This window comes from Sarcophilus harrisii, chromosome 1 (assembly GCF_902635505.1).
Source record: "Sarcophilus harrisii chromosome 1, mSarHar1.11, whole genome shotgun sequence".
Lineage (NCBI taxonomy): Eukaryota > Metazoa > Chordata > Mammalia > Dasyuromorphia > Dasyuridae > Sarcophilus > Sarcophilus harrisii.
This window is the reverse complement of record NC_045426.1, coordinates 678,997,616-679,069,704: the sequence shown is the minus strand read 5'-3', so window position 1 is coordinate 679,069,704 and position 72,089 is coordinate 678,997,616. Positions and strand designations below refer to the sequence as shown.

At 37.8% G+C, this 72,089-nt stretch overlaps 1 protein-coding gene and 4 pseudogenes across 1 annotated transcript; all 5 read left to right on the top strand.

Moving 5' to 3' along the window:
- The first annotated feature begins 28,953 nt into the window (after positions 1-28,953).
- On the top strand, positions 28,954-30,687 carry LOC116421454 (annotated as a pseudogene).
- Positions 30,688-31,779: 1,092 nt separating this feature from the next.
- On the top strand, positions 31,780-33,795 carry LOC100915483 (annotated as a pseudogene).
- A 5,132-nt stretch (positions 33,796-38,927) lies between these two features.
- On the top strand, positions 38,928-41,384 carry LOC100929556 (transcription initiation factor TFIID subunit 5-like). The gene is made up of 2 exons (XM_031951041.1): positions 38,928-40,642; positions 40,808-41,384. The coding sequence occupies exons 1-2, from the start codon at positions 38,928-38,930 to the stop codon at positions 41,382-41,384; spliced, it is 2,292 nt and encodes a 763-aa protein (XP_031806901.1).
- Positions 41,385-47,198: 5,814 nt separating this feature from the next.
- Positions 47,199-47,994, top strand: LOC116420819 (annotated as a pseudogene).
- A 1-nt stretch (position 47,995) lies between these two features.
- Positions 47,996-49,589, top strand: LOC100919128 (annotated as a pseudogene).
- Positions 49,590-72,089: the final 22,500 nt, after the last annotated feature.

The following is a 72,089-nucleotide window of genomic DNA, read 5'->3' as shown; positions in this document are numbered from 1 at the left end:
GAAATAACAAATCACTCCAGTATCTTTGCCAAGAAAACCCCAAATGGGATCATGAAGAGTCAGACACATGTAATGAAATATAACTCCTGTAAAATGTAAAATTTTAGCTAGAACTTGAAGGAAGTCAGAAGGCAGAGATGAATAGAAAAAATATTCCAGGAATGGAGGACCAATCAATGAAAAGGCCTAGAACTAAGAGATGGAATATCTTGTTGGAGGAACAGCAAAAGAGTCTTGCTGAATCCCAGAGAGTAGGGCAAGGGGAAATGGGTGCTATAAGGTATAAGAATATTAGAATGAGGAAAGATCTATATATATAAGCTTTTAAATTTTCATAACATTTGCATGAATAATTTTTCAACATTAACCCTTGTAAAAACCTTGTGTTTCAATTTTTCCCTGCCTTTCCCTCCAACCCTCTCCCCTAGATGGCAAATAATCCAATATATGTTAAATATGGTAAAAATACATGTTAAATCCAATATATGCATACATATTTATGCAACTATCTTGCTACACAAGAAAAATCAAATCAAAAGGGAAAAATATGAGAAATGAAATAAAATGCAAGCAAACAACAAGAAAAAGAGTAAAATGCTACATTGTGATCCACACTCCATTCCCACAGTTCTCTCTCTGGATGTAGATGGTTGTCTTCATCACAAAATCATTGGAGCTAGTCTCAGTTCCCATAGGAACTTCCTTCATCATTGAGCAATTGGAACTGGTTTGAATCATTTCATTGTTGAAAAGAGCCACTTCCATCAGAGTTAATCATCATATAATCTTCTTGTTGCCGTGTACAATGATCTCCTGGTTCTGTTCATTTCACTCAGCATCAGTTCATATAAATCTCTCCAGGCCTCTCTGAAATCATCCTGCCGGTCATTTCTTATAGAACAATAATGTTCCATAGCATTCATACACTATAACTTACTCAACCATTACCCAACCTATGTGCATCTCCTCAGTTTCCAGTTTCTAGCTACTACCAAAAGGGCTGCCACAAATATTTTTGCATACAAGTCCCTTTCCCAATGAGGGAAAATCTTAAGCAGGACTTTGAATGCCAAAAAGAAATTTTATATTTGATGCTGAAGGTAATGGGAGTCCAATGGATTTCCTTACATTAAAAGGGTGATATGATCAGATCTCCTCTTTGACAGTTTTTCCTACTATGTCATAAAAACCTCTTTACTCTGGAAGCTCACTCTACCCACTCTGTTCACTCTACACTGAAGCACAAAATTATTTTGATTGGCCATTTTTAATAAGAACCTCCAATTTAAGGAAGCAGCTAAGTGGTACAGTAAATAGAGCAGTGCCCCTGAAGTCAGGAGGATGTGAGTTCAAATCTGTCCTCAGATACTTACTAGCTGAATCTAGCTAGTGGCTAGCTAGCTAGCTGTGGGCAAGTCATTTAACTCCAATTGCCTCACAAAACCACAGAAAAAGAAAAACAAACCAAAAAAAACCCTCCATTTAAAAAAAAAAGCCCTGGCTAAAGATGTCTTTGTCCCTCTCCAGTATGCCTTGCTGAATTATCTTATAGGACTTTCTCTACCATTTCCCCTACTCCTCCATTCTTTTTGTGTTCTTTTATGCGTTATCTTTCCCTATTGGAACATAAGCCCCGTGAGGGCTCTGAGTTTAGCACTACTATGCCTTGTACATAGGAAGCACTTAATAAATAAATGTTTATTGATTGATTGACCAATAGCTGAGTGGAGGATGGTCTGAAGTGAACAAAAATCTGAGGCAGGCAGGCCCACCAGCAGCTATTGTGATAATGCAAGAATGAGAGATGAAACCTTCACTGAAGTGGTAGCAATCAGCAGAGATAGGGTTGCATATATAAGAGATGCTACAAAGGTAAAATCTCCAGCTTTGGCAAAGGGACTTGATAAGGGGAAGTAAGAGAGAGTGAAGAATCCAGGATGAACCCGATATTGGGACCCTTAGTGACAGAGAAGATACTGCTGCCCTTGATAGTAATAATGAAGTTAGAAAGAAGGAGGATTTTGCAGAAGATAATGAGTTCTTTTTGGACTTGTTTAATGTAGGATGTTTAGAGAAAATCTAGTTTAAGATATCCAGCAAGATGCTGGATGTGCAGGACTGAAGATCAGCAGAGAGGCTGAGCTGGATAAGTAGTTTTAAGAATCATCAGCATTGAGATAATTATTGAAACCATGGGAGCCAATGAAATCACCAAGTGAAATAGTATAAAGGTAAAAGAGAAAAGGATGAATCCCTGTTGGATAGCCACAATTAGCTCATATGATCTAGATGAAGATCCAGCAAGGGAGATTGAGAAGTGGCCCTATAGGATGAGAAACAGAAGAGAATAGTGTCACAAAAACATAGAGATGAGAATATCAAGGAGATGAGAATTGGCAGCAATAGCAAAAGCTGCAGAGAGAGAGGGCGTAGATACACTGAGAAGTATAAGTGATACAATAGCAAAAAACAGCAATAAAAATATATTTAATTTACTCCCTATTAAAAAAAAACTCAAGAAAGTCAGTGTGGTATAGTAGAAAAGTCTAGACCTGAAGTCAACTCCCACCTTGGACATAGAGGTTTAGAAGGTTTTAAGAAGCCATTAGGTACAGCCATTTCATTTCATTGAGGCCCCCAAATAAATTACTTGTCCAGGGTAACAGCCAGTAAATACCTAAAACTGGATTTAAACTCAGCTTTACCTAATGTCAGGTCCAGTATTCAATCCACTTGATCTACCTTCCTGAAGCTATCATTTATTAGCTGTGTTATACAAGATAAATTATCTCCCAGATAATCAAATTTCCTAATTTGTAAAATGGGAGTAATATTTGAACTACAGGAATATAAAACATGAAACCGTTATTCCCAGAGTGTTGTAGGGAGGTAAATTCTGATATTCATTGAATACAGACTGAAGCATGCTATTTTTCACCTACTTTCTTTCTTCTCTTTCTTTTTTTTTTTGAATCTTCTTGTATTATAAAATGACTAATATAAATGTTTTATATAATTGTACACGTATAACCTATATTTGATTACTTACCATCTCAGGGAGGGGGAAGGATAGAATTTGAAACTCAAAACTTTAAATAAAAATGTTAAAAATATTAAAAGAAAAAAGATGTTTTCATTTTATAAACCATTTTATTGAGAAATTTTGTTTTTACATCATCTACATTTCTCAGAATAATTCTTCCCTTCCCAGCTTGCCATCCTTTATATCAAAGGAGAAAAAAGAAAAACAATTCAGTAAAACTAATCATTACATCAAAAACTCTGATATTATATCTATATCCATGAAAAAAATTCTTTTAAAATTGAATCTATTTTATTACTAGTATTTATTATTTCTACCTCCCACTGTTCCTTCTCTGCTGAACAATTTAAAAAACTTCTTAAAGAACATGTACAGTCTGACAAAGCACATTTCCACATTGATCATGTCCAAAAATGTATGTCTTTTTCTGCATTTTAAGTCACTATCTTCTTGATAAAAAAAAAAAAAAAAAAAAAAAAAAAAAAAAAGTCAGGTTGCATCATTCACCTTCGGTCCTCTGGATTTGTAGTTTTTCATTGCCTTGATCTATTTTTTCCATATCAATTCATTGATTCTAAAGTCTTTCAAAGTTGTTTTTTATCTACTAATGTATTTAATAAGTTTTGTTTACAAATTCTTCTCACTTTCCTCTGCATGAGTTCACAGAGATCTCAATATTCTCTGAAATTCCATTTGGTCATTTTTGCAGAATAATATTTCATTGTATTAGCATAACACAATTTGGTTAGCTATTTCCCAAAAGGTGGATACTCTTGTAGTTTCCAGTTTGGGGCTACATAGAAAATTGCTGCTATAAATATTTTTGTACACAAAATGCCTTTCTTATCTTCTTTGATCTCTTATTACAGGGGTCCCCAAACTATGGCCCATGGGCCAGATGCGGCAGCTGAGGAGGTTTATCCCCCTCACCCAGGGCTATGAAGTTTCTTTATTTAAAGGCTCACAAAACAAAGTTTTTGCTTTTACTATAGTCTGGCCCTCCAACAGTATGAGGGACAGTGAACTGGCCCCCTATTTAAAAAATTTGAGGACCCCCTGGTAGGTCTGGTAGTGGAATAGTTGGATTAAAGGTTTTGTATGGAAGAGTAACTTTAAGATCGTAGTTCCAAACTGCTTTATAGAATGTCTGGACCAATTCCATCAACAATTCACAAATGTACCTGTTTTCCTGATGCCTCTTCTATAGTTGTCATTTTTTCTTGCCTGTTATTTAGTCAATCTAATGAATAAACATGAAATCTGAGAATTAATATAATTTTTATTTTTCCAATTATTCATATTTGATAATTTTTTTTAAAATGTGGTTGTTGACAGTGATGATTTCTTCATTTGAAAACAGCCTATTCATACTATTTTGACCATTTATCAATTGGGGAATGGCCCTTAATCTTATAAACTTGAATCAGTTCCTTCTGTATTTTGAATATAAGATATTCATTAGAAAAACTTGCCTAAATATTTTTCCCAGTTACTGTTTGTCTTTCTATTTTCAATGGCCTTGGATTTATTTATGCAAAAAGATTTTCAATCTCACATAATCAGTAACATACATAAACAACATCCATTTTATCTTCTGTAATATATTTTATCCTTTGCTTCTTTCCCCATCCATAGATTTGAAAGGTAATATTTTATTTGATGATCTCTTTTTTATGATGTTCCTTTTTTGTCTAAGTCTTGCATCCATTTGGAATTTAGCTTGATAAATTGTGTGAGATTTTGATCAGTACTCAAACTACTTTCTACTTTCCCGATCAGTTTCTTATCAAATTCTGAATTCTTATCCAAGTAATTAGATAATTGAGTTCATTAAATATAAGCCTATTATCTTTACTTGCTTCTAATGTCTGTTTCACTACTGGTAACAAAATTTTTAATGATTTATTATTTAATGATTTATTCTTTCTTGTATAGATGTAGATATGATACTGAGAGATCCCTTCCCTTCCCACTTTTTTATTTGATTTTTCCTTGAGAGTCTTGACCTTTTGTCCATATAAATGAATACATGAATTCCATTATTATTTTTAGCTCTACAAAATAACACTATGGTAGTTTAATTAATATAGCACTGAATAAGTAAATTAATTTAGGTAGTCCTGTCATTTTCATTATATTGGCTTGACCTACCCATGAGCAACTTACATTTTTTTTTCCAATTATTAGCTCTGTCTCTATTTCTGGAAAGTAGTTTATTAATTGCATTCATTATTGGATTCATATTTTTCCTTGGTGTATCTTGATATATACCTTCCTTAATATTTTCTAACTTCTATAGTTATTTTAAATGGACTTTCTCTTCCTAGTTTTTGCTGATGCATTTTGTTAGCAATACATAAGAATTCTGATGATTTATGTAGATTCATTTTATATTCTGCAACTTTCCTGATTTTATTGCTTCAATTAAGTTTTTGGTTGACTAATTTTCTCTAAGTAAGTTATGTCATGTGCAAAAAGTAATCATTTTGTTTCTTTGCACATGCTTATTCTCTTGATTTCTCTTTCTTATCTAATTACAATAGAAAAGATCTTTTCAAAACTTAAAGCATTATATCAGTGAATTTGGGGATGTCTTTTTTTTCAGAGTATATTTTAGGGACAAATATTGATCTTTAAATAGATTGGAATAGGGAACTCTCAATGAAGAATTTTCTCCATGCATCTCAGCAGTTCATCTCCTTTCACTTTCCCCCCAACAGCCTATAATACAGAACTCATATTCCTTCCTGTAGAGTAAATTCATATACATTATATAGAGTACTCTAACTTGTTAAGTCACTTAAAGATTTACTTGGGGTACTGAAAAAGAAATGACTTACCTATGTCTGAAGTACAATTTGAAATTGAAGTCTTCTTGACTTCATGGATACCCTTCTGTCTACAATTAAGCTGCATGGTTTATATTAAAAATTATTTGTTCTTATCCTTTTCATAACACAGTATAACCTGTGGGAGTTAGGGTTGGGAGTTTGTATAAGGCTCTCTATACTAACTTCATTCAATGGTCTTATGGGTACATTATTTTAGGTAAGTGACACTTTGGAGGCATTCCTACAAAATGTTTGTCAATAAAGCATCATCAATGATAGCAGCTTGTAAAGAATCACACAATGAAAGACCAAAGATAAAAGATGCTTACAAGTTCTCACAGTTTTCTATGATCCTCATTTCTTACTATTATACTTGTAATTTGAAAAAAAAGAAAAACAGAATGTCTCATGTCTCTGTAGCAGAAGGAATATCATGATAAAGCTATGATACTTTTCTAGAAACTCAAGAAAGCTGATTGTCTCAATCTACTGGAAAATTGTATATTACTAATTAGACAACTCCCCAGACCTTCATAAAGTTAAGAACCCCTAAAATCCAAGAATCTTCATGGAATCACAGAATCTCAAAGTCTGAAGAGATTTTAGTACTTCTTTAGTCCAATCCAACCCATAATTCACCCTAGATCCCCTTCTATGATTCAATAAGTGATTATCCAAGCTTTGCTTGAAGAGCTCCAGTGACAGTATGTTGGAATCCTAGTGTCAACTCAACTTGAAACGAGGTGAAAACTCAAGGTTGATGTTAGGGTCCTGGTGTTAACTCAATAGAATCGATACAGTGCTTGTTGGTTCACACCTTAGAGCAAATCCTTGCAGGGTGATGGGTTGCTAATACTGATAGACAATAATGCTTGTGTTCATACCTCCCTTGAAGTTCTTAGAACCAGAGAGCACTCTGGGAGATAACCCATAATCTCTTCCTCCAGAAGGAGGAGTTAACCTTTGGGAGATGATATATATGGAGGAAGCTCTTAGAGCTTAGAAGAATTTCTCAAGGAACATTGACTGGGGTCAGGGAGGAGCACTCTGGGAGGAAGCCCACAAGCCCTATCTTCGAGGCAAGAGAGATTCATTGCATCTTCCAATTTGGTGCTGGCTGGAGGCTGAAGAAAGCAGAGGCAGAAGCCAAGGACAAAGCTACAAGAGCTCTTGGAACCAAGCAGAGAGATAAGCCTGAGCTAATGGGGCTATATTGAAGGACACAATAAAAGATCTGAACTTTTATCAGATGGCTGCGATTTTGGAGTAATTATTTATTTCAACTGAGACTAAGGCTGCCTCCAGAAAACCTCTCTGAGAAACCTGCTTTCTCCCAGAGAGAACTATTATTATTATTTTAAAGAAGAGAAAAACATCAACAAGAGTATACCCATTTCTTCCAAAGCAGATGATTTATTTCTAGATTCTGTTTGTTTAAAATGTTTTTTTCATTAATAGCAAATCTACTTTTCTGCAACTTTCATTCATCATTCTTAATTTTATTTTCTGAAGCCAAAAAAGAGCAGATCTAATCCCTCTTCTGAAAGCTAGTTTTTCACTTATCAAGAAATCATAGATTTATAGCCTGAAGGAAAAAATAGAATTTGTGCATTTGATCCCCTTCATTTTCTAAAGCTGATCTCAAAGATTGTAAGTAACTTGGTCACATAGCCATAAATGTCTGAGGCAGAATTTGAATCCAGGTCATCCTGATTCCAAATCTAGCAGGGGAAATTAAATAGCAAAGTAGATAGAGTACTGGAGTCAAAAAGACTTGAGTTTAAATTCAGTTCAGATACTTAACAGTTGTATGGCCTAGACAAGTCACTTTATCTGCCTTTCTCAATTTCTCAAATATAAAACAGGGACCTTGGAGAGCTGGCTAACATACTAGCACCAGCACTGAAGGCAGGAGAACATGGTTGAATCCAGCCTCAGACACTTAGTATTTCCTCCTGTGTAATCCTCAGCAAGTCACTTAACCTTCAATTGTGTCACTGAAAAAAATTTTTTCATGTTCAGTTTTCTCTAATTTTCCTTTTTTAAATAATATCTTTATATTTTCAAACTATATGCAAAGATAGTTTTTAACATTCACCTTTGCAAAATCTTATGTTCCAAATTTTTCTCTCTCCCTTCTCTCCACCTTCTCCCCTATATGGCAACTAATTTAATATATGTTAAACATGTGTGATTTTTCTATACATATTTCCACATTTGCTGCACAAGAAAAATCAGATCAAAAGAGGGGGAAAATGAGAAAGAGAAAAAGAAAAGCAAGCAAACAACAACAAAAAAGGTGAAAATGCTCTGCTGTGAGCCACGTTCAGTCCCCACAGTCTACTTTCTGGGTGCAGATGGCTCTCTCCATCACAAGTCTATTGGAACTGACCTGAATCACCACTTGTTGAAAAGAACCACGTCTATCAGAATTAATCATCACATAATCTTGTTGCTGTGTACAATGCTCTCCTGATTCTACTCACTTCCCTTAGCATCAATTCATGTAAATTTCCCCAGGCCTCTCTGAAATCATCCTGCAAAATTCAATAGAATGATAATATTTCATAACAAGAAAAAAATTTAAAATGTACTGGGTTAAAAATTGTAGTTAAAATAGGGGTCTAATAGAGTCATTCTGAGGAGCAAGTGAAATAAGAATTTAAAAAGCTTAATATCATGCCTGGTACATAATAGAAATTTAATTAATTACTGATTCCCCTCCCTAGTACTCTGCTCACTATATTGTGGCCTTAATGTTTTCATTGATTTATCTGAAATCCTGTATTGTACCTTATTGGAAAGAGTTCTGGATTTGGAATCAAAGAACATGAGTTCAAATCTCATTTCAGCCACTTACTCTCTATGACTACAGACAAGTCTTTTACCTGTCATGGCTTAAATTTCCACATCTATTAAAAAAAATAGGGAATTGGATTATATGACTTCCGGATTCCTTACCAGCTCTAAATTGGTGGTTTTAGTGATAAGTTTTTAGCATCTTTCAATGCTTCCTTCTCTGTGATTGCCATTTCAATCAAGGTCATAAAGGAACCCCTGCCCTACCCAGAATTAATTGAAAAGCAATGTCTATGATTATTTAAAAATCTACTCACATTCAGCTGCACCCTTGTTCAATGACAGTCATAAGTTCTAAATGGCTCATCTGGACCACTTAAAGATGATTAATGTCAACTCAAATTTCAGACCTTGATTTTTGGGTGGAGGCCCACAACTCCACACTGTCCTAATCAGGACTGGATAGTATCTGGTTTCAATCCCAAGATATCAGTGAAGCTGCATAATTAATGCCAAAAATGTAGATTTCATCTGCAAGTGGCTGAAAGAATAATAGACTTAGAGGTGGGCTTCCCTCTTCATGCATCTGCTCCCCTGCTCCCTCTCCTCCTCCTCCTCAGGTTTACAAAGCTATTTACACAAAGTAATAGCTTTTCTGTCGGTACCTCCTTCCTTGCTACAAGAGTTTCCATAAGTAGCAATAGCATCCCAGTGTGCTGGAAGAGGCTTTCACTACTGAGGCCATTTCATGTACATGGCAGAAATAAAGTGGTTTTGAGGTCCTTGTGCAGCCTGTTAATAGCCACATTTAATCTTTGTTTAGCAAGTAGTAATCCCCTCCAAATTTACCAGTGTCATCAGAATGTTCCGGGGATCTTGTTACATTATTAAGGCTCTATATTGATTGAATGCGCCACTGGTAAATGGTGTAATAAAATATGTCTCATTAAAATGAGGGGATAACGCATAAGGTAAACTATGTCTCCTTGGGATTTTTGTTTTATTTATTACACATTTATGTTTCCAAGTGCACTTATTTATTCTGAGTTCTCTAGCAAATGAGATTGGGGTGAAGTTTTCATCTGAGAAAAGCAGCACTGTGGTGTGGCATCTCTTCAAGGGTGCTGGGAAATGTCCTTGTGTTAGAGAATTGTTTAGGAAACTCTTAAGCATTTACATGTTGACCCTCAGGGACCCTGAGGAATAGAGTGGACTTCCTCTGCTTTTCATTCCTATTGTCTCCTGTTTTCCCAATGAATGACTCTGGAGTGGCACTATGAGCTTGGCAGCTCCCCTCAACTGGACCCTTTAGACCGCCCTGACTTTCAATCTCCTTTCCCCTTTCCTCTTCTTTTTGGCTCTTCCTTTATTTCCTCCTTTTCCTTTCTCCTCTTGTTCTAGCTCATTCTACCTCCGTGCAAAGAATTTTAGCCCTAGAGCCAGAAAACCTAGAATTGTATCCCAGTCCTGTTACTTTGGGTAAACCATTCTGTTTCTCTGAGTCACTTCTCTCACCTGTAAATAGGGAGAGCTGAAACATGAGCCTCTAAAGTTTATTTTATCTCTAACTCTTTGCTTCTTTTCAAAATATCTCTTCTCTCATCTCCCCATTCTCTTTTTTCCAGCTGCCCCTCTGCTCCTCCATTCTCAATATTTCCCCTCCATCTTTTACTAACTTTCTTTTCTCTCCTCCTGTTATCTCCCTTTCCTCTCCATTCCTTCCTCTCTCCTCTTTTCTGTTCCTTTCCATTCTTCTATCCTTATTCCTCCCCTTTTTTCTTTTTCTCCCCTCTTTTTCTCAAACAAGATGTAATATATATATATATATATATCTGTATATATATATATCTGTAATATATATATATATATATGTCTGTATATATAAACATTTGTGTTGTACATATGTACTCATAATATAAAAATATAATTTATTATACTATTTTTTTTGGTGTTATCAGATTGTTTCAGTCTTATCCAACTCCTTATGACCCTATTTGGGGGTTTTCTTGGCAAAGATTCTGGAACAGTTTGTCATTTCCTTCTCTAGCTCATTTTACAGATGAGAAACTAAAGCAAAAAGGGTGAAGAGTCTTGCCCAGAGTCACAAAGCTAGTAAGTGTCTGAGGCTGGATTTGAACTCATGAAAAGGAGTCTTTCTGACTCCAAGCCTGGCAGCATATCTAGTTGCCCTCAATAATAACATATACATATCGATATATGGCCTTACTTACTTACTTTCTTGTATATACACAAGTAATATAGATAGATAGATAGTATTTACATATATAGATATGTATATACACGTGTTTATATATCCTATCTTTTTTCTTCCTTCTTTTCATCTTTCTCTTCTCCTATTTATTTTTCTCTGTTAACAACTTTTTCTTCTTTTTTTTTCTCTCCTACATTTCTCTTCATTTCTTTTCTTCTCTTTCCATTTACTTAGGACTTAGCAAGTCCTAAGTGTCTGGTTCATGGAAGGCATTTTAAAAATGCTGATTGACTGATTACTTCTCTAGGTTTTTCTTCATCTTCTTTCTCCCTCCTCTCTTCCCAAGAATTTCTTCTCTTCTGTCTCTCTGCATAATTAACTATCTGTTGCTGCCTATTTCTCCTGATATTTTTCTTCTCCCCTTTTTCTTCCTCCTTCCTCCTCCTCTTTCCCTCTCTCCTCCTTTCTTTTTATGTCACTGCTCTCTCTCTTTCTCTCTCTTTGTTTTTCTCTCTCTTTCTCTGTTTATCTATCTCTGTCTCTTTCAGGCTTTCTGTCTTCCTCTGTATCTAAAGACAAAAATATCCTCCCCACAATAAAATAACTGATTTAGTTAACATTTTTTCCTGTGATGGCCCTGTACCAAAAACTTGTTGTTGTTGTTTGTCCTTTGTTTTTGAAAAGGACCGTGGCATCAGGGAAATGATGTCATGGCATGCAAGTGAATTGGATTTAAGTGAAGAAGGACTGTACAAGGTCACCTGCCTTACTTTCTCCTTCAGAGTCATCTGGGTCCAAGGACAAGATTAGGAGGACTAGAGATGGTCCTGGATGCAATGAAAAACCTTGGCCTTTTTAAGCTAAGGTCTTTAACATGTCTCTATAGTTATCCATTAAAGAATTATGGGAAATGGGAAATGAAATAAAGTAAGACAGATAGACAGATAGGTAGAGACAGACACAGAGAGAGACAGAGACAGAGATAGAGGGACAAACAGAAACAAATGGAGAGAGAAAAAGAGAGACGTATGCAGAAACAGAGAGAGAGAGAGAAAAAGAGAAAGAGAGAGAGAGATCAACAAAGACAGAGAGGTAGAGACAGACAGAGATAAAGAGAGAACAAGCAAAGAAAAGGAAAGTATGTTCAGAAAGGTAGGGTAAATGAATAGAGACAGTAGAAAGGAACTGGAGGAATTGGCTTATAAATTGCTAAATATATCTGTATGGAAGGCCTTTTAAATCTAACTCATGGTAAATGTAAGTGTAATTGGTTTTGTTATTGTTAATCTCAAATTAAGTTACTAGAAACAAAATGAGTATCCATTGATTTAGGAATAACTGAACAAAATGTGGTACATGTGTATAATAAAATATCATTGTGCTATAGGAAATAATGAATATGAAGAATTTTTTAAAAATATGACTTGCATGAACTGATGTAGAACAAAATAAGCAAAATTAGGAAAATATGTACAAAGATTACGATGGCATAAAATATACTGAAAGAAAGCCAGACTTTGGATCATTGTGATGCTCTGCCTTCATCCCAGAGAACAGACAATAATGTCTACTCTTTCAATAGAAAGGTAAGAGACTATGGTTAAATAACATGACATAAATTATCAGAGTGATCTTTTTAGTTAGGGTAGTTTAGATGCCTTCCTTTGCTATAAGGAAGAATTCATGGTTTTTATGTGTTGGAGTAGGGGCAGATAAGGATTGTGCTCAGATATAACTTCAATGTAAAACAAAACAAAAAACAATAAAGCATTTAAATTTGTAAATAAATAATAGACCCCTGCTGCATTGTATTTTGTAAAACTATTATATTTTTCCCCTTGATATAAGTTACTTTCTATACAATCTATGCAAATATATGTTTACAAATGGTTCAAACTCTAATAAAAAAACAAACTTTAGAAGATTGACTAACAGGAAATCAAACTATAGATACTTCTATGTTGAAGCTCAGGAAGCTGCAAGATGGTAGAAAAGACAGTAACAACAAGAAGAAGCAGAGAAAATGAATGGGTCAGAAAAATAAAATGGCAAAGTAAAGATGAGGAGGAGGAGTGGTGAATAGGAGAATACAAAATAGATTAGTGGGCATTATATGTTCAACTGACTGTAGTTCACAGGGAACTCTGTCCCATACAACCATAGTGATTGGCTACATTTGGCCCTTAGCAAAGTCATCTTGTCTGGTTTGTTTCTATTTCTATTTCAATAATTGAGTTTCATCTCTGCAACTTAACCAGAAACTCTTTAAATGGAGAAAATGTGTCTTAAATTTTCAATATCTCACAGAATTTGGAACAGAAATAAGCAATTGATTCACTATATCACAGAACCTGAGTTAGATATGTACTAGAACAGACAGAGTAGGACTGGTCAGGATCACTTGGTGTCCCTAACCCACTGTTGAAATTCTATTAGGGGTTAGATAAGAAAAATGAAGTTGTGGAGTTTTACCTCTTACACACTGGTTGCATTCACAGTTTGAAAAGGGTATGAAACCTTGAGTGGCTCTCACCCTGAGTGCCTTATTCACAGACAGTATAGGGTGTGAAGATGAGAATGGTCTAATCATATCTTGTAAAGAAGGGCAATGAAGTGTTACACTTTGTTGTTCCTTTAAAAGATATGAAGTTCTTCTAACAATTTGATGGAATAGTGGACTGGAGAAAGAAAGGGAATCATTAACTGGATGAAAAATTAGTCACCTACCTAATGGCATTTCAATGGTAAGCTAGACAGTTCTGTAGCCACTATATCTCTGAGGAGTCATCCTTGGTGTTGGAGACAAAAGTCAGTCATAACAATAACTATTATTATAATACCCAGCTTTTAAATCATTAGGAATTTATGAATATTATTATTATTTATTATTTATGAATACCCAGCTCTTTTAAAAATTTTTTTCACTTTTTCCCTTCTGTCCCTTGTCAGGAGAGAATTCCTTTCTCCATAGGGCCCTACATCACTAATAACATCTTTCAGCAAGAAACTCGTTTAATAAAAGACATGTTCAATATAAAGCAGACCCAGAAAATTGCTTTGTATTGGTGAATTGATCTGGAGAGAGGAACAAGCCCAAAGAGTTTGGCAGATTGGTCTACCTAGCAGATATACTGTGATCAAAGGGAACAGTATTGGGTCAGTTTGAGAAGATAAAAAGCATCAAGGCCCTGGATTCCTCAGGAGTGCAAAATGATTTGGCCACTGTGTGCCTGCGTGTGTGTCTTCTTCTGAATTCTATATATGTATATGTATTCTTGCCATAGTCATCATTTTGTGTGTAATATTTTGTGAATGATCACACCCCTAGGTTTATGGGAAAGAAATTTTGAGAACACAATTCTTAACATGCAATTTCAATAAATGCCTTTGTGTCCTTTGGCTGATTATTTAAGGTAAATGTATCAATGAGAGCTCATGAGAAGATCTTTAGAATACCTTGAGTCTAGGGTATTGCAGGAGATCAGCTTTTGACTACTAGTTAAATAAGAGGTTCCTCAGAATGATTGATTTCAAATAGATAAATCAAAGTAGATAAAAAAACAAAGTTGATGTCAAAGCGATACATTGCTGCAGAATAGGCAACTTTCAAATTTTTTATGGTGATGCTGTTGATAGCTGACATTTTGCAATACATTAGGACATTATGACTTTAATGGATAGAGCCATAGCTTAAAAGTTAAGCTCAACTAATTTTAAGTGCTAATTGTTACACATACTCTCTATGCAACCCTGAGCAAGTCACTATTCTCCTCTTAGTATTCCAAGATAGGTCTCTAAACACCATGCTGCAGAACATTAACAAATCTGGTTTTGAAGAGAGATTTCTCACGAGGAGCCCCAGAAGATGACATCACAAGTCAAGCATATTACCTTGTATGGATAGACTTAAAATCTGGGAGATCTGGATCTTAATCCTGCCTCAAACACTCACACATTGCATAACTCTAAACAAATCAGTCTTGCTATACTTCTGTCCCTTTATCTTTAAATTGAGGAGGTGGAACTCAATGACTCTAAAGTTGTTAACAATTCCAAATCTGTGATCCTATAGATTTTGAATATGCCATCTCCTTTACCTCCCAGAATCATCCAATGTAGTAAGGACAAGTATTAGTACTCCATTTTATATAGAAAGAAATTGAGGCTTGAAGAGATAACCAATGACCAAATAGATAGTGAGTATGGTATCAGTTTTCAAACTCAAGTCTTCCCAACTCCAGAGCTAGCACTCAACCCATTATAGTGTTTTATCTTTTTCTGGTTTCTAAGGAAAGGTTTCCCTTGGTGGAAAGTTTCCCTTGGTTAAAAAAAAAAGGGGGGGGGGAAGGGGGGCCTTAGAGGAGGAGGTTAAAAACTTCATTCAAGCATTTGAAGGGTTACCATGGGGACCAATTCTTTAGCCCAAAAAGAGAGAAATGCTTCTGCATAGAATAAAGAAGAAATTTTCCAATAATTAGAATTAAAATATTTTTTGAGTATCAAGATCACTATCTAGCAATAAATTAAATATAAATCTGTCAAGAGGTTTTTGAAACTTGGCAGAGAGTTATAAGATGATACCTGTGTGACCTAAGTTAGCTAAGTTTCAGGTCCCCTATTTATTAAATGAGATCAAGAAGATCTGTATGATCTCCTCCAGGTCTAGATCTCTGGTACTATGATCCTCTAAGATTCTTTCCACCTCTGAAATTTAGAGACTGAGAGGATATCCTTAGGATTTATTGAATAAAAAGTGACTAGCTCTTTAAAAAAAAAAACCTCTCTGAAATGTGGCTAAGCCAACCTAGCCATCTCAGAATGTGTGATGAACCAAGTATAAGATATCACTAGCCAAAATTTACTGCTGAATTTCCCAGGGACAGAGATGAATTGGAATTATTCTACCTAATTTTTGTTCCCCAAACTGAATGTTTTTGCAAAAGCAGCCTTCATTACGCAACCTCTTGGAGATTCAGCCATTCTCTCCAGATATGATGTTTGATTTATTTGAAAAATGTACCTGAATGGCAAAAAAATAATAATATAGAAAAAAATTTAAGTTGAGGTGATCTGGCTTCGTGATTATCCTGGGATAAGAAGAATTTATTGGACACTCGGTCATATTTTGCTCCATGTCTAAATGTTCCATGTTCCCCGTTGATAAATTAACTTCTCAAAGCCTTAAGGAAGAAAGGGTGACTACTGTGCATAGTGTCATCATTATCCCACCTCAAAATAAAGAGCCCATCAATAATTCACAGACAAATCTGTCCTGTATAGCCACGAGAATAGAAAATGAGGTCTTGTTTGTCATTTAAGAAAGCCCCAATGGCATCAGACATGCATAGAACACAGCCATGGTATCAAATTAAATAAACGCCATTAATAAGTAATTACTATTGCTTTGGCTTACGGGAGGAATGAGGAACATTTGCATCCAGAGTGTTTAGGAACCTTCAGCCAAGCAGAGTTTTAAAAAGTAACCCAGATTCTATCAAGCGTGACTCACATTTTAATAATTGATGTTCTGAAATACGATATTTTTAAAGAATTATTATTCCATGATTGTCTATAGAGAATGCAAGTCATTAATGGATCAAGAGTGAAACAGCTTTCAGGAAGACTTGAGTTCAAGTTCGACCTCTGACAAACACTGACCATAGGATACCAGGCCAGGCAACCTCTCAAGATTCCAGAGCAGGGGTCCTCAAACTTTTTAAATAGGGGGTCAGTTCACTGTCCCTCAGACTGTTGGAAGGCCGGACTAGAGTAAAAACAAAAACTTTGTTTTGTGGGCCTTTAAATAAAGAAACTTCATAGCCCTGGAGGAGGATAATTGTCCTCAGCTGCCGCATCTGGCCCATGGACATAGTTTGAGGATCCCTGTTCCAGGGTGTTGTCTCAAAGCAGAAGCCCCCAAGCTTAGTGTGATGGGGAGTATTCTGCATCAATGAATTTACAGATCCAACTCCCTTCTTATTCCTCCCCCATTAAATACTATTATCCAATAAAATGATTTAGACACTAAGGGATTTATAAGAAATGGTTTCCTCAGAATCATTCACTGATCTCCCAAGGATGTTATGAGAGAGAAGGCTGATGGGGTGGGGAGTGAAGGGACATGGCTACTTCTTCCATCAGTGAATGTCACAGAGGAAGTGAAACCAACATGGCCCCTGCCATTCAAATAGTCCATTTCAATGCAGGCAATTATGTAACAACATTCACAGATCCTAGAACACCTGATGGGAAAGAAAAAGTAACATGCACCTTTGTATCATGAGAGTTATGAGATTAGGATACATGTTTCATAGAAATTGTTACAACTATTCATTATGAGCCTTTGAATAAACTCTAGGTCATATGGTCTTGTTCTTAACCCACAAAAAGGGAAGAGATGGTTCACAAGATGAGAAGGAAGGAAAAAAGCATTTGTTGAACTCTTACTATATGATAGATGTGTTAAGGGCTTTATAAATATTATCTCATTTGACCCTTACAACAACTCAAAGAGATAAATACTATTTATGACTTATGTTTTGCAGGTGAGGAAACTGAGGCAAATATAGGTGAAGTGACTTTCGCAGGGTCACCCAACTATTAAGAGCCTGAGGCTGGATTTGAACTCAGGTTTTTCTGACTCCAAATTCAGAACTCATCCCTCCAACTTTCTGTAGAACTAGAGAAACTCAACTAAACAAGTCCAGTCACAGCATTTTAAAGTTAAAAGAAAGCTCAGAAACAATCTAAGCCAACAGATACCAGACAAGAAGCCCTGGTAATGATGATAATAACAATCATAATATTTATGCAATTCTCTAAGTTCTGCAAAGCATTTGTGTATGTCTATGTGCATATATGTGTAATATGTATATATGTGTATGCACATGCATATGTGTGTATGTGCACATACACGTGTACATATAAAATTTCACCTTTCCAACAATGTTGTATAGTAGATGCCATTATTTTCCCTATTTTAGAAACTGAGTTTCTTTGAAACTAAATAATTTGTCCAGAGTTATATCAGCAACAAGTATTTGTGGTAGGATCTGAATTCATTTTCCTGATTATAAATCCAGGGCCCGATCCAGTATAATGCCTCATTTTCCCTATAGTAAACTCTAAGTGTGATCCACTAGCTTCTGCTCATAGACCTTTGGTGATAAAAAACAAAGAACATAAACCATTCCAGTTTTAGATAGCTCTTTAATATTTGGAAAGTTTGTTTTTGTTTTCTTGAATACTGTTAAAAATGTATCTCATCAGCTTGTACCTTTGAAGTTCTTGATCTTTGGAGATAAGTTAACAAAGTCTGATCAATATTCCAAAATCCAGAATGGCTGAATAAATTGTGGTATATGAATGTTATGGAATATTATTGTTCTGTAAGAAACGACCAGCAGGACGAATACAGAGAGGCCTGCAGAGACTTACATGAACTGATGCTAAGTGAAATGAGCAGAACCAGAAGATCATTATATACAGCAACAACAAGACTATACAATGATCAATTCTGATAGACATGGCTCTCTTCAACGAGATGATTCAAACCAGTTCTAATTGTTCAGTGGGGAAGACAGACCCAGAGAGAGGCCTGTGGAAACTGAGTCTGGACCACAACATAGCATTTTCATGCTTTCTGTTGATGTTTGCTTGCATTTTATTTTCCTTCTGGGGTTTTTTTTTTTCTTTCTTTCTAGATCTGATTTTTCTTGAGCAGCAAGATAACTGTATAAATATATATACATATATTGGGTTTAACATATATTTTAACATATGTTATTATTATTATTTAACATATTTAACATATTTTATTAAATGAATTAAATTGAATTAAATAAATTAATAAAATGAAATAAAATGAATTAAATTAAATTAAAATTTTATTAAATTTAAATCAATAATTTAATATTAATTTATTAAATAATTTAAGTTAAATTAAATTATGTTAAATAATTTAACATATTTTAACATAGCATTGTCAGAGGAAGGAGAGAAAAAATCTGAACAGAAAGTTTTGCAAGGGTCAATGTTGAAAAATTACCCATGCATATGTTTTGTAAATAAAAAATTTTAATTAAAAAAATTTAAAAATAAAAATAAATAAATGTCTTATCTAAAAATAAAATTTTACAAATAAAAAAAGGACAATAAAAGCATCATTATAGTGTAAAGGTTAGCACATTTTAGGTTAATAGGTGGTACAGTGAATGGAGCACTAGACTTGAGTTCAAATTCAGCCTAAGACCCTTACTAGCTGTGTGACCCTGGGCAAGACATTTTGTGTCTACCTCAGTTTTCTCTTCTAGAAAATGGGAATAAATCATAGCACCTACTTTTCAAGGTTATTGTGAAGATTAAATGAGATAATATTTATAAAGCACTTAGCACAATGCCTGGCACAGAATAGAAAATAACATTCTTCCCCTCCCTTGCTCCCATAATTAACTGATAACCTAATGTGGTCTGGCTTTGTGCAATGATAGATAATTAAAAAGAAAACATAATAACTATAATAGCTTAATATTTAGATAGTGCTTTAAGGTTTACAAAGCACTTTACATACATTACAGCTAAACCCCATTTGTGCAATACTGTATCCCCTAAAGTGGTTGAATTATTCAAATTTATACTTCATAGTTCCATTGGGTAGGAACTAATTACCATATTTAACATATTATAACTTTAAATCTTATAAATTTGAATACATGAGACCACTTCAGAGGATTCATTGTTCATAACAATAAAGACCTAGATATATCTCACTTTATCTATACAGTACCCTTTGAAGGGGATACTATTATCATCTCCATTTTACAAATGAAGAAATTAAAGAAAAGCTAGATGGCTTGTTCATGGTCAATCAACTAATAAGTATTTGAAGCAGTATTTGACCTCTCATCTTTCTGACTCCAATACCAGTATTCATGAACTCTGAAAATCCAAATCCTCATGGCTAAGACTTTAAACTAGAGTTTTATATGGGGAAATGTCACAGATATAAAACTGGGAGCTTAGAAGTCACCCAGTCCCTATATTCTTAAACTGTGAGTTATGTCCCCATATAGGGTCTTGTAACTTAACATGGGAATCACAAAATTATGATTTGTGATAAGTAATTTTTTATTTATATACCTATTTTATATACTATATACCTGGGGTCATGGAAAAATTTCTTGGACAAAAAGGAGTCATGAGTGGGAAAAGTTTAAGAAGCCCTGATCTAATCCAATATTCTCATTATATGTTTGAGTAAACTGAGGCCAAGAAAGCAAAGTGCTATGACCAAAATTACATAGGCAGGAAGTGGAAGAGCCAGAATTAAGACTCATATCCATATCAGAGCCTTTCCACTGTATCCCACAGATAATACTGCCTACTCTTTGTCATGTTTGTTAATTTTCTATCCTAAGAATAACTGAATTTCTATAGTGTTTTGAAGTTTGCAAAAAAAAAAAAAAAACATTCCTTGCAAACAGCTTAAGAAGTAAATAGCCCAAGTACTATTAGGCTGAATTTTACGGATAAGGAAAATGAGATTTCAGAGCAGGTTTAGTGACTTGCAATTATCAAAGCTGAGATGTGCAGAATCTGAAAAATAAAAGGGGTCCCAGAGGTCATTTTATTCAACCCATATCTAGACAAGAATGTTTTCTACAGCACATCCGTGGTCATCCATCCCTTCCTTAAAGACTGCCATTAAGGAGGAAACCCTATCTTCTAAGTCACTTCTCCTTTAAGGTAACTGCTTGAAAGTTTTTCCTTCTATGAAACCTAAATCTCTAGCTTTTTAACTTCTGAAGCCCATTACTCCCTTTTCTGCCCTCTGAGATAAAGCAAAAGAACAATGATCCTTTTAGTATAGCCCTTTGAACTCATGACTTTCAAGATTCAGCTGTCATGCTGCTTGCTATATCTCATTCTGCTTCACTTTGTATGTTTCCTTAGCATTGTTTGATAAGCATTTAGACTAAATTGTTAATGGGTGGAACTGACTGTTCCTTAAATTTGGAATATTTACTTTCCATAATAGATGCTCACACAAAGCCAGAGAGTGATCATCCTAGGTTGTAACAGGTTGAAGAGAGAAGGACAGTGGCACAAATTGGAAATTGTACACCAAGATTAGTCCTTTCCCCTGAGCCTTCGGCACGGAACAAATGTTCTTCCCATTCTGGCCAAGCCAATCAGTCCTTACCTTTGAAATGAAAATGAAGCAGCCAGAGTCCTTTTGCAACCTTTCCAGAGCACAGAAAATACAAAAGGACCCAGGGAATTGGGGAAAATGAATTGTTAAGCTAGGCACCAAAACCGAACCTCAATAAGCAAGCACTGGATGGTCTGATTCTCCAGAGCTGTCTGAAAATAAGAGGAGGACAACATTAAAAGGTTGGATTAGAAAAGAGCAGATTGGAAGAAACAGGTGCAAGTTTGCAGCTGGAGACTGGGAATTAATGGAGGTAGAAATGTGGGGGAGATACAATTCTAACTACTTGCATGGGAAAGCCTATCATTAAATTTTCAATGGGAGCATTAACCCTTTAGAAATTGGCAAATGCTAAAAATCAGGGCTTGATTTATTTTGTTGGCTAGACTCAAAAAAGTGATGGAGAAAATGTTAATAATACACATTAAACTTAAAAGTACATTGTGTGTATATTTTTTTCTCCTGGAGAGCCAGTTGTTAAACATTTACTAGCATGCCTCTGACTAAAGGTTACTTATCAGAGGACATTTGTCTACTGATATGTGACATTTCTATAGCACTTGAAAATTTTAAAACTCTGCATCCGTTATCTCACTTGTGTCATAGAATAACAACTTTACGAGATAATGGAAGTCAATAAAAGGCTAGACCTGTGATTTCATTAGTTTAAGGAACTTTTCAAGAAGAAACAACTTCTATCAACTCAGGTTGGCATCTGTTCCGTAATTTATGGTTCAATGCCCTGAGCCAATGGAATACCCAGGATCATGTAATCATATATTATATCAAACAAGAAAGTAAGCCTAGGTGTTACTGACTTTACAAATGACTGTCAGTTCCCTGTCATACTGTTTTTTCATAAGATAAAGAGGACAAGTATTCCCCTACATACATACCCACTGTACAGATAAGAAAGCTAAGGCTCAGCAATGAATCAATTAGCCATTGTAATTACATATAATCACAGTGCTGGTCAATTTAATAGGATTTTTTAGAATTCCAGGTCTAGCACTCATCTATTATTCAATGCCATCTCTTAAAATAAGACTTTTTAAAAAAAAATCAAAAAGGAACCACTACAAAGGGAAGTCAATATGGTATAGTAGAAAGATTATTGGATTTGAAGTCAGAGTACCTGGGTTCAAATCCTCACTTTAGACAAATCCCTTCGCCCATCAGTTCCTTCATCTTCAGAATGAAGGCTTTGGATTAAATGAGAGCAGAGGTCCTCTCCACCTCTAAATCCAAATATAATATTGATGTAGCATTTTGAAAATGTCATAGCCCTTTATTTTCAGTACTTCTTCTAAGCCTACCTGAAAGTGGAGCTCAAAGAGTTCAAATGACTTGACCAGAATCACATAGCTAGTACGTTTCAGATGCAAGATTAGAACACAATCAACATGCTAATCATTATGCTGTATCATCTCCCAAAAGGCTTCTTCAGCAAAGAAGAGCTGTGTTCCATGACTAAATTCATTTTATGGCACAGAAAATCCTTCCTTGGGTACAATTCGCCCTAGGTTTGGAATGGCAGGACCCTTCAACAAAACCAGCACCTACCAAAGACAACTTCCCCTCTGGATTCAATTATCTAGTATGCGTTATAAAGAAATACAGACTTCTCCCCTCTCATATCTGCTCAAATGTAATTTAAAACCAGCTCTCCAGCATAATAGCTTGTTACAGCCAATATTTATTTTTTCCCTTTCATTAGATAAATAGTATTAAATTGAGATCCTTGAGAAAATTGTGTGACTGTATCCTATCTGAGTGTATTTGAGCTCAAGACTCACTCAGGCGCATTCTCATCTCATGCAAATCGCCATCATTATGCAAATCAGAATATCCTCATCTCTGTGCAAGCCTAAAATGGATGTTTATTTTGATGATGATGAATTATCATCCTCCAGTTGCAGGAGGATCAGAGAGCCTCTTGGGGCTTGTGTTTGTTTTGTAGGCATTTGTTGGTCTCAACATAAATTGGTTGCCATTTTTCATATGTAGGGATTTTCTTCTCCTTTCCCCAGGCCCTGGGCTCTAGGAGGGAGGGCTTGGTAAAGCTTTACCGGCTTTATTATCATGGCTCATTAGGACTAGCAAGTCAATTTCTCAAGGACGTATGAAATGCCTACTATGTTCTAGGCCCTGAGAATACAAAGAAGAAACAGTCTGATTTCAAAGAATTTATACACCATTGGGGGGGATATATAGATTTAGATGTAGATAAATAGATATTCAATCAATCAATAAGCATTAATTAAGTGTCTACTGGGTTCCAGACACCATGCTAAGCACAAAGAATATAGGAATAAAAGGAAAGAAGTTCCTTCTTCCAGGAAATTTAGATTCTAAGAAAGAAGGCAATATATAAAAATATACATGGAAAGGGTCTTGCACATATGCAGATCCTAAAGGCTTGCTCAACTATTGCAACCTCTAAGGAAGCAATGCTAAGGACACTGGAAAGAATTAGGAATCATTATTACTTTTAAGGAATATATGCCTTAGAGAGACTGTGGAGGAGACAAAGAGAGGAGGGAAAGAGAGGAGAAAAGGGGAGGGGAAGAAAAGAGAGGAAAGGAAAAGGGAAAGGAGAATAGAAGAGGAAAAACAGGAGAGAAAAGGAGAGGAGAGAAGAAGGAAAGAGAGAGGAGAGGAAAGGAGAGGAGCTGTGTTGCCCAACTGGACCAATTCCAATTTGGTCCCTATTAGGGCAGCTGTTACTCCTTCTCAGAAGGTTATCTGTTCTTTCTCCCTGAAGGGGACCATGATCCCATGTATCTGAATTGAGTCTCTCACTATATCTAGAGCCATCTCCAGAAGTCCTGATCTATATCTGGATACTGGAGTCAGATAGCTCTGGAGGAAAAAGTGAGGTGGATGACTTTGCACAACCCTCTTTAACTTAAATGTAATAGGAAATGACAAAAAATGATAAATGCAAAATAGCACTGGAAGACTTGTATGAAATGATGCAGAATGAAATAAGCAGAGCAAGACAACCAGTAAATACAATCACTGCAACAAGTAAAGAATGGTACAAAATATTGAAAATTGCATGTTGTGAAAATAGAGAATGAGCTCAGCTCCAAAGAAAAGATATGAGAAGACATACTCCCCCTAATCCTTGGCAGAGAAGGGGGTCCATGGGCACGGAATTTTGCAAATATTATCATTTTTTTAATCTGTTGGTTAGTTTTTCTAATTTTATTTTCTTCCTTTTTTCTTTATAAAAATTATTTTTATAAGGGATGACTCTTGAGGGGAAAGGGACACAGGGACACAATTTTAGGCAATGTAACAATAAATAAATGTATCAGTAAAAGTTTATTTTTAAAAAATCAAAAACTCCACTAAAATTTTTCTCTCATCATAATGATATGGAGATAACTGGAAAAGTCAAATTTTGGAAGTCAAAGCAATGGAAGTCAAATTATGGTAGACCTTGAGAAAGAAAGAAAGGTTAGGGATATAGGATTGTTGATATATCACCCAGTCTATGTTTTTCTGGGTAATTAGTCATTTTACTAATATGCTGCTGCTGCTGCTGCTGCTGCTGTTATTTGTCCTTCATTCTCAAAGAGGATTATGACATCAGGGAGAGGATGCCATGACATGCAAATGAAATGGATTTGAATGAAGGAGGGCTTAGCAAGGTCACCTGCCTCACTTCTCTTCCAGAACCATCTGGGTCTAGTTGCTTGATATAGATCAAGAGGACTGGAAATACCCTGGATGAAATAGGAAACTCTGGTCTTTTTAAGTTAAAGTCTTCAGAAAGTCTCAATTTGCCTGAGGCTGCACTCATTCAGTGATTAAGGTCCCGGGCTTTGGAGGGAGAGTTTGGTAAAGCTTTACTGAGTAAGGCAAATACACAGTAATTAAGGCAAAGAATCTAGCATTTTAATAAAAGAGGTCAGTGGCACTCTAGAATGCCAAAGACAATCATGACAGCAGGATCACAATTTATATGGACTTGGAAAAGTGTGTCCACCTCCTTTCTCAGACCAGTTAAGGCTTTTCATTCTTGGAAATCCCAAATTTCTGTTCATTCATTGAGTGAATATTTACTTAGTAGCAGTATTGCACAGAGTGCTACTCTATGTCCAGGCCATGATACTGAAGGGGAGCATTAAATGGCTTCCTTTCTGCTCTCCAACCTGAAAGCTTATAAGCATGAATAGAATTAGAGAATTTTAAGGCTAGAAGGAATATTGGGCATTATCTGGTCTAATGTCTTCATTTTTATAGAGAGGGGAAGTAATGCATCAATTCTTGCAGATGCAGCTGGAATCAAACAATGAACATTTATTACTCAAAGGAAGAGAGAAGATGGTTGAAGATGGTGAAGAGTCCCACTTTGTGACCTCTTTTAACCTTTGATCAGACCAAAAGCAGATTAAGCTTCTAAACTGGTTTTGGAGTCACAGAAGCCACAAATATTTGGAATACATCATATTTCCAGAGGATGATACTTTGGAAGAGCTTCAGAACAGTTCTGTTTCAAATGGGCAGGGGGACAGTCTGCCAAGCCCAGACTACAGCACGGGGAGGCCAGGGCAAAGAGAGCATTGCAGTTTTCACACACCTGGGAATCTTCTGTGAGCCTCTTGGGATACTCTGTCCTGGTTGCAAGTAGGTGATTTAGCAGATTTTCTAGAAAAATAAAATTGTAAACCACTGAACCCGGGAAGAACTAGGGTACCTAGCAGTGATTACCCAGCACTGGAAGTCAATCAGTAGAACTGCCCCAGGGCAAACTAAAGCAGTTGTGGTACCTTTGCATTAAGAGAAGACTTCAAGCCTTAAAAAAACAAAAACAAAAACAAAAACAAACAAAAGCAAACAAACAAACAAAAACTCACTATGGACAACTTCCTAAAGGAAAAAATCAACTCCAGATGAAGCCCCAAAGGGAGATATGAGCTGGTCTCCATTTCAGTGCTTTCTTGGAAGATTTCAAAGAAGGATTTCAAAAGAGAAGAAAAATGGGGAAAGGAAATGAGATCTTTGCAAGAAGGGATGGGAAAAGCATATAACTCCCTACAAAATAGATTTGATGAAATGGAAAAAGCATAACACCTTACAGAATAGATATGAAAACGATACCAATTCGTTTAAAAGCAGAATCTGAAGTGAAAGGAGGGAGTTGTTACTAGCCCTTATTTCCATTTTCCATCCAATCAATTTTCTTCTGTCGTTAGCCTTCCTATATTCATTATTTCCCAAGACCTCATAAGAGCTATTCCCCCTTCATTTGGGGGGAGGAAATCTTAGCTTTGCTGCAAAAACTAAGACCTCAATGTTAAATTCATGCTTTGTCAATAAATTGAATGTACTCAGTCTTGTGCCTCAGTCTACCTTAATTGTTTTCAATGTCCTACCTCAAGAACAGAGTGGTCCTTAAATGTCCTCTTAAATATGAGGATCCATAAAGCAGTCAATAATGGACTCAGTCTCCCTGACAAAAGTATCATCTGCGATAGGAGGGATGAAGCCGATTTATAGCTCTCTTAGTCAAGTGATTCACTAACTAAAAATTCATCAGTAGATGATAATTAGGGTTCCTATTGTCTTCATAGAAAGAGTGAACAGATTAAGACAAGTCAGAAGTCCGCTAAAATTTCAGTGGCTCAGCAACATGGAAGGTAGCTACATTGCAGTTTTTCCTAAATGGACATGTCTTTGTGTACCTACCTGATAATTAAGAAAAAATCCCATTGATCACTCAAGTCACATTTCAACACTGTGGCTGAATGACTACCTATTGGTTCCTGAATGAGGAACAAGAAGTCATTTATCAATGACCTTTCCATAAGTCTGACTAGAAAAAAAAGTATTTTCAGTAACTACTATTTGCTTAAATTTATTTTTTTAAGGGAAGGAACTTTTACATAATGTGTTAAGTTGTGTTGTACACTATAGTTCAGGGGATAAATGTTATGGGTAGAGAGCAATGAGTTATAGCATTACTACCATCATCTATGGAAACATTATCACCCAAAGATGAGATTTTAATAACAAGTTCTGAATGGAGCGCCTCTTTCCCTGTCATGCTACTGATGTATTATTTCAAATCACTGATAGGCAGTTGTAGCCATGAACTAATCTTTCAGATTATCTTTCCCAGATGTATTCTTGTAACTGTCACTGAAATTTAATGAAAAGGTAAATGAGGTACATTTCTCCGAGCAAGGCTAGTTATTAGAATGGGCACAACCCAGCCTACAAAGTAGACCTCTTGATTGCCTTGAAAAGCTAAAGTTATGGTCAGCCTGGAGGTGATGGGGAATTGTTTGCCCATTCAAGAATGTTTCACTTTCTGAAAAGTTGAAATGTTTTTTCTACATTAGGTTAAGATTAAGAAAATTGACCATTGACATATATAGTTCTGAAATTGTGGAATCCAGTGAAAGGAATAATAGAACCTCAAAGATTGGGGTTGTCTCACCAACTATCAGATTTTGTGTACAAAAATCAGCTATGCCGTCCTTCGGTTCTCCTGACAACTCCATTTCACTTCACTGCCATTTTCCTCTAACTCCTTGTAGCACAATAGTCAAGAGAATTGAAGAGGTGAAGGACAATTCTCCTGACCCCGCCAGCTACTTCAAAAGCACGCTAAGATAAACTTCATCTTCTTCATTGAAATGATTTCTGGCCATTTAGTCCCTCAAAAAAAAAAAAACCCCGAACAGTAATGTATATTGCTAGAGAGGGTTGAAACTAGTCATATTGGACAACTAAGCCTCTATCTATATGTAACATGAATCCCTGGAGATTTCTTGCTAGTTTTCTACTTTTTAGCTCTTCTCTACTCATTAAAGGAAACTATATAGACTAGCTCATCTGGGCTATCATGTACATTATGATCTCCATAACTGTCATGAAGTTTTAGTTTGAACATTGATTCGATTAATGACCCCAGATCTGGTTCTCATCTTGACCATGCCTGCCTATGCAAACTCAATATTTTGATGGATATGAAAATCTAAAGCTATTAAATCATGGTAATAAGGAGTAGAAAAAGGAAAATTGGCTTTGAAGCTACTCTAATGTTTCTTAATTTAACCTAGAGCCAGTTGTCAATTGTTTTCTCTTAAGGACTGTAGTCCCTGGGGGAAGGACTTCTTAATGCCAATCACCAAAGCTCTCTAGGAAGGAAATGGCAATAACATTTAAGAAGGGAATTGAAGGTATACTAGCTTGCAGAGGATCCTAAATCTCCTATTAATACTCCACTGGGGCTTTGAAGTGTACTGCCAGTTAGAGGTGATTCTATTTGTCACTCCACTCCTTCCCAATCCCTTAATTCCTATCGAGATCCTGGAATAGACAAGCCAAAGCACTGGCATCCCTGGAAGGTTTTGGTCTGATCTGAAACTCTGCTTGATCCTGGCAGTAGGAAGCGCCAGAACTTAGTCTGTTATGAGCCAGAACTTGAAACAAGGTGTTAACTCAATGGAATTGATAGAAACAATGCTTGTGTTACACCTTTGAGAGTGCACACATTGGCTCACACATTGGAGTTCACAAGTACGGAAGATTCACAAAGTTAACTTTGTAACTTTGTGAATTTACTTACACCTCCCACAATCCCACTCTCTCAAAGGAGGAATCAACCTTTGAGTTTACACCTCTAAAAGAGCATAAACGGATCTGAGTCAGTGGAGTCAGTCACTTAAGGAGATTGACAAGCTAGAGACTGCAGTGGAGCAGAACAAAGGATTCGGAGGAGCAGAACCAAGATTGAGATCCACACCTTTGATAAGAGCATTTATAAGCTAGGAGCCTCAGCCAGGATTCAGTCGGGGAGATTCAGAAGCCGGAGAAGGTTTCTGCTTCCTCCGCTGCCATGGCGGCGGCTCCGCGGCTCTCCAAAGCTGAGTATCTGAAGCGTTACTTGTCAGGGCCCGAGGCAGCTGTCGTTGCCGGGTTGGAGGCTAGTCGTAAATGCCGAAAGAAACGGCGGAAGCAGGCTGGCGCCGGAGGCAAAGGAATGAGGATTGTGGACGATGATGTGAGCTGGGCAAATATTTCAACTAAGACAGAAAAAGAAGAGGAGGAAGATGAGGGAGATTTGCCTGTGGTGGCTGAATTTATTGATGAACGCCCAGAAGAAATGAAGCAAATGGAGGCATTCCGGACCAGTAATAAGTGGAAGCTCTTAGGAGAACAAAAGCAAGATCTGTCTCAGTTCAGGAGGGCTCGTCACGACTCCCCAGACTCTTCACCTGCAAAGAGAGTCTGTCATGACTCCCCGGACACATTGCGTCCCAGGAGGACCCGTCACGACTCTCCAGACTCCTCACCTCCTAGAAGGGCCCGTCATGATTCCCCAGATTCCTTACCTGCAAAGATGGCCCGTCATGACTCCCCAGACTCCTCACCCCCCAGGAGGGCCCGTCATGACTCCCCAGACTCCTCACCCCCCAGGAGGGCCCGTCATGATTCCCCAGACTCTTTACCTCCCAGGAGGACCCGCCATGACTCTCCAGACTTATCACCACCCAGGAGATTCCATTCTCATCTTTCAGATTTAGCTCCTGAGGTTTGTCATTCACTGTCTAGTAAAGACCCTACTAAGTCCTCTCTTAGTCTGAGGGAGAAGAGCAGTAGACATGGAGATGAATCTTCTCAAGTTAAAAATCAATCACCTTCCTCTCCTAGGCCAGGGAAACAGCTCCATAACTCCAGAGACTCTTCTCCTAACCATAGGAAATTCCAGATAAACTTTTTAACCAAGAAACACCAGAAGCATGATATAGATTCTTCTCTTCCTGCAAAGAGCAACCAGCAGGCCTCAGATTCAGACCTATCTCCACCCCGGAAAAAGCAGAAACGAGACTCTGACTCAGATCTCTCTCCACCAAGAAGGAAGCAGAAAACCAAATCTTCTGATTCAGATCTCTCTCCACCTGGAAGGAATCAGCCTTCTGGAGCAAAGGGCACGCAGATGTTTTCTGGGGCCAAAACTGGGTTGGTGTCTGATGTAAGGAGAGAGCAGCAGGAGCTCAGGAGGCAGGACCAAGAAACCAAACATTTGGAAACTGAATTCCAAAATGCTGAAACCATTTTTCGAGATAAGTCTGGCCGCAGGAGGGACCTGAAGCTGGAACGATTAGAGCAAAGACGAAAAGAAGAGGAGTCAGAGAAAAATGAGCAGTATGCTCGGTGGGGAAAGGGCCTTGCCCAAAGCCGACAACAGCAACAGAACGTAGAAGACGCAATAAAGGAGATGCAGAAGCCATTGGCCCGTTACATCAATGATGAGGACCTGGATCAGATGCTCCGAGAGCAGGAGAGGGAGGGTGACCCCATGGCCGACTTCATTAAGAAAAATAAGGCCAAGGAGAACAAGCATAAGAAAGAAAAGCCTCGCTACAATGGCCCTGCACCTCCCCTCAACAGATTCAATATCTGGCCTGGGTATCGCTGGGATGGTGTGGACAGGTCCAATGGCTTTGAGGAGAAGCATTTTGCCAGACTTGCCGGCAAGAAAGCTATTGAGGAACTTGCTTATAAATGGAGTGTTGAGGATATGTAGCTCTTGTAACTGAGCAATGACTGTAGGTTCTGGTGGTGGGCAAAGACAGGGAAGCCAGCCAGGGAGGGCCAAGGCGAACAGTTTACACAGACTAGCCATTCATGCTTGCCACCAGTGGCCCTGGATGAAAGCTTAGACTTTGATTTCTTCCCCCTGCTGGGGGGCAGCACCATGACCCAGGGAGATGTCCATGTTCTTCGGCCATTCACACAGCTGTTTCGATTATCATTTAAGTGACATATGCACCACTGAGGGTCATACAAGTGCCCCAGAGTTCATTCTTCATTGGGGTTTTTTTTCCTAACAAATATACATTTATTTTTGTAAAAAAAATAAAATAAAATAAAATAAATAAAAAAAAAGGGGGGGGGGGCTAATGTTGTAAAAAATTACCCTGGCATGGGTTCTGTCAATAAAAAGTTATTAAATAAAAAAAAATAAAATAAAATAAACCTAAAAAAAAAAAAAAAAAAAAAGGGCAGAGAAGGCATGTGGGAGCTCAAGCTCTGAGAACCAAGACCAGACTGAGAGGCTCACCAGAAAGCTGCCCAGACCCAAAGAAAGAGAAAGGATCTGGACTATAAGAAAGCTAACTGGGGTTGAATCTGGGCAATTCACTTCGTCTTTGCTTGCCTCCATTGCCTCATCTACAAAATAGGGATGAGACTTCATCCAGCCTGAGCCTACAACCGAGGCACACCACGGCTTCTCTCACCTCTTCCTAGAATTGTCAGCAGCTCGAGTCAGGAGGTGCAAACACAGAGCGCCCCAAGGTCCTCCAGGAACCTGACTTCCGTTTGCCGTGTAATGAGCCAGAACTTGAAACAAGGTGTTAACTCACTAGAGTTGATAGAAACAATGTTTATGTTTACACCTTTGAGAGTTCACACATTGGCTCACCCATTGGAGTTCACAAGTCGGGAGATATCCAAGTTTACACCTCCCACAATCCCACTCTCTCAAAGGAGGAGTCAACCTTTGGGTTCAAACCTTTAAGAGATCATACATAAGCTCTCAGTCTCAGCGAGGGTCAGTTGGGAGATTGAGAAGCCAAGAGTCGGAGTTGAGCTAAAGGCAAAGGACTGGCAACGAGAGCTCTCGGAACCAAAGAAAGCTAACTGGGCTATTTTAGAAGAGACAATAAAAGATTTGAACTTTTATCAGCTGGCTGCTTAAAGTGATTATTACTTAGAACCGAAACTCAGGCTGCCTCCAGAAACCTCCCCAAGAAACCTGCTCCCAGAGAACCATCATAGTTAAGAAAAGAAGAGAACACTACATTGACTGAAGAACTACTGAAGCCGCCGGGAAGCCGGGAGTGCGCTCTGGGGCGGTCGCTGAGCTGCCGACTGGCCCCGGGCCGCGAGAAGGATGAAGGAGGCGAAGCCCGATCGGGAGCTCAGGCAGCAGCGCCGGCGGAGGCGGCCGCTCAAGGACGAGCCGGGGGAAGCAGCGGGGGAGGAAGTACTGGTGCCGGATCTGTCGCTGGTGAAGCAAGAACCGCGCAGCCCGACCCCTGCGTCCTGCTCTCCCTGGCCCCGGCCCGGGGCCCGGCGCGGTTCCTCTGGAAGTCGGAGCCCGGCGCCGGAGGAAGAGGCGCCACTGCCGCCCCCGGCCTGGGCTCGTGCCTCCGGCGACCGCGCTGGCAGTGGCAGCAGATCATCTACCAAAAGGAAAAACAAGTCCTTTGGGAGAAGAAGCAGATCTCCTCCAATTAAGAGAAGCCATAGCCTTCATCATCCTGTAGTCAAGGTGAAACAGGAACGGGAAAGTGAAAATCATCCCGGAAGAGGAAGAGATGAAAGGCAACACAGGTTGCAGTCAGCACAAGAACACAGGCGGGAGAGAAATGGTGACCGTGACAGACACCATAGCCATTCTAACCGGAGGAAGACCATTAGTGAGAGGCCTAGTGGTGGGTGGAGCCGAGATGCCCAGAACCTACAGGAACAAGAAGCAGAAAGAGAGTTTTATAATGCTCGACGATGGGAGCGTCGCCAGAAAAAAGCTGTGGGTGGCAGCACTGATGAGAATCAGGAGAGTGTTCTGCAGTCTGCTTGGAGCCATAGTAAGGGAAAAGATCCACCGAATAAAGAGAAACCCAGCTTTGAACTGTCAGGGGCACTCCTTGAGGATACCAACATGTTTCGAGGTGTGGTGATAAAGTATAGTGAGCCACCAGAAGCACGGATCCCAAAGAAACGCTGGCGTCTTTACCCCTTTAAGAATGATGAGGCTCTTCCTGTCATGTATATCCACAGACAAAGTGCTTATCTTCTGGGCCGACACCGGCGGATTGCAGATATTCCTATTGATCATCCCTCCTGTTCAAAGCAGCATGCAGTATTTCAGTATCGACTTGTAGAATACACACGTGCTGATGGAACAATTGGCCGAAGGGTAAGGCCATATATCATTGACCTTGGTTCAGGCAATGGGACCTTCTTGAATAACCAACGTATTGAGCCACAGCGTTACTATGAACTAAAGGAGAAGGATGTGCTCAAATTTGGCTTTAGTAGCAGGGAATATGTACTGCTTCATGAATTTTCAGACATCTCTGAGGTGGATAGAAAAGAAGATGAAGATGATGAAGAGGAGATGCTATCTGACAGCTAGCAAATTGAGAAGAAGTTCTTGTAGCTGTTAAGAGAATTTTTCCTTTGTGAAAGGCCTGGACTTGGGATTTAAAGAACAGAGGAGCACTCCCTGGTGCTTCTTATTGCCTTAAGTCTTTCCTCTGTTGCTGATCAGCTTATGTTGAAATTTAAGAAATTTGACAATTTGTATTTTGGGGTGAACTTATTTCTGTGATCTGTTAGCCACACAAGTGTGGACATTTGCTTTCAGAATAATTTCACCAATAATAGTCGTCCACTATGTATATATAGTAGAAGCATGACGGTGTGGCATGAGTTAGTGCTCTGGAAATTATTGCCTGATAACTGTAGACCTTTGGTTAAAAAGAGAAATGTGACATGTTCTCTTTGTGCAACTATTTGCTTTGTACGGTGACTTATTAAAAATATGGACCAGCAGTTTTTCACATTTTGTTTTTTTTGTAAATATCTAGACAGAGAATTTGGCCCAAGTTTTAGTTGTCATCAAAACAAGCCCTCATTATATATAAACTGAATTTTCAGTCCAGTTAACTTTGAATCATAGAAATCTATTTCCTTATTTAGTCTTTAGGGATGAGAATTTCATCACACATATTAATGACTTCATTGTCTGCTTTTATGCAGACAAATGTTGGGTCCTGTTGAAATATATGATAGGGCAATAAAATCATGGCCATTGTGGAGAAGAAATTGAAATGGGCCATGGATCTCTTTCTTACATAACAGAATTCTATATTTCCCAAAGTAGCCTGGGTCTGTCATTAATTGGGTTTTCTTGTCTGTTTAGCTGCTTTGCATTTATTATAATACACTTTTTTCCTCCTAAATCATAGTGTCACTTATATAGAAGGATTATCTCAGATGTTGGAGCAGTCTTCATTTTAACTACATGTGTGTGCTAAAGAGAAATTTTTGTTCCACTTAATGTATTTTTTAATATCCTGAAAGGCCATGTCTGCCATCACTTTCTCTCCCCACCCCATAAACAGGGAGGAGCTGAGGCAAGGAAAACACCTATTTACTAATCTTCCCTAACTTAAATTCATCAAATTTTGTCTGATATGTTGTATATATAAATTAGATGAGAGTGTGGGTGGGTGGGTGCAGGCTGGAGGTGTGTTCTACATGCATCTGAATGGTCTTTGTAATGTAAATGGAATACTACATTATGAGTAAAGGCATAGATCACCTTATTTCAATAGCAGGATCTCATTTATATATAGTTTGGGAATTACACAATAAAAGAGTTTATAAATGTAAAAAAAAAAAAAAAGAAAAAAGAAAAAGAAAGAAAGAAAGAAAGCTAACTGGGCTGCAGGAAAGGAGACAAGACTTGGAAAGAGACAAAGGATTTGATCTTTAACCCCTGGCTACTTGTGTGGCTATTACTGAACTGAAAGGAAGGCTGCTGCCAGAGACCAAGAAAACCTCAACAGAGAACATTACATTTTAGAGAGAATATTATACTGGGCCACTATCCCTGAAAGCCCTAACCATGCCATTAATTGCATATCTTGATCCAAGTTCAACAAAATGGATGAAAATGAACTAAGAGGAAATATAATCTGAATGATGCAGTACTGAAGGATGGTGATATCCTAAAAGTCAGAGTAAAGCCTCAAGGGGGAAAAAAAAATCCTGGTCACAATAACTACAGCAGGATCAGGGAAAAAAATCAAACTGGGTACAAGAAAATTTAGGGAAGAAATTTTTTTTTTTTTAAGTTAGAGGGGCAAGGAAAATTGTAACCTTAGGACAGATAAGGGAAAAGCTGACCCATCAACTGAAGGCTGTGGAAGTTAGAATGGGTCATGTAGAAAACAACTAAAAAAGATAATATAAAAAAGATTGGGAAAAGAAAAATATAATAAATAATAAAAGCAAAAAAGGTTGAGAAAATCTAAGACTATGTGCAAATTCATATGCAAACTTTTTCTGATAGTAATTATAAATGAAAACTGCATTAGAACCAGAGGTCTAAGTTAAAGTTGAAAGAATCAACTAGTCATCTTTGAAATGGCTCCAAATTGAAAACTACGAAGAATCAAAGAAATGCAACATGACCTTTAGTTTAGTTACTCAGATTTCTGGGAACAGATATCCCAGATTTTTCTGATATAGAAAACCACATGGAACTCCACTGAATGCATTGTGGAGGGTCAAGTTCTATTTGGAGGTTCTTGGAATAGCACCATTAGCTAAAGGAGACCTTTCAGCAGAATCTTGGGATTTATAACAGACCAAACTTCCCAGGTCACTTAGTGCAACCATCTTTATTTACTGATAAGGAAAGTAAAATCCAAAAAAGCAATTTTTTAGGTCACAGAAGTAAAATATTAGAAGCAGGATTTAGAACTCAGTCTTAATTCTAGAAATAATGCTCTTTCCCATATGATAGAGTCTGAAACATAAGTAGCTCAAGTAGATTTGTCATTTTTGCCCCAAGTGAATCCTCCAAGTTTCTCTATTGCCGAGATGTGTCCATGTCCTTTAACTTTAACTTACTTGATGACAATTTTGTGCCTTGATCATACAGAAAAGAGGAGACACAACATAAGGTATAGGAGTTTTTTTTTTTTTCCTTTAGGAAAAGGAAATAGGTTGCCCTCTAACTACCAAAGGCAGGTCTCAGTCATTGCCAGCAAGTTTCTTGTCAGATTCCTCCTTAATAGGAGGAGGGAAAAATAAGTTAAGTTAGTGTTGCTTCAGGATTGAGGAATGTCGAATCATGGTTTTCTGCCCAGTAACTCCAGGACAAATGCCTCGAAATAGAACAGAGATCTGTTCAACATTCAATACAACATTCAATCTGACAAAGGCTTTGACCAAGGTCAGTTATGATGGTTTATGGGCAAAATTAGCCCAGGGTTCATCAGTATTATATTCCAGTGTCATGACAGCATACTCACAAGTTCTGAAAAGTGAATGATGCCCTTGGACTTTCCTAATCGCCAATGGACTGGGAAAAAAAAAGAGGGCCATGAACTTATTCACATGATTTTTGAAGTGATGTTTTCAGTATTGTTATTGGATGTCTTCAAGTTCAAAAAATAATAAACAATATAATAATAAAAAGTAATAAAAAAGGTGAGAATATAGAAACAGGTACAAATAGTTCATATGAACATTTGGAGTGGAGATCTAAACTTTCACATCTCATGTTTCTTTTGAGTTACTGAACTATAATAATAGACCAAACTGAATGACTATTCAGATAACATAGGATGGGTTATCAAAGAATATTTTCTCAGATTGTTTTCTGTCAGCCATGTTTTTTCTGCCTTTTCTAACTTAAGGGCACCTCCTCCTAAGGTTTACTTCAAAAGGTCCAACTAGAAATTCCAAGGTGTAAAGGGCAGAACTCTAGAGAAGTATACTTGAAAGAAGGTGTTAACTTAGTGGAATTGATAAGACAATGGTTATCTAGTTTAGTACTGTGAACTAGTTCTCTAGTTCAGTACATGTACTTAGTACTTAATATAGTTCTACAAGATTCACACTTACCATGATGTAATTATAATAGAGTACTAAGAGCCAACAAGGACTGGAAGAGACATTCATTCCATCTCTCGCCTTTTTGGTGGCTGACCTGTCCTCCTGCTTTCCCCACTCAGACCAAGGCCAGTCTGAAGAGCCTCCAGAAAGCTAGCCAAGCCCCAGGCAAAGAGACAGACTGAAGGAGACAATAAAGACATTTGGACTTTATCCCTGGCCATGTGAGTGGCGATTACTTTGCTGAAACGAAGGCTGGTCCCAAGACCTATGGAAAGCTAACCAGAACTGTGGTGTTCTTTTTCCAAAACACAGCCAGGTGATAAAAGTTCAGATCTTTTATTTTGTCCTTCAATACAGCCCGATTAGCTCAGAGGCCTGTCTCTCCGCTTGGTTCTAAGAGCTCCACCCGAATGTCTCCAAATCCAAAGGTTTGTCCTTCCCACTCCAGCCAGCACCAAGGTAGAAGATACAATGAATCTCTCTTGCCTCAGAAGATAGGGCTTGTGGGCTTCCTAGTAGAGTGCTCCTCTCCGACCCCTGGGAATGTTCCCAAATAACTCTCTCAAGTGGGGATTTATGCTACTTCTCTGAGAGTGGGATTGTGGGATATCGCCCAGCATGCTCTCTGGCCCTAAGAACTTCAAGGGATGTGTGAATTCCGATATCTCTTTCTAAACCCTGAAATCTCCCAAACACGTGAACTCCAATGAGTACTTAAATATTTCTTGCTTCTATGAGCTCTCTAAAGGTGTGAACACAAGCATCTTTTCTATCGGTTGTACTTAGTACCTTGCTTCAAGTTCCGGCCCAAAATATCTCCTTCCAAGATCAAATCAATCATTGAACCATGCCAAATTAGATAATTATTGTGTCTATCAACTCTAATGGCTTAACACTTTGTAAAGATTCCAACACAGAACATTACACCAGGGCACTAGAACATCTGATGCCCATGAATCACAAGATATTCAGGGTCATTTTGTCTGAGGCCAGATCTCAGGGTCATCTTTGAAATACCTTAAAGAAAAAAATTCTTCAACACTGGAGTGAACACTACAAGTGTTGAGACTTACACAGAACTAATCTTGAAGGTGTAAAACCTAGGCCAAGCTGCTTAACATTGTGGAACTGCATAAGAGATGTTTCCACCAGGATTTTCAAGTTAGCTAATCTCAATTAGCATGTGATGATCCCAGATAAGCTTGTAACTAAGGCCTGAAGGAAGAAATTAATCCTCAGTTTATTGATGACTTAAGTGATAATCACCAAAAAGAATCAGAATTCTATCATTTTAGTTATATAGACCTAGGAGTAGGGGTTAAAAGCAAAATTCTTCTTATAGTTCCTCAAAGGATCTTCCAGGATGTAATCCTAACTTGACAATATTGTCAAAATACAATGGATCTTACTACACTAAATGCTACAGGAACTGGAATGAGGACATTGAATGATACTATATAAACACGTTGCAAGGCTAGTTCCAAATCAATAACCAAGGCAAGTAGCATTATGGAACCAACCAACTGGTCAGTGTATAGGTAGAAATTTGAGGGGGGGGGGGCAGGGAGGGAGAATTATGTGATGTCTTTGTAGGATTCAATATTGTTTTCCCTGTACAAACAGAAGAGTCCAACTACATTATGGCCTTCTTAACTGTTAGAGTCCTTACAAAGTGTTAACTCACTGGAATGGATAAGGAAGTGTTAACTCACTTGGAATGGATAAGGAAGTGTTAACTCACTGGAATGGATAAGGAAGTGTTAACTCACTTGGAATGGATAGAAACAATACCTAAATTTACACCTTTAAGAACTCACACATTAGCTCACATATTAAAGTTCACAAGTCCAGGAAATTCACAAGTCAGGAAGGAGGAATCAACCTTTGAGTTCACACCTTTAAGAGATTATATACATAAGGAGCCATCACTGTCCTTCAGACTGTTGGAGGGCGGGACTATAGTAAAAACAAAGACTTTGTTTTGTGGGCCTTAAAATAAAGAAACTTCCTAGCCCTAATCGTCCTCAGCTGCCGCAACTGGCCCGAGGGTCGTAGTTTGAGGATCCCTGTCTTAGAGGCTCAGTCAAGAATCAGTGGAGGAGTCAGTTCGGGAGATTGACAGAGCCAGGATTCAGTCGGGAGATTAAGAACTGGAGATTTGGCAAGATGGAGGCGCTGGCAGAGGAGCAGCCGATGGTGGTGATCAAGCCTGAGCCGGAGGGACCGCTTGCGCTCCCTGCCTCGAAGCCGGGCGACTGTCCAGGCAAGAGCAGCGGGGGCAGCCCCAACAGCAGCCATAACGGAGGCAGAGGCGGCGGTGTCGCGGCGTCCTCAGCCGGCGGCGATGGCGGGACCCCCAAGCCCGCCGTGCCTCCTCCCGCAGCTGCTGCTGCAGCGGCGACAGCAGCCCCGGGAGGCGCGGCCGGGGCTCCGGCAGCGGCTGCCGAGGGCATCGCCTCTCAGGACCCACAGACCCTGCTGGCCGTGCTGCAGTTCCTGCGGCGGAGCAACCTACGCGAGTCTGAGGACATCCTGCGACGCGAGGCCCGGCTGCTGGAGGACGCCGTGGGAGCTGGCGCTCAGGGGGAGGTGGACAGACCCGGGGCCGAGACCACTAGCGCGCTGCTGAGCCGGGTCGCCGCCGCCGGATCCACCGGCCCGGACCCCGGCCCCGGAGTCTGCTCTGAATCCTCGGGCCCCGGTGCCTCGGGGGCCGGCACGGGGAACTCAGAGGCCGCTTCGACCGGGGCCGCTTCGACCGAGGTCGCTCCTACCCAAGTTGGAGTAGTTGCTATAGAAGACCAGCCTGATGTCAGTGCGGTGTTGTCTGCCTACAATCAACAAGAGGATCCAACAATGTATGAAGAGCACTACAGTGGACTGAAACATTTCATTGAATGTTCCTTGGACTGTCATCGAACAGAATTATCTCAGTTATTTTATCCTCTATTTGTACATATGTACTTGGAATTGGTCTACAATCAGCATGAAAATGAAGCAAAATCATTCTTTGAGAAGTTTCATGGCGATCAGGAATGTTATTATCAGGATGACCTTCGAGTATTAGCTAGACTTACCAAAAAGGAGCACATGAAAGGGAATGGGACCATTATGGATTTTCGAACAAGTAAGTTTGTTTTGCGCATTTCCCGGGATTCTTATCAACTTTTGAAAAGACACCTCCAGGAGACACAGAATAACCAAATATGGAACATAGTCCAGGAGCACCTGTACATTGATATCTTCGATGGGATGCCTCGGAGTAAGCAACAGATAGATGCTATGGTGGGAAGTTTGGCTGGAGAGGCGAAGCGAGAGGCAAATAAGGCAAAGGTCTTTTTTGGCTTGTTAAAAGAACCAGAAATTGAAGTTCCTTTGGATGATGAAGATGAAAAAGGGGAGAATGAGGAAGGAAAGCCCCCCAAAAAGAAACCTAAAAAAGATAGTATGGGATCTACAAGCAAAAAACAAGATCCTAATGCTCCACCTCAAAACAGAATTCCTCTTCCTGAATTGAAAGATTCAGAGAAGTTGGATCAGATAATGAATATGAAAGAAACCAGGAAACGTGTGCGTCTTGGTCCAGATTGTTTACCTTCCATCTGTTTCTATACATTCTTTAATGCATATCAGGGTCTCACTGCAGTTGATATCACTGATGATTCCAGTCTGATTACAGGAGGTTTTGCTGACTCCACTATTAGAGTATGGTCTGTGACTCCCAAAAAACTTCGACGTATGAAGACAGCAACAGATCTCGGCCTTATTGATAAAGAATCAGATGATGTTTTAGAAAGAATCATGGATGAAAAAACAGCAAGTGAATCGAAGATTTTATATGGTCACAGTGGACCTGTTTATGGGGCAAGCTTCAGTCCTGACAGAAACTACCTACTTTCCTCCTCTGAAGATGGCACTGTTAGACTTTGGAGTCTTCAAACATTCACTTGTTTGGTAGGATACAAAGGACACAACTATCCAGTGTGGGACACACAATTTTCTCCATATGGATACTATTTTGTGTCAGGAGGACATGACAGAGTAGCTAGGCTTTGGGCTACAGATCATTATGAGCCTTTACGAATATTTGCTGGCCACTTTGCAGATGTGAATTGTACACGATTCCATCCAAACTCTAACTATGTTGCTACGGGTTCAGCAGACAGAACAGTAAGGTTATGGGATGTCTTGAATGGGAACTGTGTAAGAATCTTCACTGGACATAAGGGACCAATTCATTCTTTGGCATTTTCTCCCAATGGGAGATTCCTGGCTACTGGAGCAACAGATGGCAAGGTACTTCTTTGGGATATTGGACATGGATTGATGGTTGGAGAATTAAAAGGTCATACAAACACAGTATATTCACTCAAGTTTAGTAGAGATGGAGAAATTTTAGCATCAGGGTCAATGGATAACACGGTTCGTTTATGGGATGCTATAAAAGCATTTGAATACCTAGAGACTGATGATTTTACTACAGCCACTGGACACATAAACTTGCCTGAAAATTCACAGGATTTATTACTGGGAAGCTACATGACCAAGTCAACACCAATTATACATCTCCATTTTACTCGAAGAAACTTGCTTTTAGCTGCAGGAGCTTATAGTTCACAATAAACTATCATCTATATTAAGACTTTTTGAAAGTCACTCTTTGGAAAAATAAAAGATACTAAAAAGTAAAATACCTCAAAGATGAACACTTAACTCACAAAAAGTGTCTTATCTAAAAGGATTTGGAAGGAGGCTGCCTGGAAATCTAAACTGGACAATAGTTCTACAGCAATTGCATATTTAACTATTTTCGGTGAGTTAGATACAAGGCATGGATGCTGTAGAAAGAAAACCGTGCTTTGGATTATGTGGAAACTGCATTCTCTGTTCAAATTTCATCTTAATTTATTTTCTTTTAAAAAGAAAACCTGATGGATGCCCATCAATTGGAGAATGGTTGAGTAAATTGTGATATATGAATGTTATGGAATGTTATTGTTCTGTAAGAAATGACCAGCAGGATGAATACAGAGAGGATTGGCGAGACTTACATGAACTGATGCTGAGTGAAATGAGCAGAACCAGGAGATCATTATATACCTCAACAACGATACTGTATGAGGATGTATTCTGATGGAAGTGGATTTCTTCGACAAAGAGAAGATCTAAGTCAGTTTCAACTGATCAAGGATCAAGCTACACTCAAAGAAAGAACATGAGGAAATGAATGTAAACTGCTTGCATTTTTGTTTTTCCTCCTGGATTATTTATACCTTCTGAATCCAATTCTCCCTGAGCAATAAGAGAACTATTCGGTTCTGCACACATCTATTGTATCCAAGATCTACTGTAACCTATTTAACATGTTTAGGACTGCTTGCTATCTGGGGGAGAGGGTGGAGGAAGGGAGGGGAAAAATCGGAACAGAAGTGAGTGCAAGGGATAATGTTGTAAAAAATTACCCTAGCATGGGTTCTGGCAATAAAAAGTTATTAAATAAATTTTTAAAAAAAGAAAAGAAAACCTGTAATTATTGACCAGTAATTTTTACCCACTTCAACGTTCAAAGTCCTTAGTGTCCAATATAACACTAAGTTTAGGTTGGTTTAACTCTTCCTGAATATATTCCTGATATGAAAAAAAAAATGAAATTTAGCCACTGTCTGGCATCTGATTACTCAAGTAGCAACAGATCTGTTGTCTATTTATAATAGTTTCCCATTTTTCACCTTAATTACATATGCTCTCAGCTCACTAAGATCAAATAAGCAGGGGTCTAGTCTTAATTTAAATAAACCTGTGGCCTCATAAGTAAATCTCACTGCACTATTTACATTTTAATAATACAAAGGAGAGCTCTCTAGATCTGTCTTAAAAGCTTTTTTTTTTTCAGTTTGACAAAGCTGTTATTTCAAGACACCATCTACTATTAAAAACCAGCCATTCTAAAGGTACACATGGGTTGCAATCTTGTAACTCGATTCATGACCACCAGATCCAATGAGCACATACAATATCTACTAGATATTTAACCTCTCCTCAGCAACCTGGATTCAATCCCTCTATGCTACAGAGCAAGGAAAAATGTGTAAATCCATCTTAAGGTGCTGAGCCTAGATTCAATAACCCTGAACATCATTTAATGATGTAGATGGCATTCTCCTGCCCTACTTCCCAACTTCAGATTTAGGGTTTTTTGGTTTCGCTATTTAAGGGTAAGTATCCCAAGGAACTTGATAGCAATGTTTATTATTTAAGCTATTTTTCTCTCATTGAATGGATTAAGTTGGGTTCTGTATGTTTTGTCCAGGTTTTAGCCTCAACTGTGCTTTTCAGTGTTATCTGATATTGTCCAGTTCCTTTAATGCATGTGCTAATTCGTGGTAAGTTCCTTGGCCTGAGATGGACAAACCAACTTGGTTCTTTAAACTGAATCCAAGAGTAACCCATTGCTAGTCCTTAAGGTTTTTTTTTTTTTTTAAGAAAAAAGGATATCCCATCCAGCGTCCAAAAAAAGTTCCCTGTACTTTTGAATGCAGTCCTCATAGTTGGTAAGATAGATGCTCAGAAACCATGTGTGAAGATGAACCTTGAGTTTTGAATTTTGCCGTCAATAATAGTCAGATCTTAGTTGTGTGTGAAACTAAAAGGAATTCATGATAACAAATTAAGCTAGAGTCAAGACAGTTTATGAATTCAAAAGTTCCTGGGTCACAATCTAAATATATAATCAACCCTAAAGCCTAAGTCACCACTGTGAAAGGTTCCTTTCCATTATAGGTTCTCCAAAATCCCGAGCCCTTGGTTTTTCCATCCAACTTAGCCCTGAACACTGTTTGCTACAAGATCAACTAACCAAACTGAAGGAAAGATTCATTCCAGATGAAGGCTATACTTGCAAGACAAGCATGGAAAAAGGGCCAATATAATATGTTATAAGGTGACTGGGCTAACATTCTTATCCAATTTATTTCATAGTCAATCTAGCAAGAAAGATTGCTCACCTCTAGTAGCACCCCAAGGTAAAAAATTGGTAGAAATTGTCTCATGGAACATTTGGAATGAACTGTCAAGACCAGAACATTGAAGTAAATATACATGACAATTACATAAAGTTAACCTACTAATAGAGGAGAAATCTCTAAATGAGGCTATTCAGGAAGTGGTAAAATATGAAAGCTCTTCCATAGTGAGCAGAAGCCATGTCAACTTCTGCCATCCAGAATATCTTTGATACTTAGCTCCTGGATTCCTTATCTTCCCATTTATCTTGTAGATAGGTCCTTCCTACTAAGTCCTATCCAGTCCTATCTATGATTCTATAATAAATGGGTTTACTGAGAATAAAAGTTTATATAGATTTAATGACTAGTCTTTATACCAGAGTGAGTTTAAACAAGAAAAAAAATGGTAAAAGATGTTAAGTGAAATCTTGTGAAAACCTGGTAAGTTTATTTTCAATTCGGAGTAAAAATAATTGTGTCTAGTTCTAAGCCATAATTAATGAAATTTGCTATTGAGAAAACCTCTTGGTACTATAACAGATAGTTTTGAGTAGATTTTCATATAAGAGTCTGATGGATCATTAAGTTAGTAATTCACCATTTGTTCTGTGATTTTAGGGAAAAGTTCGGATCCGCTCTTATAAATGATGCTCTCAGATTCAGTCAAAGTGAAAGTAAAATTTAATTATACAATACATGGAATAGAATGCTTACAATAGCAAATAATACATAAAAGATAAAGAATAATGAGAATTATGATTAGGATAGCAGAGAGAGAGAATACATCACCGATGGGGGAGCTCTGACTCTAATTTGTTTACAGTGGCTGGGAAACCCCGATAATTCAGTCTTTGAGTCCCAAACGGGAAAGTCCTAGGCAGATCGTCATCTCTGTAGGTGAGGTTTCAAATAGAGGAGGCTTTACCCGCCTTTTATAGGAGTCAGGACAAAGAAGGCTTTGAGCCAAATAAAGATATATAAGACAGGGAAGTACCAACAAGGGCTCCAGGTGGTTGTAGTCAAGTGTTGCACCAACAAGGGGGCCAGTCCTTATCGACAGCAATTGTTCCAAGGAGTGGCAAGTTCCTGGAATCATGTAGTTGGAGCTAAAACACATGTGGTACGTTCCCAGCTTATAGGTTAAAAAATGGTCAAGTTCTCACAGGAGAAGGAGCTAAAACACCTGTTCTTATGGGTTAGGGAATGGTCAAGTTCCCACAGGAGAAGGAGCTAAAAACATATGCTCTTATGGGTTAGGGAATGGTCAAGTTCTCACAGGGGAAGTCACATCTTACCTTGATTAGATTTACATGGTTCACATGGGGAAAGTCATTCACATGGAGATTGGGTTCACATGGTTCAGATGGAGATTAGGTTCACATGGGGAAAGTCACATTCTTTCAATGTTGCAAGCTACTTACAGGGTATATGAACCTGAACTATATTACAGGTATAGGTTTGTATCTGGGCAAGTTAGCACAGCATTTGTCCTAACCTTAAGGTGGTATTCTTTTGGCTCAGTTTCCAATAGTATTGCTTTGAACTGGCACATTTCCCACCTGGTTATTCCCAAGTCTGACTATGAGGTGGAATTGTTACTGCATGAATGGTTGTAAACTGATTTACTTGAAATCAAACCAAAGCTAAGAATGCTTTTATCCTGTCCTTCTCATTATATATATATATATATATATATATATATATATATATATATATATATATATATATATATATATAAGCTAAAACTACATTCCTATTACCAAATGAATCTGGGTCCCTATGCCATTAGGGGGAACTCATCACCTCCAAATAAAATGCTTTTCATTGACTTAGAGTTCTCTGAAAAATATTCAGTCAGACTGAATCACATACCTGGTGCATCAACACCCATAACTGGAGCACATTCAAAGGTGGACACTCAAAGTTCTATGTATAAGACTTAAGGCAGTTTGGAATCTAATGAAAAATACTTTAAACTTTTTCCCCGACTGTATGCTAGCTATGTGAGCAGATAAGTTTCAAAATTGTCAATTTACAATTGTAAAGAGTTTCTTCAGAGGGAAACTTTCTGAAGTCATGAAACTGCACTAAATGTTTATTTTTTTTATAGGCATACATTTTTATACAGTTATCTTGCTACATAATACATATGTTGTGAGTGGATGCCCATCAGTTGAAGAATTGCTAAGTTATTATATATGAATGTTATGAATATTGTTCTGTAAGAAATAATAAGCAGGATGATTTTAGAGAGTTCTGAAGAGACTTACATAAACTGATGCTAAGTGAAATGAGCAGAACCAGGATTTCATCCTACATGGCAATGGCAAAATTATATGATGATCAATTCTTATGGATGTGGCTCTTCAATGAGATATTCAGACCTGTTCCAATAATCTTGTGATGAGAACCATCTATACCTAGAGAGATGACTGTGGGAACAGAGTGGATCACAACATTGTTGTGATTGAGAAGTAATGCAATATATCTAGAAAACACAGATTCCTGATCCAGACCCCTCATTTTGAACCTTTCTATTGATGCTTACTATTGACATCCTAGGAGGGATAATCCCCTCTCTTTTGCATATCTCCTTAAGGATATGAAAATATTGAGCTGTCAAACAGTTCTTTTGCACTCCTAAAGCAAACAAGTAGGATTTAAATCTAACTACTAATTACCTATGTCTGGCAATTGAGGAATAAATACTACCACAACCTATGAAGTAGTGCTCAGATTAACAACTAGAATTGCTTTAGAGGCATACTGGGAGAGTTCATATGTTTACCAAGTTGATATGAGAAAGGTATTTGGATTTATGAACACTGAAAATAAGAAGCGAGAATGCTAAACCGGAGACAGATTGCAAGTAGTGATGGTAATTTTTTTTTTTTTTAGAATCTTACAAATCTGATCAATAGTCTCAAAATAAAATGGTAACATGTTCACAATCCTTTTAAAAAAAACATACCATATGGAGCACAAGTCCTATAAGGAACAATTCAAAGGAACTAGTAATAGTTATTACTATGGTTATAATATGGCAAAACAAAACACCTCATTATTTTCGAAATCTATCTAATAAGAGCTTATGGATACAAAACTGTTATGGGCCAGAACTTGAAACAAGGTGTTAACTAAATGGAATTAATAGAAACAATGCTTAAGTTTACACCTTTAAAAGTTCACACATTAGAGTTCACAAGTCTGGAGATTCACAAGTTTACACCCCCACAATTCCACTCTTGGAGGAGTCAATCTTTGAGTTCACACTATTGCACATATGTGGAGATCTGGTTCCCCCAGGCTACGGAGATAACGGTGGAGGGGATCGTGGCACAAGCCATGCTCGGAGCTTCTGTGAGGAAGTCGGTGAGGAGACCGGAACAGATGCTTTGAAGTTCTAGGGACTCAAAAGGAGGAAGTCCAAAGATCATCACCATGGATTTTCAACATCGGCCTGGGAGCAAGACTGGGAGCAGTGGGGTGGCTTCATCTTCTGAGAGCAACTGAGATAGAAGGGAACGCCTCAGACAGCTTGCTCTTGAAACAATTGATATCAACAAGGATCCTTATTCTATGAAGAATCATTTGGGTTCCTACGAATGCAAACTCTGCTTAACACTTCACAACAATGAGGGAAGCTACTTAGCTCATACTCAAGGAAAAAAGCATCAAACAAATTTGGCTCGGAGAGCTGCAAGAGAAGCCAAGGAGACTCCAGCCCAGCCAACCCCAGAGGAAGTCAAAGTGGAAGTGAAGAAGTTTGTGAAAATTGGTCTTCCAGGGTACAAAGTGACCAAGCAGTGGGACACAGAGATAGGCCAGCAGAGCCTCCTCTTCCAGATTGACTAGATTGACAGATTACCAAGAGCATCATGCCACATCTCTGATTCATGTCTGCCTACGAGCAGAGGATTGAACCCCCAGACAGACACTGGCAGTATCTTTTGATGGCAGCAGAACCCTATGAAACTATTGCTTTTAAGGTTCCAAGTAGAGAGATTGACAAGGCTGAGGGGAAGTTTTGGACCCACTGGAACAGAGAAACCAAACAATTTTTTCTCCAGTTCCATTTTAAGATGGAGAAGCCTCCTGCTCCCCCAGCTCTCCCGGCTGGGCCTCCAGGAGTGAAGCGACCCCCACCCCCACTGATGAATGGTTTGCCTCCTCGACCACCTCTTAGAGCTCTCCAAACCAAGGAAAGCTTACCGGGATATTTTGCGTAGAGCGTAGGCCGGAGCAAGATGGCGGCCCCACGCAGGCAATATGGGCTCATTTGCAGTTGAAGAAGTCTATTTTGCAGAAGCCATCGGTGTTTGACAATGACTCTGACGAGGAGACCTCCATGAGTGACTGCCTTCAGAAAAAAACCTTCAAGAAGCAAGTGATGAAGCAGAATAAACTTGAAATTCAGAAGGCCCTAGCAGAAGATGCCATTGTGTATGAATATGGCAGTATTTATGATGACATGCAGTGGAAGAAGGAAGAAAGTAATCCTAAATTGCTTTCAGTAAAAGACAGAAAGCCCAAGTAAATTCACAGCCTACTAAAAGCCGTGGAAATAAGAAAAAAAGGAGCAAGAGAAAAGAATGGAGAAGAAAATTCAGAGAGAACGAGAAATGGAGAAGGGAGAATTTGATGATAAAGAGGCATTTGTGACATCTGCTTACAAGAAGAAACTGGAGGAAAGCGCTGAGGAAGCAGAAAGAGAGAGGAGAGCGGCTGCCCTGGAGGCTCGCCTGGATGTAACCAAGCAGAAGGATTTCAGTGGATTTTATAGACACATTTTAAATCAAACATTTGGAGAAGAGGAAGTCCCTAAATGCAGCCTTCGGGAAGCCAGCTCTGGGATAAAGGAGGAGAAGCCTCGGGGTTATTCTGACGAACAGAATCTAGACGTCGGAGTCCGGGATGATAGAGCCAGGCCCAAAACCAGAGTGAAGGAAGAGGAAAATCCTGAGGAGAAGAGCAGTGAGGAGGAGGGGAACCGGGCCAGCCAGAGCCGCCGGAGGCATTCCAGCTCCTCGGGGAGGGCCGGGGGCAACGACCCAGCCCGGGGTGGGGAGGAGGGGGAAAGAGGGTCGTGCAGTCTGGCGTCAGGACCAACGTTCCCCTGACAGCGCTCTCCAGAAAGAAAAAGCCGAGAAGTACAAGCCCAGGGAGGACAGCGGTAAAGACCATGTCCGGAAAAGGCGAGAACCGGAGGAGAGAGGCAGGGGAAAGGGGGAAGAGAGAAGGACTGAGGCACGAGAGCAGAGGCGGGAGGATGGGGGGAGGGGGGGAGGAGAGAGAAGCAAGCCCCCCCCCCCCCCGGGACCGAGAGCGAGAGCCAGCCCGGCGGGGAAGTACTGGAAACCTGCAGGACGGTCCGGAGCGGGAGGGAGGCCGAGGCTGCGCAGAGAGCCGGGCACAGTGCCCGGAGAGAAGCAGGGACAAGGAGCCGGGCCTCGGACCTTCGGAGAACGAAGGGAGCACGGGGCTTGGGGCGCGAGACGGGCTGCCTCAGGGGGTCGCAGAGGGGGTCTCCAAGCGCCAGCACGAGGAGGGGGCAGAGAAGCCCCGTGAGGTGCTGAGCAAGTTTGCAAAGCTCAGCAGCTAAGAGACGGTGATGTCGGCCTGAGATCAGTACCTGGCCCGACAGGTGGCCCGCTGAGGGGCCAAAAGCTACATTGAGAAAGAAAAGGACTGAAGGTCCCAAGAGCAGCCCAAGAAGGGGAGGGTGTCTGTATTTTTTGGCATTTGTCGGGTTATATATATGTCCTCAGCTCACTGTATTTTAATGTAAACAAAAATGTCCTTAAAGAGAAGATCTAACTCGGTTTCAGTTGATCAATGATGGACAGATGCAGCTACACCCAAAGAAAGAACACTAGGAAATGAATGTAAACTGTTTGCATTTTTGTTTTTCTTCTCCGGTTATTTTTACCTTCTGAGTCCACTTCTTCCTGTGCAACAAGAGAACTGTTCAGTTCTCTACACACATATTGTATCTAGGATATACTGTGATATATTTAACATGTATAGGACTACTTGCCATCTAGGGGAGGGGGTAGAGGGAGGGAGGGGAAAAATCGGAACAGAAGTGAGTGCAAGGGAGAATGTTGTAAAAAGTTACCCAGGCATGGGTTCTGTCAATAAAAAGTTATAATTATTTTAAAATATATATATATATATATACATATATATATATATATTTTTTTTTTAAAGAGGGTGTGAATGAAAAAAGTTTATTAAGTCCTGGTCTAGAGTATATCTAATAAGTGATTGTCCAGCCTGCTTTTCCCTGAAATAGTCTATTCCCCTTTTGGATTTTACTAATTGTTAGACAGTTTGTGTTTTTTATTCTTCCTTACATTAGACTTGCATTTACCTCTTCGTAATTTCTATTCATTGCAACTAGCCATACACTCTGAGGCCAAACAGAAAGTAATAAATTAACAAATATTTATTAAGCACCTACTAAGTGCTACAATATAAGTCACCAAGCATTTAGTAAGCAGTGTGTTTAGAGAGTCAAAAAGATAGTCCCAGCCTTCAAGGAGCTTACATTCTAATGAGAGAAAACAACATATAAAATACAAGTAACATCCAGATAGTTAAAGATAGCTATCATTTTTCTGGGAGATCTTTTCTTCTCCAAGCAAAACCTCTCAGTGTAAACACATATTAAGCATCTAGTATGTGCAAGTCATTGTGCTAAGTGCTGAGTATGCAAAAAAAAAAAAAAAAAAAAAAAAAAAAAAAAGAGAAAGAGAGAGAGAGACAAAAGACAAAAATAATCTCTGCTTTCTAGGAGTTTACAGTCAAATGGGAGGGGAGACATTATTCCTATGCATCCTCTTGTGATATAATCTCAAGGACCCTGTCCATCCTGATTGCCTTTATATGGTCATTCTCCGGTTTCATCACTGACTTTCCTAAAATGATGTAACTATAATGAAAACTCTCCTCCAGAAGTGATATCATTAGGAAAGGGCATTACAGGATACAGAACCCATACTCATTTATTGTAGTCCAATAGTGTGTTTATTTCCCTGATTGCTGTTTTACACTATTGGCTCATAGTGAGCTTGACTCATCCTATCCCCCTTATTTTTTTTTTCAAAAAATTTTGTCACAACTCATTTTTTTTAATTTATAAAGTCGATTTAAGCTCAAATATTAGACTTTCTATTTATTCCTATTCAATTGCCTATTTTAAGATTTGATCTGATAGACCAAATAGATTGGACTGGGAAATGAGACCTGTGTTGTAAAATCACTTTTTCTTCATGCTTACCTATATAATCTCAAACAAGTGACTTCTCTCTCGTCTCCTCAGTTTCATATTCTGCATAAAAATTGGATTCTTAATCAGGGGTCCAAGAACATAGATTTTGGAGGACTCCTTAATTTGAATGGGAAAAAATACATCTTTATTTTTGTCAATGTTTATCTGAAATTTGGCCTCTCCTTTAATGATAAATGTGGGCAGCAATATGTAGGGCATTCTTAGGTTTCACCACTCTTGCCTGAGGAATCCACGATCCAAAAGCATTAAGAATCTTGAGGCTATGGGAGCTCTATTGCCTTCTAATGTTTTCTCTATGGTACCTTCATTCTAAAATAGCAAAAAGTAATGTATTTCTTCATTTATAAAATATGAGGATCAACTGAAGGAATTGGGGGAAAGAGAAGATTGGAGGAGGACATATCATTATCTTTCACCATATGAAGGTTTTTCCATCAGATTGTACATTCTTTGAGGGCAGGGACTAGCTTTTGCCTTTTATTTTGTATGGACAGCACTTATTATAGTGCCTGATACATAGTAGGCACTTAACAAAGATTGATTGACTAATTTCATGAGAGATTAGATTTGTTCTGCTTGGCTGCTGTCATACGAAGATTCCTTATAGCCAGGTATAAATGATTCACCCAATAGATGCAAGAGACATATTGTGATGATGATGAATGATGATGATGATGATATCTATTTAGCACTTTAAGGCAGATATGTGTCACAGTGAATAGAGTGCCATGCTTGAAATCAGGAAAACTCATCTTCCTGAATTCACATCTAGCTATGTGACTGAGCAATTCACTTTACCCAGTTTGCCTCAGTTTCCTCATCTGTAAAATGAGTTGGAGAAAAAAATGGCAAAACTACTCCAGTATCTTTGCCAAGAAAAGTTCAAATCGAATCACAAAAAGTCATACAAGACTGAAAAACAATTAAACAACAAAAATAGCACTTTAAAGTTGGCAAAGTTCAAAAATTATCTCACTTCGTCCTCAAAATAACTTGCAAAAGCACATACTTTTGTCCTTTTACAGATGAGGTAACTAAAGCAAACAGAGGTTAAGTGATCTCCCCAAAGTCACACAGGTAGTAAGTGTCTGAAGCCAGATTTGAATTTATTTTTCTGACTCGAGGTTCATGGCTATATCCAATGAGGAAAGAAAGAGAGAAAGAGGGGGGGGGAGAGGGAAAGAGAGAAAGAGAGAGAGAAAGAGTTTTGTGGAGTACTATGATGTCCCTTTCATCTCTCTTTTTCTTCATGGAGAGAACGCTTAGGTGATGGTGCCTGCAGCCTCTTCACTTCTGGTTTATCCATCAGGAATGAGAAGTTAAAGGTACTCACACCGACAATCTTTAATGGGTTCCTGCAGATTCTAGATATCACATCACCAATGCAAAGTGTTCTTCTCTGAAATGAAAAAAGGAAACTCTCGGGCTGTAGCTGGTTCCATATCATTAATGTTCCACATTCTGGTATGACTTATAAACCTATGTGTTCCACAGCCCAGGAACTTCCTCTTGACTATATCACAGTGCTTGATCCACCTCAGGAAAGGCACACTGGTCTAGCTGTATATTATTAGGTCTAATGCTAGAAAATCACTTCTAAAATTCTATAAGCAGATTTAGGCTCATTGGATGGTGGGGAGGAGGAGAGGACCTCAAACAATTAGAAGTATACACAAGTGAAATGGGTTATCTCACAAAGGATGCTTTCCCTATAACTGGAGGTTTTACAACTCCATGGACTCCCTGAGACTGATTTATTGGGGGCCACAGATAAAAGTAGACAGGTGTGGATGAGGTTTAATCTGCATCATTGTCAAAAACACACAATGTTGTTGAAAAGTACTATTTGTGTGGAAGCACTTAGGTATCTTGCATGTGGGTGTTAATTGTAACACTTTTTTTCTTCACTCTAAATTTTGTGCAGTTTCCTTTTAGGAAGGCACACTCTCGAGTAACAAACCCCACCACCCCACCCCATCAAGAGATAAAAAACAAAAAAAGAATGGTAGACCTGAAGAATGACTTCTTCCCTACTCAAAGCTTAGAGGAGAGTAAGGTTGGGGAGAAAGGGTATGAAGAGTATACGAAAAGGCATCTTTAATGCTGCTTAAAGTAATTCATAAACCTGAAGTAAATTTTTTTATCTTGTATTTATTTATCTTGTATTGATCACTGTATTGGTTGTTTTTGTCATAAGAAAAAAAATCAAGCTAGAGACAAATTCACCACCTCCAGAACTGATTGTGATATAAAGAAAAAAGTCAGTAATTGAATTATAAAATGGGAAATGTAGGGAATGTAAAAAAAAAAAAAAGATATAAATAAAAATGTATTTTAAAAAAATAATTATCCATGGTTACAAAGCTAACAAATGTTGGTGGTAGGAGGGTTCTTAATATTTTTTTTTTCCTACAAAGGACACCTTTGGCAGTCTGGTAAAATCTATGGACTCAATCTTAGAATAATGTTTTTAAAACACATAAAATAAAATACACAGGATTACAAAATAAACAAATTGTATTAAAAAAAACATTCTGTATATAGAAAGAGTTTGATCATATGTGATTTTCTAGCATTAGAGCTAATAATTTCAGGAACTTAAAATAGTTATGAATGTAAATGATATTTTGAGATATTTATAATGTCATATGAAAATATCTGTGATTTTTATTGGTGGCAAAGTCATAAATACTGCTAAAACTACTGTAATTTATTACCTATGTTCACATTTCAGTTAGTTACTGGTGGAACTTGTTTGTGTCTTGTTTTTTTGTTTTATTTTGTTTTCCTATTCAACTCCATGAATCCCCTGACATTTATTTATTTATGGATTCTTAAATGATTCTGAGTTCAGTTCTATAACTCTTTTCAATTGCAGCAATGTATCTAAAATACTTTTTAAACCTCACTGTGTTACATATAATAATGTTACTGAGAGAAATAATTATTAAAATGCCAATTATTGGGGAAAATCTAGGATTTTTGGGTTTTTCCTTTTTCTTTCTGTTTCCTCATTCTCTACTGGGGTCAAGTCAGCATCTAAAGGACATTGCATTTAATGAGATTAGATTAATTTTCTTCTCAATCTTGTTTAGACCCTACTCAAGGGAGGAGTCAGGAGTCAGGAAGCATTTAGGGTTAGAGTCAGAAGCCCATTGTGTTCTACTCAAATTTGGGGTAGAACCTTTGTCTAGGTTTGTGATGACCGTGTATTTTAAAATCAGCCAGAGTCAGGAAGACAGGATAAGGGAAAATGCTTGATCTTTATTCTTTGCAGAGGTGAAGGGGAATGGCAATACGGAGTGAGAGCAATCATGACAGGAATCCGGCCAGCAGTGCCTCTGGTTCTCACACTCCACCCACCAAATCCTCTACACAATCTCCTATACAACACATCAAACTTGCACAGAGAGTGGGCGGGGCCATTCTTTCTCCAAGCATATATTAATATTGTTCAATTGCTAATTAGCCTCAAGTGCTTGGGACCAAGAGCTTCAGTCCATTATATAGGTTGCCCAAAGCTAGGGGATGATCTGGTAGTGAGAGTGTTCAAAATCACATTCCCCCAGCCCCTAATTAGAATGGATCCACCTCTCATTATACTATTCATTCTTCTCATTAATTATTAACCAAAGTTGATTGCCATTCTCAGGAACACCCACTCTTCCAAGCATATAAGCACTGAGCAAGTTCCATAAGAGATCTTTAGTATTCAACACTGTCACTGACCACTTTTATTAATTATCTGTTATCATAATTAATAATTTTTTTGCCCAGAAATTATCTCTTGAATTTTTTATATGTCATATTACTTTATTTTTTCACATGGAGAGTTTTACTTTGACATATTTAAATACATTGTTTATCAATAATTGGTTAACACGCAAAACTTGCTGATATCACAGTTTCTAGCCTCCTTTATCAAAAAGTAATTGAAATTGAATCACTATTAGGGAACTTCCTAATTTTAGCATGAGAAACAGGAGGGAAGGAAGAAAACAGAAGAAAAGATTGAGAGAGAGGAGAGAGAAAAGAGAAAGGCAGGGGTGAAGAAACAGAGAAAGACAGAGGTAGAGAGAAATTGTGCTACATTTTCAAAAATTTATAGACAAATTAACCAGCCACTTTCCCAGTGACACCTGGATGTGTTTTGGGACTATAGTGAAAAACAATAGAAAGGTCTTTTTTAGCCTTCTGGGCATCATTTAGTACCATCTGAGCTGGTTCAGTTATCTCAACATAGTCTCAGATTATAAAGTCAATTTGTCAAAGTGAGCTGTTCTCGGGAACATAAATCATTAAAGCTAAAATTTGCAAAAGCCACAAAAGAAGTTGGTGTCCTAGCCATACCTCCATGATGCCAGTACACAGAGATGAAGAGCAATAAATGTAATCAATCACCTGAATGTCATGTCTACCACAAACTCTAAATCCAGGTGTATAGAAATTCTGAGGAAAGCTTTCCTTTTTCTCCTAGATGTCTGGCATCTTACTGTACATCCCTTGGCACGGTGCTAGGATTCTTTTAACAGCTAACACCTGAATTATTATTCCTTAAAGTTTTATTCTGAGATTTTTTTGATGAAATACTATGGATTAACAGAACAGCTAACAAGATTTAGGAATGTTTTTCATTTAGACTGCATACCTGACCGGAGGATGGGAAGAAGTGAAAAAGGACTAGAGATTCCATTGTAGTATGGACTTCTACAACATCAACAAGCAATTATTTAGCCCTTGCCTGAGAATCTCCAATGATAGGGAACTTTTAGAAGCAACTCATTCTATCTTGAGATAATTCTATTATTATTAGGAAGTTTTGCCTTATCTAGATTTTGGAATCATTTATGGTTACTATTGACCAAACAGCTTTTCATCTTACTTTGGATGAAAGATGAACAGCAAAATGCTGAATGTATTATTACCACTGTGCTGACTGGAATTACAACTAGAGGTTAAAATCATAAGTAATATTTAATTTTGCGTTTAGAAAGAACCTTCCCACTTAAATCTAGGCAGGATGGCCATGACTTCTTCAGTTACCAACCAATGGCTTATGAGTTGGTAGATCTAAATCCAATTCTCACAGATAGAGGGCCCCACTGAGAAATCTCCCTCCTACAAACTATTTCCAATTTAAAGTACAATAAGGCATCACCAATTTGAAACCACCTTAAGTCACATCTTTGTCCATCTTAGCTACACTATCATAATAGACTCTTAACTAGTTTTTTTTTTTTTGGGTACATTTTTCTTTGTCTATATTTAACAGTAGCAGCTCATATCTATATAGAACTTTAAGATTTGCTAAACATTTTACATACTATTATCTTATTAAGTCCTCTTAAATTTGTTCTATTATTATTTCCATTTTTCAGAAACATGCAGTAGAAACATTTCAGTAACATGCATAAGGTCATAGAACGACTGAGGGAGGAAGCAAACAAGCATTTAACAAGTGCCAACTACATGCCAGGCAAAATGGCAAATTCTTTTTAAATATTATCTCATTTGATCCTCATAACAATCTGAGGAATTAGATGCTACTATTATCCCCATTTTATAGGTGAGGAAACTGAGGCAAATAGAGATGAAGTGACTTGCCAGGGTCATAGAGCTCATAAGTATCTGACACTAGATTTGAACTCAAATGTCCATAACTTCAGGACTAGAATTTTATCCATTATGCCATCTAGCTCCCTCTAGAAGGGGAGTATTTGTAAATGAAATATCTAACTTATGTCTGTTTGATCCAGTATTCTACCCATCATGCCATGGTGCCTCCCTACTTCTTATCAGTGTCTAAGTAACCTTCTTAATCATCATTTTCATGTCATTTCTCTACAAAATTCTGCAGTGGCTCCCAAAGGATACCTAATAAAATATGAAGTCCTGGCATTCATAGTCATCTCCAATTTGGGTCTAATCTACCTGTGTGACCCTATTTTAAATCTTCATCCTTTGTATGTCTTATGTTCAAGATAAAATGGGCCATTTTCTGTTCTCTGTTCTTATTCTGTCCCCTCCCATCCCCATGTGCTTGTTCACACTATTCTCCATGTCTATAATATATGCCCAGTGATGTGCTGAAGCTGGAGCTCATGTCAACTCAAGATTAAATTTTCAGTGTGAGCCTTTACACCTCGATAGTCAGCAGATGCTTTAAATCAAGGCTTAATTTATTGTTTTGTTTATTTCTAGGCTTTAAAAGAGAGATGGAGAAAACTTGAATAACGCAGATTAAACTTGAAAGTGTGTCCTACATATACATTTTCTCCCAAGAGCCAGTTGTTAAAAACATTTACCAGCACATGTTGTCTACACGCATTTGCTGATGTCTTTTACTTACCTCAGAATTCCACATTTCCATGGAGTTTTTCATGGCTCATTCTACCCACTACTTCCCAGGTCAAATGGATATCTTTTCCCTCAAATTTCTTATAACACTTTTGCTTGGATTTCATCTTTGTATTTTAATTCGCTTTTCCTTTTATCAAAATTGTTTATATAATGGAGACCACAAATCTTTTTCTTCCTAACACAGGATAATTGTTGGAGGAATATATGACTCCCCATCTCTCACCTGTATATTTTAAGAGGCAGCCCTGGCTATTTTAAATAACTTGGTCCCAGGTGTCCCAGAAGGAAACATGAAGGAGTATATTGGTATATGTTATACGACCAGCTTCCTCAAAATATATGGACACCTCACTTTTAAGTTTGGTTTATGTAATTAACTTTCTCCCCTTTTCCTTAAGTCTAGACAATCAATAAAACAATAAATGAAACTCTGATTTCTAACATATTCTCATTTCTATAATAAAATTGCTCACACGGAAAATTTGAGTCTGTTCAAGTTGGCACCAGCATACCCCTGATTCAAATATGATATATTGGGTGACAACTTGAAGTGATATAAGGATATTCTCTTGAGTCTCTAGAGCTAAAGAAATCTCTGATAAAGGTAGGAGTCAGAAACTGGAGAAGAAAGAATGTCAACTTGTGATTAGACATCCTGAGATAATTTGGTATTAGGCAGAGTAGTTCAAGGAAAAACATATCACCTATCCTATCGCTCTTATGTATGTGAGGTCAGAGGGCTATAGAAACTGAAGGAAAAGAGGAGATTTCTAAAATAAAGATACTTTTGGATGCATTCTAAATTTGTGATACAGATTTCTAAAAACTATGGAGAGGCAGAGCAGGAAAGAGAACAATTAGCACCTGCTAGCATAGAACAGCATAAAAGACTACATTGGTAACCAACATCCCCATAAAAGAGGTACTTTATATATAAATTACAGGGAAAGTGACACTGTACAATGAAAAAAAGAAAAAAAGTCAGGCATTATTGCTAGAGCCCTATACAGGACAATATCATAAATAACTCTATAGATCTCTGGGAGAGAATTGCTCATTGGTCCCCCTTTCTCTCTCATTAGGTTTTGCTATGAATTCACCTATAAATAAACGTGTTCATGCTTTGAGCCTTGTGAATTCATGTGTTTTTAAGAGGAATTGGTGGTGATAGCCCATAGCAGAGAGGAGTAAAGAGTACAAAAATTAAATTTTGAAGTTCTAAGAGTAGTTAAGTGATGGCAATGAGCCAGTAAAGGAAAAATCCTTCATGATATGTTTTGGCCCTTTGGTTAAGGTGAAAGCCTCTGGTATTAGATCCCATTGAGGTACATTTCTTTATTTCTAATCATATTATATTGTATAATATCTATCTTATTTGTAGACCCAATGCCTAGTACGTTTTTGAATATAATAGTCAATATATAAATGTTGTTGAACAAATGGAAGTGTTTAGAGAATGAAGACTAATTAATGCTAAACTGAACAAAGTATGATCAGACAAAATAAGTATTATAAATACATTGCATATTGTAAATATACTGGTATGAATGTTTCATATAATCATTCAGTCAGTAAATATTTGTAACATACCTACGTGCCAGGCACTGTATTAATCTTGAACAAACAAATTTTTTAAAAGGCTCTACCCTAAAGAATCTTATAATCTAAAGGGAGATACATGTATGCATGATTGTATTTATAGAAATATACATATCTATAGATATATAGATATTTATATAACTATATCTATATGTATACATATATGTATTATAAATGTGTATATACATATGTAATGTTAAATCATATCTTTGAATCAAAATGAAAATGAATAGAGATTATGCATTTTAATTCTTCAAAGAGGTACCCATATTCATAAGGCTTGTATGATTTAGATTTGGAAGAAATTTTAAAATTTATCTAAGCAAGCTCCTTAGTTTTATGGATACAGAAACTGAGCTTCAAAATGACTTGCCCCTGGTCACACTAATTATATGTCAGAGAGACCTATTTGAATCTTCTAATTCCAAATACATTATTATTTGCAAAAGAATATCATGGAAAAGCCCATGGACTGGAAGTCAAGAAAAATCAAGGCTCAACTCCAATCTCAGTTTCACCATTTGAAAAAAAAATCTCTAGCATTTAGCTCATAGGGCTCCTTCAAAGTTCAAATGAGAGATGGGATGTCAATTGCTCTGTAAACTGTATCAGGGGCTGAGTGGGGAAGGGGATCATTTCTATGATTTCATTGGTTTAAATTCCTCCCAATAAGGAAAAACCTTCTACCAATGCAGGTCAAGTCTGCTCTAAAATTGATTTTAGGTAGTTGCCTGGGGCACTAAAGACTAACTTGTTCAGGGTCACACTGTCAGTAAGTACCATATGGAAAATCTGAATCCAGGACTTCCTGACTCCAAGGTCAGCTCTTTCAAAATTGTGTTATGATTCTTTTGTAAATCTTCTAATATTCTAAGAGTTTAACTGTCATTCTTTTCCTTACATAATGTTGAAATATAGGCCTCCTATGCTGAATTCACAGCATCCTGAAAAGTGTTGGCTGGCTTGGCTAGTTTCCTTCACCTATTTTCAGTCTCCTACTACATGGCAGGCTGACCTTCCAAAGCTGAATCAAGTTGGGGCAAGAAATGCTAAATGTGTAAGTGAGCTTGAGGGCTCCTTTAGAAGTGGGCAGAGCATTATGTTTCCTCTTGAAAATCTCCTGCTCTACATCATGAAGTTGAGGAATAAGCTAGAGTCAAAGTGTTCTTGCCCTCCTTCCAAGAGCTCCGATGTGTTTGAATCAAACCAGGTAAATAATCTGGCCCACAATGCATCTCCAACATTCATTCAGCTATTACATAGGGAAGTTACAAGGTGTTTAACAAGGCACCTACAACCAATCCAGATGTTCCCTTTCCAGAGCTATATCCTTAGGCAAGATGGAGTTGTGTGCTTTTGAATACAAAGAGAGCAATCAGGGGAGAGATTCAGCACCATCTGGAGGGAAAGCAACGTCTCTATGTGAAAGCCAGATGGGAGCAGCTTCACCCAAATGGAGCAAGCAGCACATGCTGGCTCCTTGCATGCCAAAAGCACGTTTGACACCCCACGTTTCTCCATCATTATTTACCAATTTAACAGAAATCTGGTTTAAATGACAGGATGGGCAGAGGCTTTTGCTTATACTAGGTCTGTAAAGTAGTACATGACAGGCAGACTAGGGGAAATGGGTTGGCAGGGCTCAGCTATCAGAGAAACAGCCTGAATTGGCAACAAGATTCTCTGGGTTTGCCGTGAACACTGCTTTAACAGTTAGCAGTTAAGTGTCATTTTCCTACATTTTCCAAGCTATTCAAGGCATTTTAATCCTCCATGTTTTCCTGCTTAGTCCAGGCCATTAGAATCATGAATGAGTAAGTATATTTAATGCAAAAAATCAATGAGAAAATGTGAATTGTCTATTATTTACCAAGCTCTGTACTAAGTTTTGGAAATACAAATACAAATACAAAAATTTAAAAGCTCCTGTCCTCTAGGAGTTTATACTCTACTAGGGGGTACAGCATATTCCCAGATAAGTAAATACAGTAAATATAAAACTGATTCTTCCCAGTTCTTGACAAAACAGTAATAGACTAGTGATATGCATTCTAAGATATGGCTGATGTGTTGTGGGGTTTTTTACTGGATTATACATACTTGTGACAGGAGAGGGTTTTTTTCTTCTGGGAATTATTTATTAGTAGACAGTGATAGGTGATCACATACACACAAACACACACACACACACACACACACACACACACACACAAAGCATCAACAGAATACTTTTAAGTACTCAGAAAAAAACAAGACATACAAAAGGAGATATAAATAGGGAGATTTTTATCATTTTTTCTAAAAAATGCATGACAGAATTTGCATGAAAAAAATTCAGTTTCTTAAACAAGATTATTCTTTTTTAATTAAAATATTGTCTGATAATTGTTAAGTTTACTATAAAAAAGAAAACAATTCAAAGAGGCCAAAGGTGTTAAAATAAATACCAAGTGACTGGGGTAAGCTGAAGGAGACATAAGCAAGAAAGGTTTCCTTTAGGAAGTTGAATATGAGCTGAACTTTAGGTCAAAGTAAGAAGGGAAAGCAGGCAAAAGATGGAAGTCACATATGAGGAAGAATAAGTAAGCCAGTGTGAGTAAAACCTATAGGGGGCAAGTGCCTAAAGGGAAGTAATGTGTAAATGGCTTTCAAAAATAAGTTGAAACCAGATTGTGAAAGGTTTCCAATGCCAACCAGAATAATCTACATTCTACCCTACACACAATGGGAAGCATTGAAGTTTTTTGGGTGCAGGAGGGTAGGAAGGGGTAGGATGGGTTCATGATCAGCTTTCTGCTTTAGAGTTATCACTTGGGTAACTACTGGAAAGGGAAGAGACTGGATACAGAAAGCACAGTTAGGAGGCTATTATCATAATGCAACTTTGAGGCAAAAGATGTGATGTATACAAGGAACTACAAGGTGGCCATTCATTCATTTGAAGGTTTAGGCTTTAGTAAAGAATGGAAAATATGTTCACTGTGCAGATTGAACCTAAAAGTATATCCTGCACACATTTTTTTAAACCCAGGGAATTAATTGTTAAACACTTTATCAGCATGCCTTAGACTGGGATCCTCTTGGAATTGGATTTTTTTTTGATGTGAACTTAATGATATCAACAAACATTTCAATTTACAAAAAATAAGAAAGTCTTCTGTGTTTCTAATGTGTAGTTATTTTCATAAAATACCCACAGATATACACACATACATACATACACATACACACATTTTAAAAGGTAGAGACAAAATTGCTCCATTTGTTTGGATTCCCCCTTGTGTTCTTTTTTGTTGCTGTTGTTCTGTTCATTTAGAAAAGATTTTATTGACAATCTTTTTCTTTAGAAATCTATTACTAGTCTCTACTTTCACATTTCCCTCCCTTTTCTTCTCAAATAAAAGACTTGGATGCTAAGCCCAAGTCTATTGGGATTTAGTAGGTGCCATATCTGATGATGTAGGTCAGTAAGACAAAATGTAGTGGAAACTACATGTACATCAATATTAATTGTTCCTAAAAAAGTGAGAACTATGTCCGTCAGATAATTGCCATATTGATTGGTGTTCCTTAACATTTTTCTTATGGAGTTTAACACCTATATGTGCACACTCAAAATTTTGGAAATTGCTTAAAGTGGAAAAGCAAAAATTTTGAAGTCATAATTTCTTAAAATTATCTTACAATTCCATAAATTCCCAAAAGAGAGAGAATCTCCTGAGATTTTCTTCCCTATCTCTTGGTGAGAAAGAAATTATAAATAAGCAAGCAAATCCTCCCAGAAGAGGAGCTTTGAGAACAATGGCAATTTAAGAAGAACTCCCTTTGGCCTACTCTGATGGAGTTCATATCAGGGCTACAGAAAGTACAAGCATTAGATATAGCACCTTAAAAATTAACTGGCCCAATTTTATTATTTACAGATGAAGAAACAGACTTAGAGAAGCAAAATATCATGTCCAAAGTTATACCGCTAGGATTTGAATTCATTTCTCCCTTTTCTAAGCATCCTTATACCTCAGTAGAAGTTCTATGGCTAGAAAAAGAAAGCAGATGAAAATTGAGCTAAAAGGAATTATAGTGGGGCCTAGATTTTTTGTTCTTGTCAAAAAGGAACATTAAGAAGCAGAGAGAAAGGATGACTAGAAGTTTGTATTCTGTGATATATTACTCCCCTTCATAAAGTCCATGATTCTTGCTCTTCTCCTTACAAGAGGTTCCATATCCTATCTCCAAGCCTTTGAACTGACCATTCCAGATGCTGGGAATTCATACTCTTTTCATCTCTGCCTCTTAGAATTCTGAGTCTCTCCCAGACTCAAATCAAGTGCAATTCCTTACAGAAACCCATCCCAACTTCTAATGCCCTCTCCAGAAATTCACTTTTTTTCATATGTATACACACACACACACACACACACACACACACACACCACTAAGTAGCAACTTCTCTAGATTGCCTCTCCCAACTCTCTTTCCCACAGGCAGCTCGGACGACCAGAAAGCAGCTGAATACTTCTTCCTCTCTGGGTCCAACTAACAGTGACCCTCAAGGAGCTAATGAGTTTTCTCCCATTATTATTCACAAACCCCAAACCCATCTGGTCTGTTTATCATTGATTATCAATTGGCCAGCTAGAGATAATCACCTTCTACAAATGGGTGGTATAATAGAAGTAGCTGTAGTTAGTAAAATAGAATTACTACCATAATAGGAATGGTACAAACCATTGGCCCCTGCCCCAATCCGGTCATACTCTCTTGCTCAATCCCTAGGAAAAGTGGCCCCAGATATACAGTACGAGAGGTCTTTAAAATATAACTCACATCTTGGTTTTTGAAAATCCTTTCCTCTCTTCTCTCTTCATGGTATCCTTAATACATGGAGCTTTCTTCTGGTCACTGATGATATCCACTCTGGGTCTCCAAACTTCCTTTCTTTTGACTTGGGAAAGCACTGGAGTTTGGAGGTCCCAAGGAGGACCTTTCAAAATTCATGAGATCAGAGTCTCTCATCTCTTCATTGAAAACAGAAAGGAAAAAATACAGAAACCAAAGATCATCAGTCATATTTTTTTCATGGGGCCACATAGTGGCCTTGGAAGACAGGACCCAAGTCCCCAAGCCTTGCAGTTCTGTCTCTCACTGGATGTCATTAGTAAAAATTAAAAACCATGAGCAGAACAGTAAAAGGGGGGCAGAGGTTAATAAAGATTTTGTGAGCTCTTCTAGTTCTGGCTACATGTCCAATCACAAAGGCATCTCCTAAGCATATGATTAGTGGACCAAAACAGTAGCAGACTATTTGTGCATGCTCCACAATCTCTTCAAAGCATTCCTATTATGATTATCCGAAGTCTCCCAGAAGCAGGCTCTGCAGTCTCTCTACACCAGTAGCTGGCATTAGTCAAGAATCAGCTAGCCATTGAATTCTACTCGGGTGCTGATCCTCTACTATACTTATCTGTTATAAAAGGCTTTATTTTTCTCTTTTACTTTCAAGCTACTAGAAGAGAAAACAAATACTTGTTAATTGAAATTTTAAAGTAAAATTTTAAAAAATAGCAAAAGTGATTAGAAAGATCTGCCTTGAGAGGAAGTGAGTTCTCTTCCTTCCCATAATATCTAATCACATCATCATCCTGGTTACTCTCCTTTGGATCATCTTTGGGTAAAGATTATTATACCTGGGCTCTGTTAGCTATGGGGCAAAGTAGATAGAATGCCAGGTGTGGACTCAAAATAATTTGAGTTCAAATTCAGCTGTATTTGCTTCAGTTTCCTCATCTGTAACATGGAGGTAATTGCAAATACTTCCCAGGATTGTTGCAAAGATGAAATAAAATAATATCTGTAAAGCACTTTGCAAATTTTAAGGCATTATACAAATGCAAATTCTTGTGGAGTCAGGAACTTGTCATATTTTAGTCTTGTCCAATTCTTCATGATCCCATTAGAGGTTTTCTTGACAGAGAGTAGTTTGCCATTTCCTTCTCCAGCTCATTTTACAGATGAAGAAACTGAGACAAACAGGGTTAATTGACTTGTTCAGGATCATATACCTAGTAAGTATCTGAGAACAAATTTGATCCCAGGAAGATGAAACTCTCTAGCTCCAAGCCAAGTGCTATATCCATCCCATACCACCTAGCTCCCCTGGAGCTCAGACATATTAGATATGTGACTCTAGGCAGATCACTTCACCTTTGTCTATTTCAGAAGACTTTAACTATAAAATGGAGATAATAATCGCATCTATCTCCCGCAGTTGTTGATTAAATGAGATAATTATTTTAAGGCATCTAGCACAGTTCCATAGTAAACACTATGTAAATGTTATCTATTATTATTATTTATCAATTTAAAAATATTTTAATCATTGCATTTCATTATAATTGACTTCCTTTATGATACCATGTGTTTTACTTTATGCATTTAAAAGCATGAGTCAGTAAACTGCCAAAGGGACTCATGATACAGCCCCCAAAAGTTAAGAACTTATTAGTGTCCTTTCTAAAACTGAAAATCATATTCCAGATGTGCAGTCTGTAGGAGCACCTAGAAAAAGTTCCTTTAGAAAACTGAGTGATAGGTTAAGGACAAAAAATTCTTTCATTAGATGAATGGACTAAATGATAAACTCCCCTTCCCCCTCCCCCCCCAAAAAAAGATTATCCTAAGATGTGGCTCATAGGAAGGGATTCAGAAACAGGTTCTCTCACTGCCTCCTAATCAGCTCATATTCTTAATATAGATCTCTGGGAGGGATACCATCAATTCCTCAGGGAGAGTGGGCCCAGGAGGAAAGAGATAGTCACTTATTTTCTAAATTCTGGAATGTTAACCTAGATTTTATTTTAATAGATTTTTAAAATTTTAATTTAATTGTAATTTCTTTGTTTAAGATTTTAGTAAGTTTTACATGAAATCTTTAGGCAGAGGATCACGTTGGAGGGAATGGGAGACTATATTCATACAATTTTATATAAAAAGTTCAAGACACATAGTTTCTGGGTAATTAATCATTTTATTAATAATTCTAGTATATTTTTAATAAAAGAATGGCAATTTGGCCATCTCTCATAGACTAAAGATCAATCATGGAACCCATTCAATGCTCATGTGCATTGAAAGAGTGAGTGTTCCTGAGGGTGGAAATCAATTCTGTCTGCTTAAGTAATGAGAAAATTAATATTAGAATGAGAGGTTGGCTTACTCTAATGAGGAACTAGGGAACAAGACTCTGATCACTCATTCTTGGCCAAAGAGACTTATCTATACCCATATCACCTGTATAACAAAAAGGAGAAGCCATATCTTCCCAGATCTGTATGAGTAAAACACAATGGCCCAGAATCCATCAATTCATCTAACTTGACCTTTTGAACAGATTTGAGTTTTCCCTATCAATAGCAACCCTGTACTATGTAACCCACTCCCATGGCTGCCTGGGTAACATACAGGGACTGATTTCTAAATGAAGAAATAGAAAAGGGGAAGACCTTGATTGTAATTAAATAATTAGTTATTAAATACAAGAAAATAATAACTTTTCTCACTAGGTATTTCTCCCCCCACCCCCATTTTTGGCTTCTCCATAAGGATGTAAGTTCCTAGAGGGAGAAGGATGTCTTTCCTTTTACTTATATTCCCATTGCTTAGCCTAGTGCCTGATACATAGTAAGCAATTAATAAATTGCTGACTCCTTTGTCATTGCTTCTTACCACAGTTAGAAGAGATGTGAGATTGGACTTTTCCCATTTCGGAAAATGGTGAGCATTCTAGATACACAAGTATCAGTAGCTCTGGAGTATTAATGAAGGTGATTTCCCACCATCAACCATGTGACATAGCTAAAGATGCAAATGGAGAGTCACATCAACTTCCTCTCTTAAGCTAAACATCTCTACTTCATCAATTTTGTCCTCAGTTTCCTTCTCTATATGTTACAATTGACAATGCTGTCCCCAGAGAGATGTACTAGTGCACTGGGAAGATAAGTCATAAAAAAAGGTATAATTTTATTTTTTTTATTAGTAATAACAGTAATGATGATAGTGAGCATTTGTACAGTGTTTTAAGATTTGCAAAATGCTTTGTCAATATTATTTTGCTATCTTTGATCTTGTTTTCCTTACTACAAATCCTACATGGCTGGAAGCATTGGTAACAGAAAGTATAAAACTTTTTTTTAAAGGACATAAACTCCTTAAGATCAGAGACTATTTCATTTTTGTCCTTACATGTCCAGGATCTAGCAGAATGGAATATAATAGGTGTTTATTAAATGCTTGCTGAGATGTGGTAATCCACATTTGTAATTGTAATCCAATTCCAACTGACTTGGGATAGAAAATGTTATCTACATCCAGAGAGAACTATGGAGACTCAATGTGGATCAAAGAATAGTATTTTCACCTTTTATGGTGGTAGTGGTTTGTTAGCTTGCTTGCTTTTTTCTTTTGCAATTTTTTTCCTTTTGGTTTGATTTTTCTTCTACAACATAACAAATTCCTATTAACATAGGAATGATTCAAAGGATCATAGGGTCATCAAATCAGAGCTAGAATATTTATTCTTATTTATATCTGAGAAATCTGAGGTCCAAAAGGGGTCTAGTGATATACGAATTATTTGTAAAAGTAAAATAATTAAATCAATTTCCATTCAATAAACTTAATGACTTTTTTATATATTTCAAATATTTGAGATGCATTATGTTCTTTTGTGGAAAGTTCTTATTTTTACAAAATTTATCAGTGACTTTACAAGATTTTGGCACATTCTCTAATTCTTCATCATAAAAACATACTTTCTCATATTGGATAGTAAACATTTGATTTAATAGTTCAGTTTTCCAAATTTTAAATGTTTTTCAATGGAGTTTAAATCAGGCAAGTTCTCAGGGTATTTATCTATCTCTCAGATAAATTTCTTAACCTTTCAGCATGTCATGTATTCTGTCTCTATTTAGGAACTTCTCTATTCCTGGAATAATTCCACACCTCAGCATATATCAATATGTGTTTAAGAACTCACCATTCCCTTAGTAAGGACAAGACTTCCTGGTAAAATATTACCTATTACTTAATTATTTTTGGAAGGTGGGTGTTTTGCAGTACAGTGAAAATACTCAAAGAATACTGGCTCACTTGGAATTACTCTAACAAGAGTTCAGGGTTAGCTTTGAATGAAAAAAACTAGGTTTTGTTGATAGGAATTACCTTTTTCTCTAACTTTTAACTTTAAGACTTCAGTTTTTGTAGCATCTGTGACAAGTTTCTTTCATAGCCATATGGCTAGGTGGTTGAAGAAGAAGAAAGGAGAGGTGGGGGAGATAAGAATTCATTAAATATGCACTATTTTTCAGGCTGTAGGGGAAGGACAGAAAAGCAAACAAGACATTCCCTGCCCTCAAGGAGTTTATGCTCTAATGGAGGAAGATAGCCCCCCCCCACCCCCACCCCCAAAAAAAAGTGAGTTGGAAGGAGGGTAAAAGTCTGATTCTGGATCAAATGAGATGAAGGATCAACTAACAGAGCCCAGAATTTAAAGAATAAAGCTTAGATTCCAGTAAGAGGGCCATGGGATTAGCCAACAGTTTCATTCATCAGTCATTTCACCATTCTTTCAACTTCAAGATGCCTAAATATCACACCATAAAAGAACCAATAATAGACTTTCCGACTGTAAGGCTCCTCTGAAGTCTTTTATTGTCTTCTGAGGATTAATTCAGTTTTTTCTCCTGATGATTAATTAGGCTTCTGTGCAACAATAGTTTGTCATTTCTTAATGTCACTTCTTGTGTGTGTGTGTGTGTGTGTTTTACCATTTTCCTTTGTGATTCAGTGTGACAGAATCCTTTTAACATAATAGATTTGAATGATCTTTCAAATGCTTAATTTCCCCACACCAACAGCCTCTGTAATATTTCTTGTAGTCATCGTAATATACTTTTATAGTTTACAACCTTTACAGGTTGCCTTGTAATAACGTCAATTCTTTAAAACACACACGGAAAGCGTGTGTGTGTGTGTGTGTGTGTGTGTGTGTGTGTGTGTGTGACAGGCAGAAAGAGAGAGAAAGAAATAGAGAGAAAGAGAAGGGGAGAATTAAAAACATAACAAAAGAGAGCAGTGAAGCTCAAGCAAATTTACAAAATCCGACATTCAACTGACAACTAACTAAAGTTAAAGAAACTAACTCAATACAATGTCATCTGTTAAGGTCAGCTGTCCTGAGTATTATATTATACTATAATACTAGCATTAGTAGAAGTGAAAATATATTACCATTGCTACCACAAAATGAAACCATGTCAGAATTGTTGCTTGTCTAAAGCAATTCACAAAATACCAGAAGGGACTTTGGAAGATCAAAAGAAATAATAGGAGGGCAGATTAAAGATGTGAACCAAAGTCTTCTGAGCCTGTACCTAGCAATGTTTCCAAAGTACCACCCGAATCCTTTGTAAACCCAGCATTCTGAATACAAGGCCATTTGTTTCCATTAGACTGATGTGATGATATGATTTAGGAGAGCACCAAATGTTGGGGTACAGTCATGTGAAGAATTCACAACATCTATTCTCTTTGGCAAAAGGAAGGTTTATTTAGGAGAAGAGGTTACAACAGAATTAAGAGATACAATAGACCCTAGGAAAGGTAAATATAAAAAGAGTGGGAAGAACACATATCAAGAAAAAGGGTTCCCTAGTGGAATTCACAATCACCCAGGAGAAAGGGAACACAGCATGAGGCTGGAGCATGCCCTTCGCTGGCAGAACCCTAAAAGAGTTAGTTAACTATAAGGACAAAAACCCCATAAGGCATAGTTGGGGATGAGAGAAGAGATACCATGTAGCATAGGAGTGGGGAGGAGGGGAAAGACACCATGAGGCAGAGACAGTGTCCTGGCAGACTGACCCAAAGGGGTTTGGCAAATTTGGACAGATTTATAGGGGAAACTTAACTTCAGAGACATGACTGGGATTTCTGACAGGACATAGCAAGGCAAGGCTGCTTAAGACCTCCACAGAGGGGGGCCTCAGGAGTTTGACAACTTGGATTTCTTGGGGATACAGCATGGGAGGCCACCCACAGGCAGGAAGAGAACCTTCACAGAGGGTGGGACCATGAAGCTAAATTGATGCCTGTTTGTGTCCTGCCTCAGGGAAAAATTCCATCAATATTTCATTCTTTCTCTGCCCACTGCATCCAGGACCTCATCAATACCACAATATTTTTCATCATTTCAGTCACTTCAGAGGAGGGCTAGACTAACTAAAATTGAAAAATATGATTCAATACTTCCACAATGTTTCAATCAAAAGATTTTCACTAGAACAAGAGACTACCTAAAATCACACAGGGCATGCAATCCTATGCAAAAGCCCATTATAGTCTTTGGAATTAGGGAGCCAAGAAGATGGAGTCCATAAATTGTGGGCTAAGATCAAGAAGGCTCATGTACTATAATTGCAACTAGCTGTTTAAAAGAAAAAGACATCCTGATGTGGAGTCTGATGTGGAATGATAATGAGTAAGATGGAAACACTTCTCTACATATTGTCAGGAATAGCCAACCTAAGAACCCACCCAAATCCCCACAGGCTCTAAACATATTGAGTCCATTTTGAAAACCACACCCCTAAAAGAAAGTTTTATAGTATGTCCAAAACATTGGTTGAAATAAGCAGGGGACACCCTGCAATAATGAAAACAAAATAGGAATACCTTGCTCTGCATAGAGTCTAGAATAAGGTGATAGAGTAAGAGTTTTTTCTATTCATGACAAAGAAATGTGTATCCCTAGTGGCCAAACATTCGAGTGTCCAGAAATTTGGCATCTTTGGGTTATGTTAAATCATTACCAAAAAAAAAAAAAAATTAAGTATCTTGCAAGACTATTAAACCCTTTCAGTTGTAATTTTGTTTTTGTTTCTTTCTTATTAATGCATTTGAGCTTCAGTTAATTTCACATTGAGCGTGATATATAGCTTGGATCAGGCCATTGGATGGAGTTCTTCTCTTACTGTGTTCAAGTTAGTCTTCACAGAAGATGGGGTTGGACTTGTAGTCAGGAAGAACTGATTATGAATCCTGTAACTCTAAGAAAGGCATTTAACTCCTCTCAGCTTCACTTTCTTAATATGTAAACGGAGACATTAAAAACACCCACTGCACAGGACTGTTGTGAAGATCAAATGATATGAAAGATATAAGGTGCTTAATAAATCTATGCATATAAAAGCCAGCTAATATGGTTGCACAATGGGTAGAGCATGGGTCTCCCCAAGTTCAAATCTGGTTTCACACACTAACCAGCAGTTGGAGATGTGAAATTTGAGATCAGTAGAGAAGTTAGGGCAGAATAAGAGGAATTGAGAATCATCAGTATAAAGATGACAATTATATTCATGGGAGCTGATGAACTCATCAAGTACAATAGCATAAAGGGAGAAGAGGAGAGGGAACTGAACAGAATCCTATGTTGAAGGGCAGAATCTAGTTGAAGGGTATGATCTAAATGAGGACTAAGCAAATGAGACTGAGAAGGAGCAATCTAATAGGGAGAAGGAGAACCAGGAATGAGGGAATGGAATCCCCAAAACCTAGAGAGAAGAAAATATTTAAAAGAGGATGTCAAATGCTGCAGAGATCAAGAAGAATGAAAATTGAGAGAAGTCCTTTGGGTTTGGCAATTAATTATTAGTACCTGGAGAGAGAAATTTCAGTAGAATGATGAGGTCAAAAGCCAGATTGTAAGGGGTTAAAAAGTAAACAAGAAGAAAGAAAGTGGGGGCACTTGTTACACAGATAGTTTTCTCGAGGAATATAGCCACAAAGAGCAGAACAAATTTAGTTAACAGACAGAAGCATCAAGTATTTTGAAACATCGGTATATATGTAGGCAGTAGTAAGTAGCTAATAGAGCTTGAAGATAAGTAGGATGACAAAGGTAAAAACTTTTGAAAGGAGACAGGATGGAATGGGATCATTTTTGTGGGTAGGGGAATTGACTTTGGTATGGAATGAGATCACCTCTTCATGGGAGGCACGTGGGAGGAG

Excerpts from the sequence above, each read along its gene's own strand:
- LOC100929556 (XM_031951041.1), top strand. The coding sequence starts at position 38,928 with ATGGAGGCGCTGGCAGAGGAGCAGCCGATGGTGGTGATCAAGCCTGAG. Across the intron at positions 40,643-40,807 it reads GGGGCAAGCTTCAGTCCTGA|TAGGCTTTGGGCTACAGATC; the intron begins CAGAAACTACCT and ends TGACAGAGTAGC.